The sequence below is a fragment of the Coffea arabica genome, chromosome 2e (genome assembly GCF_036785885.1).
Source record: "Coffea arabica cultivar ET-39 chromosome 2e, Coffea Arabica ET-39 HiFi, whole genome shotgun sequence".
Lineage (NCBI taxonomy): Eukaryota > Viridiplantae > Streptophyta > Magnoliopsida > Gentianales > Rubiaceae > Coffea > Coffea arabica.
Genome location: NC_092313.1, coordinates 65428132 through 65500220, shown reverse-complemented (window position 1 = coordinate 65500220; position 72089 = coordinate 65428132). Strand labels below are relative to the sequence as shown.

At 33.8% G+C, this 72089-nt stretch overlaps 5 protein-coding genes, 1 long non-coding RNA gene and 1 pseudogene across 12 annotated transcripts; 4 read left to right on the top strand and 3 right to left on the bottom strand.

The window, feature by feature from the left end:
• Window positions 1-5994: 5994 nt before the first annotated feature.
• Window positions 5995-9986, bottom strand: LOC113732673 (probable serine/threonine-protein kinase WNK9; annotated as a pseudogene). The gene is made up of 7 exons (XR_011840883.1): window positions 9392-9986; window positions 9262-9299; window positions 8676-8903; window positions 8327-8547; window positions 7964-8121; window positions 7422-7881; window positions 5995-7327 (listed from the first exon to the last, which is right to left on the bottom strand). The product of XR_011840883.1 is annotated as a probable serine/threonine-protein kinase WNK9 (transcript).
• A 19951-nt stretch (window positions 9987-29937) lies between these two features.
• On the top strand, window positions 29938-30343 carry LOC113729306 (uncharacterized). Its single transcript, XM_027253617.2, has one exon. The coding sequence runs from the start codon at window positions 29938-29940 to the stop codon at window positions 30340-30342; it is 405 nt and encodes a 134-aa protein (XP_027109418.1). The 3' UTR covers window position 30343.
• Window positions 30344-34445: 4102 nt separating this feature from the next.
• Window positions 34446-35887, bottom strand: LOC113732671 (uncharacterized). The gene has a single exon (XM_027258593.2). The coding sequence runs from the start codon at window positions 35473-35475 to the stop codon at window positions 34585-34587; it is 891 nt and encodes a 296-aa protein (XP_027114394.1). The 5' UTR covers window positions 35476-35887; the 3' UTR covers window positions 34446-34584.
• Window positions 35888-39044: 3157 nt separating this feature from the next.
• On the top strand, window positions 39045-42178 carry LOC113732670 (replication protein A 70 kDa DNA-binding subunit D-like). 6 transcript variants are annotated; one of them, XM_072080706.1, is made up of 9 exons: window positions 39045-39423; window positions 39527-39577; window positions 40124-40209; window positions 40491-40744; window positions 41000-41078; window positions 41165-41288; window positions 41365-41525; window positions 41622-41742; window positions 41832-42178. In XM_072080706.1, the coding sequence occupies exons 4-9, from the start codon at window positions 40702-40704 to the stop codon at window positions 41895-41897; spliced, it is 594 nt and encodes a 197-aa protein (XP_071936807.1). In that variant the 5' UTR covers window positions 39045-39423; window positions 39527-39577; window positions 40124-40209; window positions 40491-40701; the 3' UTR covers window positions 41898-42178. The 6 variants fall into 6 exon arrangements, with proteins under 6 accessions (XP_071936807.1, XP_071936805.1, XP_071936806.1 ...); XM_072080704.1 differs by having other exon boundaries at window positions 40115-40209; XM_072080705.1 differs by having other exon boundaries at window positions 40124-40744.
• A 3455-nt stretch (window positions 42179-45633) lies between these two features.
• LOC113732669 (uncharacterized) lies at window positions 45634-46269 on the top strand. Its single transcript, XM_027258591.2, has one exon. The coding sequence runs from the start codon at window positions 45634-45636 to the stop codon at window positions 46267-46269; it is 636 nt and encodes a 211-aa protein (XP_027114392.2).
• Window positions 46270-52909: 6640 nt separating this feature from the next.
• On the top strand, window positions 52910-55271 carry LOC113729305 (uncharacterized). The gene is made up of 2 exons (XR_011840882.1): window positions 52910-53277; window positions 54198-55271. It is a non-coding gene; the product is annotated as an uncharacterized lncRNA (long non-coding RNA).
• Window positions 55272-56954: 1683 nt separating this feature from the next.
• LOC113732668 (uncharacterized) lies at window positions 56955-65537 on the bottom strand. The gene is made up of 8 exons (XM_027258590.2): window positions 65399-65537; window positions 65153-65292; window positions 63920-64023; window positions 62558-62623; window positions 61124-61206; window positions 58339-58385; window positions 57728-57806; window positions 56955-57630 (listed from the first exon to the last, which is right to left on the bottom strand). The coding sequence occupies exons 1-8, from the start codon at window positions 65453-65455 to the stop codon at window positions 57541-57543; spliced, it is 666 nt and encodes a 221-aa protein (XP_027114391.1). The 5' UTR covers window positions 65456-65537; the 3' UTR covers window positions 56955-57540.
• Between the last annotated feature and the right edge of the window lie 6552 nt (window positions 65538-72089).

The following is a 72089-nucleotide window of genomic DNA, read 5'->3' as shown; positions in this document are numbered from 1 at the left end:
ATGTTATTCATATTAATATCACGATAAACATCCAATGCTATTATTTATTTGTAAATATTGAGTTACCCAAAAATAGCGCGATAAACTTTAATATTTATTTGTAATAAACTCACATATTTTGATAGTCATATCCAAGATCTTTATTCCTGAATTCTCAATCTCGATTATTTTACCATTAAACAATGGCTTCATTGGTAAGATGAGAAACAACATCAATGATAATTAAAACTTTGTTTGCCTTTAAAGGGGAACAGAGAAAGAGAACAACTTGAGAATTGAACAAGAGATCTTATGGTCACCCAACTAATGTCCTTACTAGTTTAGAGTCTCCTTGTGACGCCCCGAAAGAATGAGTGTGAGAACCCGAAAATTTTCTAATTTTCTAGGGTTTATTTTATTTAATCGCCCGCATTTTCTACATTTTCTTTATTAGAAAAATTCCCCAGATAAAGTTTATGAGCAAAGATAGTTTTAAAATGATTTTTCTAGTATTGATTAGTTTTTGAGAAATTAAGAGCGTATTTTGGACGTGGGACCCGCTAGTGTGGTAAATGCATTATATTTTTGACAACTTGTTGGAATTTTGTATCAAGTGATATTATTTTACAAGGTGTTAAGATAATTGTATTGGAGAGACAAAAAGATAAGTTTTAAACCTAAAGGTGACAAGTGTCACCATAAGATTAAGTCTTGAGTTTGACTACTATTCATAACTTTACCATTTAATTAAAATTGGCCAAAAATCTCTTCATTTCAAGCTTCACTTGGCCGAATTCTCTTGCTCAAAGAAGGAAAGAAATCTTCCAACTTCCTACTTCATACTCTTGCTCCAATCTTCAAATCCAACCAATAAAACTCCAAATCATTCCATAAAATCTCTTTGCTAAGTGGTCTTGAGGTGTTTTGTGGAGTTGTTTGGAAAGCTAAGGTGACTAGTTGCTCTATCTCTTGTATTGCTAAGGTGAGTTGTGAAGGACCCCTCTCCTTCCTCTAATGATGTTCAATTCATGATTGGTGGTGGCATAAGATGCACTTTTATGGATTATATCTTGATTTTGGTTGAATTGGTGAAGTTTTATAATTATTGGGGATTTTTCTGTTTTAATATGGATATGATTATGTGGTCATGTATGATGATTGGAAATGATATTTAAGGAAGCTAGAAGGTGGAAAAAGTGGTTAATTGCTGGAAATTTCTGTTTTGGAAGGAAAATTGGAAAACTAGGGTTCATGTTCTTACATTCTGCCCGTTTTTGTAGCTCATAGTTAGAGGCTTAATTGGCCTTGGATTAAAACATGAAAGTTGTAGGGAATGATATTTTAGAGGTGACTACAAAATTTCAGGTCAATCGGAGCAGCGTAGCTTCTGAAAAGATGGAATTACCCTTGCTGTTCTGGTTTTACCCGAATTTGGGAATTGCTTCTGGAATTGATTATTTTGGTTAGGAATGCTTCCGAATTGGTTGTTGAGGTCTTCTGATGAAATGTATCCCTGTTTCTTAGCTTTCAGTTGGTTTTGGAATTTCTGGATTTGGATTTAGGTAACCTGATTTATGATGTTTGCACCAGAATGCGATTGGTGAACCTATTTTTACGGTTCTGGTGTAGTATCTTACATTTTTGACCTGGTTACACTCGATACTGGACAGAGTTGCCTTCTTCAACATTGTAGCCCGATCTCTTAGCTTCGAAACGGTGGGTCTTGGACCTTCATCCGATAATCGTAGTACCTTTGGTGCCATTACCGCAAAATGATGTCAAAACCTATTTTTCTGGGTTTGAGCTTAACTTTCATTTCCGGACTTTTCCCTAACTTGACTTGTATTTGTACTTCTGGGAACTTGCTGAATGGCTATTGAATGAACTTGTTGTTGTGTGTGTACCTTTGGGTTTGAATGAGAAATATAATGAAGCCATGACGGCTGGAAAAGTAAGCAAATTTAGGGGAAGTGCTGTCCGAACTTTTAAAGGGCTTGATTGCTTTGCGTTTGTGATCTAAGGCTTGGATTTGAGTAAGGCAATGATATTTGATGGATGGTTTCTGAGCCATGGAGGTGAGTGACCCTAAACTGTTTCCAAAGTTATTATTGAAATGTTTCTTGCATTATTTACTCGACGGCATCTCATGCGTGCTAGCATGTGAATTCATGATATGATTTTGGCTTCAATGAGTTTTGAGAAAGTCTTGTGCTGGACACCAACGTCTCCACCCTGTTTATGGTTCATGTTCATGTTATCTGGAGCTCAAAAAGGGGCTTCCTCTCACTGTTAATGTTAAATGATCTATTTGAGCGTTGGGTGTTCAAGTGCAATGATTTCACTGGCTCACGAGAGTAATAAACGTACATTTGATTTTGGAATCATGACATCATTGAAATGCATTATTGTGAAATATATTTGATGACTGCTTTTACTGATTACTCGCTGAGCTTCTAGCTCACCCCAAAACGATTTTATTCCCCTCCACAGGGCTCAAGGCGAAGGAAGGGCGAGTAGTACTTATTCATGTGGCTGGATGGCATATATCTTGTACAGTTTGGATTTGAAATCATTTGATGTATAGTTGAAAATTATTTCCGCTTCGCTTATGACATGTAATTATTGAAAAACATGTTGTAATATTTGAGATTTATATTGTAATTTATTTGAGGACTGTAGTGAACGACTGAGTCCCGGCGAGAGCTGGGCAGACGGCCCGCCGAAACCTCTGGTTCGCCTTAGGGGGAGGTGGGGCTGTCACACTCCTCATATTATAATGTCAAAAATTTCCCGCACAATTTCAAGATTCATTAATATGTGACGTTGGAGTTGATAATTAGGTCATACTATATGACTTTGCATATGAGCATCTAAAGCCTACTTGAGAACTTGCAAATTGCTCTACCTTATGTCATAGTTCTTGAACGTTAATTTCAAACTATGAGGCCTAAGTTCGACTAGGTTAATCATACAGTTGTCATATATGACTTTCACCGAAGGACCGTGTCAAGTCTAATGTTCATAATTAAACTTGTTTGACACACTAAATAATAATATAGAAATCCTTAAATATAATCTTAAACTCGTTAAATTAACTCCGCTTGTTTCGGTATTATTGTCAAAAGCATGTTGTAGAAAAGTATTAAATATATATTCAATTACCGTTTTATCTTACAAATGCAATTAACTACTTTCCCCGAAAAATGACATCCAAATAGGAACGTTATCATGAAATGATTACTCCAGTGGAGCAATTTCTTCTGACAAAGTACATGGTTTTACGTGTAATGTAGGAACCTTTTGATTTCTTCTATAATTCACTGGTTTGCTATTTACGTTACCATAGCTAAGATAAGGTTAGGTGGCCTCTATCTACCGTCCTATCCATTATAGGACGATTGAGGCATTGGCGGATCTAACCTACTCTTTGGTCCATAGAAAACTGATTGTTTTAGGTATGGAAATCTGAAAAAAAAAGGTTCATTTTTACCATATTAATTCGTAAATGTGTTCTCCCTGTTACCAGTATCAACTATTCAATACAGTATAGATAGTAGCACAACTGATGTAGATATTAACACAAGAAGATGGGAAAAAAAATAAGTATTTTTGACACATTAAATTTGTGTTCTACGTATAATTTCCTCCATCCAATTTTAAAACACCTAATCTCTCACTTTTAATTGCAATTTATAGTCACTACTGTGACTGCACAGAATCTCAATCCTCAATCCATGCAAAAGCAATATGTGTACGTTCATCTCTTTGTGGATCGAGAGGTCCACATGCTGCCGACCATGATAAAGAAAGGAGAAGAGACTTCTCGATCATTTCTCAACCTCTTCACCATCAACAGTATTGAGATAGCACTTGTAGTAAAGTTGGGAAAAGTGAAAATACAAAGCTTGTCATCAATCATTTTAAAGTGATACAAAAGTTTCTCGTCAAAATCTTTGCCATTTTGATTTGTCTCCCTTCTTTACTCACTTGTTTGCCCAATCAGTCACTCCTAATTATATACTATAATATGATTCAACATTCCACTTACTTGATGATAATTATTTCATCATCATGCAACAATGTAGAAAAATAAAAATGCCTCCTTAGCTGCCCACGTTTTTGTTGTATCCTTTAGTGTAAATCCATACTTCTTTATATAAATCCAGACTTTTTTTTTAATGAAATAAAAACTTGTATAGATGCAGATTTTACCACATTCACTTGGGATTTGCTCACACCAGAAAACATGAAAAAAATAAACCTCTGTCTCATAAATCTTGCACACATAAACTGTGTGATTCTGGGATTTCCAAGAGGATGCATACATAATGTGGCCTGTATTGGACACAAACATATGGACTAAAATGAGCAAAAGAAAGTCCACTTCGATTTATTTTCATTTTGATAGCGATTTTAATAATGTCTCACTTCCTTTTCTTTGAAATTGATCTTATTTGACTGAGATTGAAGCTCATGACCTTCCCGCTCGCGAAAAGCTCCTTTGGCCTCTCCATCGGATGTAACAATCAATCTAGAGTTTTCTTGGGTAATTAAAGAACTAAGAGTTTCTTACTAGGCATAATTTTTTGATAAAAAATTAAAGAACTTAGATAATACATTTTCTTGATTTTTTTCTTTTTTTTTTTAAAAAAAAAGACTAATATTTTATTGCTCCAATGTGTGAGACTTCTTGCTTTTTTGATTGCTGGGAATGATGGATAAGAAGGTATAAGAAGTTATAAATCCTAAAGTAGTAACTACCCTAGTAAGAGATGACCTAAATAGCCACATTTTTTCAGGATATAGAGCTGGAAAGAATAATGAATCTATGGAATGAGACAGAGAGTAACAGGTCTTCTATTAATCACAATGACTATCTCAACCTTTACCATGTCAAATGCATTCCGGTTGATTGTTGAAGATGTGCAGACAGTGGACTTCATCTCAGCATTTAGTTAATGTGATGACTAGCGAAACTGGAGCCACATTGGCCAGCAAGTGGATGGCCTTGAATTGAATACATTAAGCACAACTAGTTTGAAACATTAGTTAGGTGATCATGAAATCTTTAACGAGACTCTCGAGCGCTCTCGTTTCTTCTATTTTCTTATAAGGCTTGAAATTTCTCAAATTAAACAAACAAAACCAAAAGAATAAAGAACAGAACCAGAGATATGTTGGTCTTTGAGCTTCTATCCAAAATTGTTGTCCTCTTTTCTTGCTTTAGATGTTTCAAATTTCTCACTTTCTTTAACAATTATATGCACAATGCTAGATGTATATATATGTTACTTTTGAATCCAAATTAATTCAATATGACTTTATATTTTGCAAATCAGATCATGCCAGGCGAGTTAAAAAATATCAAATAGCAACTGAAGTGCTCATTGTTTATATATTTGAGCCAAAAAAAGTATACACTTAACGAGAAAAAAAAAACTCAAGATGTCGATTCTTTGTCTTTTTTTTTTTTTTTGGAAACGATGAGCGATTATATTAACTTTGTGTATGAACTATACACTTGAGGAGCAAAGGCACAAGATGTCCATTCTTTGTCAATGCCTAGTATTGGAACAATGCCTCAGCCTCCATGATGATGATAGTGTGGACAGTGGACCATAAGCAGCATTAAATAAGGCTTCATGCCATGCAGATAATGGGGTCTTCGGGTAGATTATGGCTGGAAGGAAGCATGCATGGCGCCTTTTTGTGGGACATATTCAATAATTTCAATTTGAGGAACGCCCTCCATTATTGGCCATTTGAGGGGAGCAAAATCTGGTAGGCATCAGCCTAGGAGTTCTCCAAAAAGGTTTCATTAGCCAACCATAACTGACGAACCAACTAATTTCACTTGACAACCCCGTATATGCAAGTCAGTAACACAACCAAACACCCACCCCCCAAAAAAAAATTAAAAAAAAAAGAGGAACAAGTAGAACAGGCAATCAAAGATCAAGAAATAGTTGGTACGAAACCAATGGTCAAAATCATCTCAGTATCACAGGAATCAGATGGAGATAACTGATAAGTTTATTACAGCTGAATATTCTGAAGCCTTGGTAATTTATACAACTCTTGTAATTTTACACATAGTCCTTAGTATGGTTCTCTTTATAGGTAGATCCCTAAAAAGGGTACAAACAAGGGAGGAAGGAATGCCCAAGGGCTGAAGGGTATACCACTACCTAGCGTTTGTACTCAAAATGATAGAGACTCTAAAATGTATTGCAATTTTAGACAATAAGGAAAATTGGTGAGGTTGCAAAAACATCAGAAGTAAATAGCACCAACTGGCAAGGATGTTGTTCTGTGAAGTGAGTTTGGAAGTAATGAATTTTTGCAAAATTTCTTAACAGCAACTATGTCCTTGACATTAGGAGTCTCCTTGGTCGCCTCGCATTTCCGGTCCCTTTGGGATACTGAATTGGGGCTGCTTTGCTGAAGATTTTGGTTCAAATCCAAGTTAACATGATCAGCAGAAGGCTTGAGAAGAATACTGGGGGATCTTGTTCCAATTTCACTGGTGCATTTGCTATTAGCTGAACTTGAATGAGATTTGCATGATCTATTTGTGAGTCCCAACTGTTGGTCTCTAAGATCCCTCAAGTTGATCTGATATTTTGCTCTAAGCCATCTCAATTCCTGCTGAATTTCATGTTCATAGTTATTTGAGAGCTCATAGGGGAACGAAGGAATTTGAGTCTAAAGTTTGAGAACCTGATAAAGATCTTATGAAATTTGTTGCACTGGAGAACTTACTCCAGTAACACTTTCTCTTTCTCATGGTCCTCTGAAGTTTCTTGATCCAACTTTTCTTCTTCGTCATCATCATCTTCTTCCAGGGAACAGCTTCCCACAGAACCTAATGAACTGCATTCATGGCTCTCATGCTGATCCCAAATCTCTACGGGATGGAAGCCATTTCTTTGGCTTGGCGAACCAGGATTATTTGCTTCATCCAATTCATTACGTAAAGAACTACCAACTTGATACGTGATCTCTTCAAACCGACCATGTGTAGCAGCACATCCATTCCCCAAGCATTGCAAGAATTGAATGTTCTGGGCACCAGGATTATGTGATAGAAAGTTGATGAGAGAACCTGTAGATGTGTGGTTGGAAGCACAATTTTGACAAAAGCTTGGATTTGCCAATCGGGGAGTTTCGATTATTCCTGGCCCTCGTTTCCATTCTGGCACCAAAGAAGCAATCTCTCCATCAATCATATCTGCTATTTTAGTGACATCTTGATCGGTCATATCCAGTTCTGCAACCATTTCGGTTGCAACACTTAGTGCTGTGTCCAATTCGATATCAAACGGGAAATAGATATTTCTGATGCGACCTGAAATGACACTAACTTACATCAGCTGCAATCTAAAGGCAAAACAACCTTATATGAAACTGACATTTAAGAGTGGAAGCATTTAATTGCTGACCTTCCTTGTCTGAAATCCGAAGCCTTAAAAAGATGCTACCATCTTCTCTTCTTTTCCCTTTAATGGTTACATCCACATGTGGAGATTCTTCATCATGATCTTCCTCATTATACTCAAAAAGATCGATTCCACTTTGCTCGAATTCATTTGGATGACAATCCCATCCATTTTGGTCTTCAAAAGCATAACCATTGGAATATCCCTTGAAGGAGTTGTCACTGAACGATTTTCCTTCATACTCTATATCAGGGTAAGGCTGCCTTAATAGAGCATTCATGTAATTCATTTCTCTCGGGCACTCAACAGCTCTTAATTCTGGTTCAGAACCATCAATCCTAAGAAAAGGATCATCTAAGAGCTCCCTTGCTGAGAGCCTGAGAGAAACCGTGGCCAAGCATTTCTCAACAAATTGTCGTACCTCAGGATCCTTTACTTTATATAATGCATTAGGCTTCTTCCCCTAAACCAGAAATTGTATGTTACAGGAGAAAAAGCCAAAAAAAAAAGAGGGCATTGAGGAACTCAAATGAAAGAATTCTTACAGAGATAACTTTCTTGTAGATCTGAGCAGGATGAGTGCACTCACTATAGGGATATTCAAAAGTGACCATTTCTAAAATGCACATCCCAAATGCATAGATGTCAACCAGTTCATTGTATTCCTCTGCATAAACTTCTGGAGCCATGAATTCAGGTGTTCCTGGTGAAAAGATCACCACTTCAATATCTCATGAGCATTATTAAAGCAACATATCATTGCTAATGACCAGCAAAGTAGGATTAAAAGGTCTACGGAACAAATTAAGCGCGTAGCAAAATTTTGAGCTTGTAACAATTGCAGAGTTGAATTTTGGGAAGAAAGCAACTTGCATACACGAAGAGAGTTCAATTAGAGGGCAAAATACCAACACAGTGTGCGGCATGAGATTTTCGCAGGATAGCAGCAAGACCAAGATCCCCAATTTTCACTTCGCCTTGGTTGCCATTAACAAAGATGTTGTCACATTTGAGGTCTCTGTGGATCACAGGAGGGTCAAGACTATGAAGATAGAGAAGACCTTTTAAGATCTGTCTGCACCAGTGCTTTACTGCTCTAATATTTACTCTCCTGTGCTTCAACCTATACCTGGCAAATCAAAACCAAAAAATAAATAAATAAAGTTATATATAAAAAGCAAGATTAAAATCATAACCTGTTGCTTACGGCAAACAAAGAATAGATCAGAGATTGAGAAGAAACAAAACGTCACTCACTGTCTAAGAGTCCCAGAAGTGAACATCTCAGTGACAAAATTGATGTTCCTGTTGGCAGTATCTACCCAAGATGTATAAAATTTCATAATGTTTTGGTGCTTCAATGTTTTGAGTAGATGAATTTCACAATAAAGCCTCTCAAGATCTTCAGGACTTTGCAGGAAATCATAGAGTTTGACCTGGTTCCAAGCAACTTCAATTCCTTCATATTCATCAAATGCTCTGTAACTGAATCAATCAACAAACCAAATCATATCAGAAAAGCAAATATATCAAAAATCCTTTTCAAAAACACCCCAAATCCCAGAAAGCTTCCGTCTTTATTAAAATGAAAAAGAAGGGAAAAAAAGAGAGTAAAGAATACCTATGTTATATCCACCTACAAACCTAACAAGCTTTTGAGAGATCTAAATCCTAAAGGGGACAATTGGCAAATCTGAAAAATATCCACTTTCCTTGTACTATAAAACTTGAATCAAATTTATTGCCTAAAATGGAAGTGCAAAACCATTCCAAAAGGAGTGTGCAACAAAAATCAAATACAAAAAAAAAAAAAAGTGGGAAAGAATAAGTTGCCAATTCATACACTGTCTTTGAAGCTCCTTTGCCAAGAATCTCGTTATACTGCAACCCAAGAAAAAAAAACCACAAAATCACACCTCTAATCAGAAACAGAAGAAAGCAAGAGGGAAAGAGGGATCTTTTTAAATACATACTCTGCCATATCTTCCAGTTGGATCAACTTCAACAAATTCAGAGTAATCTGGTTCAAGATGTGTTAGACCATTCATTCTGCACCTCTCTGCTTTATCAGCAGTAGTAACTGATTTAAGCTAATAGATTTTTGCACCTCCTTTTCTTTTCTTGACACCACCAGTACTAGTACTATTATCTGTACTCTCTCTTGGGCTCTGACAACAATGAAGAGATCATTGGAAAGATGATGATGATTGTGATGATCTACGCATCCACCAAGAAGCATGTGCCCATCTTTGGAACCTTTATAAGAGAGAGAAGACCACCAAAAAATGTCCAATTTTACCAGTACTAATGTACTTGTACTTAAAAGTTAAAATGTATGACAGACAAAATGCAAGAGAAGATGTTAGTTTATCATAAAAGACGATAGTTTAGGACAAGATTTTACAACTCAGCCGCATTTTTTTTTTCGAAGGGTTGCCACCCCACCATAAACGTGACAGAAGCCAACAAGAAAGTGAGAAGTATGGAGAGAAAGAGAGTCACTTTGTTAATCCTGTCTTTGCTTTTTGGCCGATGGAAATAAAGCACCAAAACAGCATAAAACAGCCTGCGGAAAATTTGTTGATAAATGAATCTTTCATCTTGTTATCTTGCTATTTTATTATTATTCAATAAAACCTACAGTAATTTGTAAGCATATAAAAAAAATAGCATACAAAGATGAATTTTCATTGATTAATCAAATATGAAATACATCCGATTCTCATATTGAAACTGATATTAACAACAATTCTCACTAATCTCCTATCATCCTCTGCTATAGTTTTGATGCCACAATTTTTTTACTGTTGCAAACAAAATACATGTCTAATGCTAATATGTGGTGTAACAGAAGATGTAACAAACATATTATTGTCTTCGAACTTGAATGCTATTTTAGAGATTTATTTTGTAATTAAGTAAAGTCATCACCGCTCAATTTAAACTTTTATAACATTTCTTAGAACATTTTTTTTTTCAATTACTTGGTACTGGCTTTCTGCTGGATTAAGAGTACAAGAAACAAGAAACAAGAAAATGTAGGGCCCAGATGAAAATTGTTGACTTTTGTGAGATCAACCTGTCTTTGATGACAGATTCAATTTGACTGTGGACTAAAAAATAAAAAAGAAAAAAAGTTTTTGCTTGCTTACATAGAATAAAATAAAAGAAAAACGTTAAAAGAAGAAGAGTTTGGTGATTCATAAATCAATGCAGCTTTCATGGTTTGGTTGGTGGATTTTCCGTTTTGTGTTTGTTTTTTCACTAAAAAAAAACTGTCCATTGAGGTGGAAACCATTACTGCACGGAACTAAAAACCTCCATCCAATGAAAGGTGTACCCCATGTACGGAAGATTGGTACGGTTCAACTTTCTTTATGTACCTACTTTTCGAACCTTTACTCCATCTGCATTAAGGAGAAGATAAACATCGTTGCATGAAAGAAAAAGTTCCCTTTCTTTTTTCATCCCTTTTGGTGGAACCAAAATTGACACTTGCAAACCGACCCCTTTTTTGCTGGCCCTTGTTAACTTGATTATGTTATCCTTTCATTGACGAGTTTACACTTAATTTATAATGTAAAGACATATACTTTATATCATGCCCTTGCATTTAAACACTTTCACGTTTTTATTTTACATTTATTGTTAAAACCTTTTTGTCAGTTCTCAATTGGGTATCAGTTAGACAAACTTTCTTTAGGTAACATAAATTAAGGAATTGGAATTCAATTATGGTGACTTTAATGTAACTTTAGTTAATACAAGAGTAGCTCAAATGTCCCTTAAATATAACGTATAACACAATGATTTTTCTTTTTCCTTTTTTGGATTTGTGACTTAAACTGAAAAAATGAAAAAAAAAAGGTAAATTAAATTTAGGGTCTGTCTAACGAGTGCTCAATGGTCACTCATTAAAATATATTTTAGATGTCATATTTTGAAAATATAAGATTAATTAGAAAAAATAAATAAATATAAAAGAGATTATGTAGAATTAAATAGAGAAAATATATAAATGGAAGGGATGGTAATAATTATTAATATGTGTATATACATAATAAATAAGTTAAATTTTAGATGTATTAACGAATGCTCACCGTGTACCCGTTAGAAAAATCCTTGTACTTATAGGCCTTCTTGAAAGTTGTCAAATTCAAAGAATTTATTACCTAGTCTCTCTTGGATTGGTAGTTTTATAGATTTTGTTTTTGGGATTCTCTTAACCTATTTTCCAACAAACTCTAAAAAAAAATGCTATAGTGACATTTTTCTATAGAAACTTCCAAAAATCAATCGTTGATCATCACAAAGATTTTTTAGCATGGTACCTATCTTCCTTTATTTTTTTAGTATCATCACAACAAAAAGATGGAGCGGAGATTTGGAAAGTTTGATAAGAAGCCAAAATTAATAAATGGATGTCTATTTGAATAGCGTGGAAGGTGAGAAGTCAGCACTACTTCGAATCTTCGCCTTTAGGAATGAATTGGACGAATTGATAGTTCAATTTTTATTTGTTTTGACCTAGTAAAAAATGTGTTGGACCTTAATTTTCTGGTCAAATTTTTAATTGTTATTTATTTATTATTAATAATTTTTTTATGGAAGGTTGTGATTTTCCTAGCAGCATCCCAATCTAGGGAACTTTACGCTACCTCAATTAGGGAAGTGAAGTTGAGAATGTTTAGTTTGGTGACTAAGGTTAGAAACCTAAAAATCAGAGGTCTTAGGTTTAAATTCCCTTTCCTCCTCCCCTTAGAATTAATCTTTTTTTTTATTTTAAAATGATGTAAAGGTGACTAGAAGCCAAAATTCATTGAGGAAACCCTATTACCTATATAGCAAAATAAATTTGATCTCTGTTCTTATTTGTCGAGTTAAACTTAATTGTCAAAAAAATAATAACTTGTGCAAAATGAGTACCCATTAGACACCTTTCGTTAGATAACATAAATTTAAGAAATTAAAATTCATTTAGCCATTAGCTTTTAATTATGGTAACTTTAATGTGATTTTAGTTAATACAAAAGCAGCTCATGTGTGCCTTAAACATAACGTATGACAAGATGTGTTTTTCTTTTCTTTTTTTTTTCTTTTTTCTTGTTTGGTTTGTGACTCAAAGCGAAAAAATTAGAAGAACTGGTAAATTGAACTTATAGGCCATTCTTGAAAGTTGTCATAATCAATAAAATTATTAGCTGGTCTTGCATGGATTGGTGGTTTTGTAGAAAATTCTTTTCGAATTTCCTTAACATATTTTTCAACCACTTTAACTTTACACATTACATCTCCAAAAAAAATAAATCATCATACTGTTATTTCTCTACAAAAACATTCAAAAAAATTGCAATCTAAGTCGGTTGATTATCATTCCAATCTCTCATTATCCTTTAATTAATATTATGGGAACAAAAAGATGGTGAGTATAAATGTATTTCAAAAACAATATCAAATTTCATAAAAAGCCAAAGTTAAAAACTGGATATTTGTTTCATAGCATGGAATATTAGAAGTTTGCACTGGTTTGAAGCTTCGCCCTTGGGATAAATTGGTCCAATTGATGATTCAATTTTTATTTGTTTTGACTTAGTAAAAAATGATTTTGACCTTAATTTTCTGGTCAAACTTTTATTTATTTTTTTTTTTTTGGGTGAAAGTCGTGCTTTTCCCAGCAGCATCGCGAAAAATCTTAGAAACTCCTTCTGAAATTCATGTTAAGCCAACTATGGAAGTGAAGTCTATATGCTACAAAATGGTGTCGTCATATTTTATAATTTTTTTTTTGGTTTTTTTTTTCCTTTGTTTCTTTGGGCTAAATGGTGTGATACGTTAGGTCATTATTCGAGAGAAATGTCAACCTATTCTGGTTGGTTGTAGACTAGTAAAGGAGAATTTGAATGGTTTTCCACAGAAAAAACAAAGGGAAAAAAAGAGGAAAAGTATGTTCCCAATGATTTTTCTTTCCCTGTAATATTTTCCTTTTTTCAAAAGAAAAAGTTGGAGGACAAAGAGAAGAAAAATGCGGAAGTGTTGAAGTTTAATGGAGTTGTTGGTGTAAAGGCCTAGGTTGGTTTTCAACAGCTCCTACTTTTCTATATCTGAAAATAGAAATCGTTTGAAAATTTTGAAGGAATTTGTTGGTTTAAATATTGTCAAATAGAAAAAACATTAGGCTATTTGGTCTTAAAATGAGGTAAAGGGGAATAGAAGGCTAGAAGCCAATATTTCTTAGGAAACCACCTTAATTTTAAGCAACAAATTTTTAACCTATATTCTTATTTATGTCGACCATTTTCCTGCGTAAACTTTTCTGAAGTGAATAGCTCTGAAGTTGGATAAGTCCTATTCGACTTCCCCTCCTCCATAATAAAGGAATAGAGTAGATTGTTGCCGTTAGATTGAATGAAAAAAAAAAAAACTATGAAATCAGAACCATCAACCATCGGAATTCTAAGAATATAAGCCCTTGCATACCTCCACTTCCATTTTCTTAGTATAGCTCCAATTATTGTAGATAAAAATCTTAAAAATTCTAACCCCACTCATATCAGTTTTCTTGGTTTCAAAACGATCTAATCAGCCAATTAAAATGCCAATCCTAGCTAAACTACTAAGATTAGGGTTAGTTTTTTGTCATCCGGTCTAATGCTAAACAAACGAAAATACACTAAATTTATTGTACATACCAATGTGGCAGGCATTCTTTTTTTTTTTTTGGCTACTGACTTTTATCGATAGTCTAGAAGCCAGGAGTCTTAGTTTGGTAGTAGAATTAAAAGGAAGAAGAAGATGTCGTCATTTCCCCCCTTCCCCCCCCCCAAAACAACCCCAAAAAAAATTACATTTAATCCAATTGAAATCTCAAAACCCGATTAACATCCATTTGTCAATTGGATCTGTCTTTGTAGAAAGTATAGATAACTTAGTATTCCACAGCCACAATGTTCAGCATGATTAATTTATTAATTGATATTTAATTGAATTTTCTATTTCTATAGTTAATATTCCATTATGACTACATTGATGATACAATCTAATGATTGACTCATTGGAGACTTCTCATGTAACAAACAGGAAAGAGGTAATTAATAAAAAGTAGGATTATATTTACAACTTTCACAAGGATTTTATGGGTATATAGGGTTACAAGCCTAATTCAAAATGCACGGTGGGATAAATACAAACTCTTTGTAACATATAAAAACATTGATGGGGATTTTGAACTCTACTTATAACATGTAAAATAATGATATTCTTTTGTTTTTCTAGGAGTTGAAAGTCTATTGTATATAAAATTTTTCGACGTGGGACCTTGAAATATCTCTGAAAAACAAGTACCCTTTAAGCACATATTTTACAAGTTATTCTTGACATCTTATATGTAATTTTTCAGAATTCTTGTCCAATATCTTATTATGTCATTTAGAACTGGACAAATTTAAACCTAAAACATTTTCTAGTTTTTTAAATTCTAAATCCCTATCATTTTACAAATCCTTTATAACATCGATAAATCCCATGAAAACTAAGTTAATCCAAGTGTGGACTTTATATTGCTCTATTAATAAAAGTGAAATGGTTACAAAACTATAAAAAACTGAGTAAAAACAATGAAATGGTTTTTAGAAAACAAAAAAGATAAATAATTGAAGGTCACTTGGATAGAGCCACGCACGATTAATAATTTTGCTGGCATAATTCATGAATCATGTGTCTTTTCCTATGAACTATAGCAAAACAAAAGTGCAGCATTAATCAGCCACATGATAATTATGGGAGTTAGGGTACACTCCTGGCCGCTACAGAAACTAAATCCCTAATTTGACATTTCGTTTTCAACGAGCAACTAATATCAAATTAAAACCAATTGATATTGGTGCAAGTGTAAGGCACTTGCATCCCTTAATCACGAGATTTTGGATTTAAAATTTATGAAAATTGAATGGACAACATTCGAAAAGTTTCTCTCCGTAAGGTGCTCGACCTAATTTGAACAAGAGATGCGGATACTTGTGGTTTATACAAAAAAAAAAACTAAAATCAAATTAATATGGCACAAATTGTAGTCCAAAGTCTAAACAGCTAAAAAAATTTTCTTGTGATCTATTGTCAACTATACACTCCATAGACAGAAGTGCACGGGCCATATTTTTGTAGGTCCCTATTCATTTTATTGTCTAGAATGTCTGCTTCATTAATCAAAGGGCTACAAGAATATGAAAGCGTGTTCGAGTCAATGAAAACGAAAGAAAAGAAAAATATACAATATGTGGTGATCATCACCTTGATGGATTTTTCACAAACAAGGCTTATCCTCATATTCATACTGAAATGTACTCTTATTGTATATAATATTAGGGTTAAAAACAAAAAAGTCCCCTGTGGTATACCTAATACACAGAAAAACCCCCCATGATTTCAAAACATACAAAACGACACCTCATATTTTGAACTAAATTGTAAACTAACAAAATTTGTTAAATTTAACAGAATCCGGTAAACTTAACGGAAAACTTAACAAAATCCGATAAATTTAACGGTAAACTTAATGGAATCCAGTAAGTTTAACAGCCGAAACCGTCATTTTCGTTAAGTTTAACGAATTCTGTTAGTTTACAATTTAGTTCAAAACATGAGGTGTTGTTGACAATAGTTTTGAAACCACGGGAAACTTTTCTGTATATTAGGGATACCACAGAGGACTTTTTTATTTTTAACCCATAATATTACCATCAAGTCACTTTATTTAACATGTCAAGACAAATAATTTTGTCATAGTTTGAAATACTTGTGGTCCCAGTTGTTTGTCTTCCTATACAGATCACTTGACAAGTTGTTTAGATGTTCAAACAGTAAGAAGTGAGTTTGTGGGAAAATCAGTATTCATTTTCTTGAAAGTGATTGGTTCTAGATCATTTGACAGCTGACATTCAGGATTATCAAACTCTCAATTATCATTTACCAACTCTATCAGCTTTCCAGGGTATATCTATTCAGAAAATTTGTTGTGCTTCAAGTAATAAATATATTGTTAAGATATTAACTGAAATTTGGGTTTGCCCATGAATATGTTACAAGTACATAGGGTTATTTAAAATGGCTAAAAGGTACAAGATTTAAGAGCTTAAGCATTGAAATAAGATTCATTCTGAAACTTGGGCGGCCATGGCATATTTCCTCGCCAAAGGAAATCAAATTTTAAAGGGCAAATTATACTTTACACCCTGTGGTTTAATTTTTATTTATATAACTCCCCTATGGTTTCAAAAATTATACATAATTTTCTTATGATTTGGATTAAAGTGTCAAAATAATGGAATTTGTAATCCATAACGGAGTCAACTAAAATATCAAAAATACCCCTATCATGAATATGTTACAAGTAATTAAATAGGGTTATTTAAAATGGCTAAAAGGTACAAGATTTAAGAGCTTAAGTATTGAAATAAGATTCATTCAGAAACTTGTGGCGGCCATGGCATATTTTTGTGGCCAAAGTTAATCAAATTTAAAAAAAAAAAAAAAAAAAGTTAGTCAAATTTGGATAGTTTAAAAAAGGTTAATCCAAAAAAATCTGCACTGGTGCCATTAATTAATTAGGACTCTTAGATTATCTCTTCACAGCCGCCCATATGCTATAACTAGCTAAAGGGCTCCACTATCTTTAGATTCTTTGATGGGAATTACAACTTATAGAACCTTACTAATTATGTTTAGTTTCTTAAAAGAAATCCGCAGGTTTGGCCAAAAAATTCACCAAAAGTTCCTAATCAGGTATGGGATTCTTATGATCTCGCTGTAATTAGTCTGGTGAATAACTAAGCTGAAGTATGAATAATCATAAATTGATAATGAAAAGTGAAGAGTTTTTAAGCTCCACTTGATCTTTTTGCATGGCTTGAACAATTTGGACCCTTAAATCGAATTTACGTGAATTGCATCATAAGTTCAACAAATGAACTTTACAAGAGGAGGGACCGAAAATAATACTAAAATCAAAACACCAATGTTTTTGTTTTTTTTTTTCTGAAAGAATCAATAAAATATAAAAGCAGCTTCTGTGGACTCTGAAGTAATTAGACTTTGAAGCATAAATTATTTCATTAACTAGGCTAAGAAAAAACTGTTTTGTTACCTTGATTTGATTATGCAACCTTGCGGAATTTCATTTATATTTCTTGTCATGTAATTTCTGGCTTTTGTTAGCTTCGTTTTCCCCGTAGACAAATGCACATGTGTACGCTTATCATGAGCTGCTATGTCTTTTCTATATACATATATATATATATATATATATATATATATATATAGTGTGTGTGTGTGTATTTGAGTGATAAAGATATTGTAGGGTTTCATTAACCATTTATAAACAATTAAGACGTTGCTTATCTTTAGATGCCAGATAGGCAGTAAAGATTGAAAGACACTTCTACATATCTTTCTAGAATGGACAGGTGCCCACACATTACTATCCTAGTTTAGTTCCTTTTTTTTTATGAATTAAAATCTACATTAACAAATGCAAGGCCAATACTGGGGAATTCATTGCTATAAGATCAGTCGAGGTTACAGTTTATAAGTTGAACAGGCAATACAATAATAGTTTCATTACTGCACCTGAATAAACACAATCGTATTTAATGATCCTTTGCATTTAAAGTCTTTTTTTTTGGTTTAATTCAATATTTTTATAAAATTATTACCTGATAAGTTTATTAACAAGTGCTCATAAAACACTAATCAGACAACCCTAATGAAAGAAGAAGAAGAAGAAGAAGATTATAGTCCTTGCGAAAACTAAATCCAACCCTTAAGATTAGTTCCTAACTTTGAGAAAAATGAAAAAGGATTTGGAAGTATTTTACAGATGCAACATGGTAGGATTTCATATTTGTTTCATATGATTACCTAGTTCTTGTATTCTTTTGTTTTACTATGTTTCTATAATTTTGTTGTATGCACAAATTATATTGTATACATTAACTCGTTATGTAAATATAAAACACCTCTATTAGCATTCATTAAATTATGAAAAAAGTGCAATAATTGTACTTAATTGCATCCCCACTCCCCACAAATCATACAGTAACCATTACACATCAAAATAACCAACTACTCCTATAATAGTTGGCCACCATGAAGAGTTTTAAGTTTTCCCTGAGTATGGCCTGCATTCTTGTCCAAGATTTTTTAAAAATTTCACCGGTGGGTGTATAGGCATCCGTCTAGTCTGGTAGCGGTTTAGATTCCTCCGGACCCCCTTTGACCCTATTGGATACACCCCATTCCCTTAGTGTAGAGTAGGAATAGGTGTAAAATATAATTTATCGTATCAAAAAAAATTACACATCAAAGTACCACTATAGTTGTATGGATACGGAACAGTTGTACGGGTGAGGGTACACGTTGGTTTGCTGTGTACCAGGTGGAGCCAGCCACAACTCACACGAAGATATACATTACAGATATTAGGGGGTTCTCAAGCTGTGCTGAGCATAGCCTGGTCCACAACAAAGACCAATTTTTTTTTTTTTGGTTTGAAAGCAACAGAAACATATTCATTTATATTAAATTTGCAAGAGTAGCTTCGGTTTCTTTCTTGGGGAGGTTCAAAAACCTTAGCACTACTTCTTCCCTCAAGAGACAAAGCCAATTTTGACATAATATAGATATGTATATTGTTTGATCTTTTCACATGTGCAACCTTAACGAAACCAAAATCATGTAATATGGATCTAATGCCCTGGATGAGGTTGCCCGGTCAAGGATAGATCAGCTTCTTTACTATTATTCTTCTGGACAACATTTGAAGCATTTTCTTCCACTAAAAAAAATGAGTAATGCCAAAATCCCTTGCAAACTGACCGCTATTAAGCATTTTCCTTCAAAGATTTTCTGGTTCCTGCATGTCCAAATGATCCAGATGGTCACAGCTATTAGCTCTGCAATATGCTCACCTTCTACTTGAAGAAGACAATCAAACCAGTTTCTAAAATTTGAGGCAAAAAATCTACCTATAGTTTTAAGGAAACCCATTCCTGACCAAACTTCTTTAGCAAAAGAGCAATCAAAGAAAATATAAGATGTCCTTTCTCGTTTATTCAAGGTAGACAGAAACCTGCTGGTTTTTTTTTTTGGTATGAGATTAACAGTTATACCTCTGCAATAGCATACCTCAAATCATAAATTACTAGTCATGCATCATTTGAATAGTGATAGAACCAAATACTTAACACGCAGGAATGAACTTTGAATATCACATATTCATGAAAAATGTGATAGAATTTTAAACTAGGAAGAGAGGCAACTTACTGATACAGAAGATGATTTGCTCTACCTTCTCCTTCCCAAAAGAAGCAAATATGAATTGAATGACATATGACAAGAGAGAAAAACAAATGCAGATAAAGTTGGTAAACAAATTCATAAAACAACTACTATATCCAGCTGAAGAAGGTATATATTATGAGAGAAAAACAATGCATTCAAAGCAACATTTCAACAAGATTCTTGTAGGTACGAATTGATTAAGGTCTAACAAGATTAATGAAGTTCAGGGCTCTAAAACAAAATGCTAAATGTTTTCCAATGACTAATATACTATTGACCAGGATCCTATTTCATGCTGAAGCAATTGAAAGTCAAAGTCCAGAACATCTAATGGAGAATAGGACATCCCTCAGGCATCGTATTGTGTAGCGCATAATATAACTAGAGGTGGCAAATTAACCCATTTAATTAAATTTACCCACACCCGTTCACGAATAGATGGGTATGAGTATCTTAAATTTTTGCATATGGGTATAAATGGGTTACCCAATACTACCCATTTATTAAATGGGTATTATTGGGTAACCCATCAAACCCAATTAACCCATTTAGAATTGTCTTTTCCCAAGTCTCCTCTCTTCCCCCACCTATTTTTTTTTTCAGATTTTTCATTTTGTCATGATGTTAACTACTTTTATTTCATTATTATTATTATTTGTTGGTTTTATCTTATCATTTTATTTTCTCTTAGTTTGTTAACTTGCTCATTTTTTAGCATTACCAATTTATGATAAGTTTTAACCTTTTTTCCTATCTTTCCAAAATGAAATTTTAAATTTATATATGAAAAAAAGGTTAGGGGTTCAAACTTTTTGGATTAAGTTTTTATGTTAGCTTTTATAGTACTTAGTTCAAAATTTTATATTCTTATTATTCAATTATTAAATAGCATGTATAAATTAATAACTTAGTTTGCAAAAATGAATTTAAATGAGTTTACAAAAGTTAAAATAAATGGGTAATTGGGTTACCCAATTCATTTTTTGACTTACCCATTTATACCCATCTAATTAAATGGATATAAATGGGTTGACTCACTTATACCCATTATCCATTTTACCCAACCCAAACCCACCCAAGTCACTCATTTTGCCACCTCTAATTATATAACCATCACAACAAGCAAGGGAAAAATCTTAGTGTAATAATATAGGCAGAAACATATATTTTTCAAGGAATACGTTTCTTCCTTGGTCTTTGTGAGAGCAACCAAGGACTAAAAGCAAAAAGCATAAAATACCTTCAACTAAGCAGACAATATAGCTAACTAAATAGTTTTTAATAAACAAATCAAAAGCTGCTACATATAATATAGAAGTTAGATTGAGACATAAGGCATACCTGGCAATAGTGGCAGCAAGTTTGGAGGGAGAAACGTACAAAGTTTTGTGCTTGGGATACAATGGAGATTGTCCAAGTAGCAGAACCCAAGGACAAAAGAAACATCAGCACAAAAAGATGGGAGAAAGAGGGAAAAAAAACAGCAACAAATCTCAAGTATAAGTTATGAAACGATATAAAAAAAACCTAATCTCCAAATTTTCACTAATAAAGGTAAAAATTTTACAAGAGCAAAACCCTAAAGTACCAATGTTCCAGGGAAAAGTCAGAAAAATAATTAGGAAAAAAGAAGGGGGGGAAATAATATTGTCAACGTCCTAATTTCTTACTTTGCACCAATAAAGGTTGCAAAATTAATAATAGGAAAACCCTAAAGTTTCAATCTCCAATGAACAACGTGAAATAAATAAAATAATAAAAATATAAAAAAAGAGAGAGAAGAAAGCATTCCAGTTGAAGAAACGTCTAAAGCAATCAGCAAACAACAGGACGCTGTTTTCTCTGTTATGGCAACAGAATAACAAGGTTTATTGGAAAAATACAACAAATTCAAGATTTAATCCATCCTTTCCTTTATCTCTACGTTAATCTATGTTTAAAACTTGATCGAGTACAATTGAAAAGAAAAAAATCTGTTTTGGGCAGAAAAATTAAAGAGGAAATGGTGGAGGAACCGGTACAATGGCTGAACTAGGCAGTGAAAGCTAAGGTCCCATCAATCAGCTCCTATTTGCATAGTTGAATCACAATCAGAACTGAATGAAAATTGATCCAAGGGTTGTAATGTAGCATTAGTGTATTAAGACAAATTTAACGGTAGTGAATTAGACAACACACTCACTTAATCAAATAATTAAGGTTAAAAAATACCCAATGGGCTTAGAAGGAGAATATAAGGGCCAGACTTGCTCGGTTTGATGTGAAGAAAGGGCCAAAAAACAAAAGAACGATCTGCAAGTGGTAACAAAAACCATTTAAAAGAAAAATATTAAACCTATGCCACTTGTTAAGTTATTAAAAAGCTACATAACAAAAATGACAATAAGGGAGGCAAAGAACTAAACCTCCACTCCTTTTATACAAGGTAGACTAGTAGGAACCAAACTATGCAAGCATAGCGTAGGCCCGCCTTTAAAATTCTAACTAAAATTCATCGCCCTATAATTTACTTTCAAATGAAGAGCAATTATAATTGTCAAAAAAATGAGCCTACAAAATAAAAAATAAAGTTTGTTTTAAGTGGAATGTTTCACAAGTGTGCTCCAACTTGCTTAATATGATATAGCAGAGATTTATCATACTGTATTGTATGAACAAACAATAGCAAAGAATTTAAAACTAAGAACATAAGAAATGCACAACCAATTCCATGTAACATAAATGATGTATGTTTCACAAAGATCAAATATCATGCTATTACTATTGTAAACAAATAAAATTTTACCACTATTTCTTTCTCAAACATGACACCATCATATAAAAACTTCCATATTACAAAATTCACAACAAAAATTGCAAGAAATTTGAAGAAAATCTTGGCAAAGAAAGGGAGAAAATATTAAAGAACTATCCTTGCTTAAGTTTTTAGAACTCTTAAAACTAAATGCATAGCAATCATTAACATGCTATGGTTATAAATGCTCAACAACATTGAATATTTGAAAATGCAAAATTAAATAAAGAAATAAACCTATTAGCATCACGACAATATTGTAGGCAACTTGTAGCAAAAAAAAAAATAACAAAGTAAAACAAAAGAGAAGGGTATCACCAATGTAAACCAATTTGATTCAGCACAACAAAAAAAAGTAAAACCAATCTTTACCTTAACATGATCTAGGACTATTATACAATTAACGGGCACATCTAATTTGATATTCAATCGATAGTTATGTTCTTTTTGGTGGTGTGATTTCACATTAAGAAGTAATATAATATTGTATAATGAAAGGAGTATAATTAATATGCATATCAGAAGCTAAGAGTGAGACTGGAAAATTCTATCTAATGAAGAGGCAATTTTGATAGTTAAAGAAGACTAATAAGGTATACAAAGTCAATTATCTTATTGAGCAGCTTTATTTGAAAAGAAAAACTTGCAAAACCATGGAAGTCATTTATACTTACTTCATTTCTTAGACAACTTACTAATACAATTATTTTTCGTTGGTCAATCGAAAGTTCTTATGAGGAAGGTTCAATGATATGTCAAGATCAAAAGCTTAACTTGAATTTACAATAGCAAAGTTGTAATAAAAAAATCAATAGTTAATCTTTTTTAAGGTAAAATTATGATAATTAGACCTCCAAACAAACTAAATGCTAGAAAATGAAATATTTTACACAAAGTTCCATCATTTCTGTATAGTACAATCTTTCAAACCTATATGATGGTTTATACTATGTAGATTGAAATGCATTGTTCATAGTTGCATTATTATTTTGTGGTAATTTATAAAAATTATAACATATGAAGGTGGAGGCTTACTTGATCATAAGCTTTCTTGAGTTGCTAAGCGGTAAATGGTATCAATTTCTCTAAATCTGCAGAAGATTTGTGGCACAAATCATCATCTACGAAAACTCTCATGTGACATCTATTATGTATATGTTGACAAAGCACGAAGCAAATTAGAAGATAGTACTCTCGCAACTGACCTGTAAATAATAGCATTCTACAACTATAGATAACATTTGCTTCTTCTTCATGTTTCATTTGCTGAAAATCGAAAGAATGTATCTCCTTTTGGCCATAAGCCTCGGTGAAAAAAAAAATTCAGCATTGTAACTTCCCAGCTATTTGGAAAACATATAAGATGTGATGAGATAGTGAAAAGTGAGGGCAAAAAAATATTTTAATCAGGAAGGATAAACAAATTTTTCTAACTCTTAAAGCCTATCTATGAACTTGAATAAGAATTTGCATTAAAACTATTGGCAAAATGCAGTAAAAATAGAGTTAATAGATCAAATGAGAAACTTTTTTACTTTTCCTTTCCTAGAAAATAAAATACAACAACGAAAAGGCGTCTACCAAGTAAGTACACACGATAAATGAAATTTGTGATCACTTCATAAAATTAAAATCAACTTTTCAGCTCAATTGATCAAAGAATTCTTCATTTATTTATTTATTTATTGTTGGGGTCAACTGATTTGGAGAATCGTCACAACGTATAACTTCAGAATGCTTTAGGTATTTTGTCATGATGGTATTTTACGTTTATAACTAGTCAAAGATCCACCGCACGGGGATGTGAAACTTCCTTGAAGAAATGAAAGATAACGACTGATTAAACAGTGGAAAACCAAGTTCCCAGAAAGGAAGGAAAACCAACTCCTACTTTTCTTTTCTATTAACTCTCTTTTATTTATTTTTTTAATCAGCTAATCCTATTTTTTCAGTTGGATTTTTTATATATGCACTTAGTTCTTCAATGTCACAAACGTGACGTGTTTTTGTGGTTACAAATTACAATGTAAAAAATGGGAGAAATAAAAGATCATTGCATTAATCAGTCAATATCTTAATTTGTCAACAATTATTGGCCCTTGAAGTGCTTATAAGAAATGTGTCGTTTGAAATTCTTACTGAACTGAGTTTACCTCTTACATCTTTTCTTGACAAGTCGCTCGTTTGAATTGCTATTTTTTTAGGTTTTTATACGAAAAATATACTACAATAACTTGATGTATGTGAGCTAAAAAACGATCGAAATTTTTGTCAAAATTATTTGCAAAATTTTTCTGCGAATTCAAGATTTTCATCAATGGACAACTGATTAAAGGAAACAAAACTGTTCAAGAAAACTCATCAGATGTGCAATTTCGAAATGAATGAATGATGAATCATGCTTGTCTCCTACGAGCCATAGCACAATGAAGTCGCAGCCCAACCACCCCACATGCTTATTAGTTGCAGTTAGGGTACAGTCCTGGCAACTGGGGACGCGTAATTCCTAAACAAGTCTTGGTTTTCAGTCTCAAATGCCATTATTTGATTAAATAAGGCATAAATTACTGTATAATTGTCTATTGTGGACACACATATTCTGAAGTCTTGGTCTTCCTAAATAAGACAAGACATTGCATGGCCTTCACAAATATATTGATAGGTACTTGTTCATTTTCTTGTCTAGAAAGTCTGCTTCTATCGTATTGGGAATTCAAATTCATGAAAGCGTGTTCATGGAGTCAATGAAATTGATAGAATGACCCAAAAAATTATTAATATACATGGTCAGATGCATGGTACACAACGATGTTTCAGAATAAATGGTTAATGCAATGTTAAGGACGTAAAACGCCCTAATAATCACGACAATTTTTTCTAATTAAATATTTACTCTCGACATATGTCAATACTTGTAATTTTGGTCATAATTTTGACGGTGATTTCTTCTAAGCATTTTTGTTTTTTTCCCTACATACAGTTATTGACTAGCTAGATGATTTGATGTACAAGTCTGCAAGTAATTTGTCTAAAAGGGACTAATTCCATATGAGTTGAGAGCTGATATTCCAATAATTGTATTGAATTATTGACTGTTATAATGACTATTCTCTAGTAAAAGACTGGGTCTGTTTGGATAGCGTATTATTTGATATATTATTTAAAATAATTACTGTAACACTTTTGTTATGTGATGTATGTGAAATAAAAAATAGATTGAAAAATGTGGTTATGATATAAGCAAAATATTATTTGAAATAATTTGGTAGCGGGAAGAGATTATATGTATTTCGAATATATAGATTATTTAGATGTTGGTATGTTTAGCAAGCTTCAAAACTTAATTACATGCACTTAAAAAATAAAAGGAAAAGGAACACCAACAATTCATCACATTTTACCACCAATCTCATGTTTTAATTCCTCCAATGCAAAATAAACCATTTTTATCCTGAGAACTGATTCATTTTGTATCGAGAGAATAAATTTGAAACTGTTTAAATGTTAGGTACGATTAATATAATTTTTCCAAAGAAACAAATAGATTATTTACTTACGTGCTCAAGGGAAGCCTTAGCCATTTGCAATTTTGGATTTAAGCAGTAATATATTATATCATAATTAATTATGAATCCTAATAAGGTTCAGAAGTACAGATAAAATTAGGTTAAATTTGTACAGAAAAATGCAAATTGCCATCGGGAATATTAATTGCACTGGAGCCCCGAATATAATCTAATTCTTGACTACCATACAGCAGATCAGAACTAATTGGACCACTTCATATGGTTTTTTAAACTTTAATATGATTTTTTACCTAACATTGACTCTTCCATATTTTACCATCAATTTGCCCTCCAAAAAAAAAAAAAGGGTTTTGCGTTGATTAAGGATTAGCCTTGCTTAAAGCAAAAATTGGGATTAGCCCTTAGCCCCTTAAGCTAAAAGGGTTTAATAGGCCTACCTCAAAATCAATGGGAAAAAAAATTAAACTTGGTACTTCTACATGGGATTTCAATATATTTATGGACTTATCAGCTCATCTGAAGTCACATCACAACTGAAAGAATTCATTTAAAGCATTAATTGTTCAATTAAGATGGAATTATTCCCTCCGTCTTATTTTGATAGTCTTGTTTTCCTTTTTCATCCGTCCCAAATTATAATCCACCTTTCAATTGAAAAATATAGTTAATTTTTAACTTTTTTAAAATACCCTTATTTAATATACTTATATAGCGTATTTTATTTAACACAATCAACTTTTTCACCGATAATTACTCTGATATATGTCTTGAATGGTACAATATACCATCATTATTGTTGTTGTAATTAATGTAAATGTAGAGTCATTAGTGATATTCCTAATATTAACGTAAAAATATTTTAAGAAAATATCAAGTTAGATTTACCTTTTCAACAAAATTAAGTAATTTTTCTTAAATTCTGTGAACAAAAAATCAAGATCATCAAAGTGAAACGGAGGGAGTATATTACTATTAGCAAGACCATTAATTATTGAAGGTATCTGGTTTTATGTAATTTCGTTTTCTCCATAGACAAGTGCACGTGTATGCTTATCATGTTGGTTGAGATAAAGACGACAAAGCTACCTCGTGGTGCTAACTATTCAGCGCAAACTGCCATGCCTAATTAACCTCAATTTGTTGAAGATAATCCAGGATTTGGTTAACACTAAGCTATTAATTAAATGATGAAGAAATTGTTTAACTGTCTCCATCTAACTTTGGATGCCGGACTTGCAATCAATAATATTACAATAAACTGCGGATGCTAATGACCAAACCAATCCCTTGCATTGGATTCTGTTACTGAAAGAAAATCTGTTTGATTTGTTCTCTTGACCAAATCAAAATTACAATAGTTATGACAAGAAGGGTTTATTTAATTGTTGTCTCTCTTTTTTTTCCCTTTTTTTTTAATCCTCTCACCCCTCCCAACATGATACAGATTTTTTTTTTTATCCTTTTACCCCTCCCAAAATGATATAGAATCGAAGAATTAACATGAAAATCAAATTCATTTAATAAGTCCATATAACACAATAAACAAAATCAAATTCATTCATAAAAATATTTTCTTTTAACAATTGAACACTTGATAACTTTCTCTTACTCACTCCACCAAATGTTTTCCTTTCAATTCTACAAAATAATCGTTCATCCAAGAGTCCCTCGTAGCAGAAAAGATGGAAGATTGACAAAGAAATTGTCTAAAGTTTAGTTTTTGTCTAATAAGGCTTTTAGCCTCCATTTCGCCACAAAAAAAAAAAAAAAACAAAGGTTTATGTTTTAGACAACATCATTTCAAGTTCAAATTGAGGAGAGGTGAAAGAGTCGGAGGTAATTTAATCTTAAACAAATGTCCAACACAATAATTCCTCTTTTTAAAATTAAATGATTGTTACCATAGTTGAAGTTTCATACTGCATCAGAATACAGTAAATTTTAGCATATGCAACTGCTGTCTGTGCACGTTATCTCATATATCAGATTATAATTGTAAAAAGATGTGAAGAATGATTTGGTACACATTTCTACCTTGTTTAATCTACGATTAGTAAAAAACCTAAATCTTGATATATCAAAAAGTAACGATTTTGATACTAATTTGTCAGAATTATTTTCTTTTTAATTAAGAATTTAATCATAAAGTGTAGTTATCAGAGAATAGAGTTCTTAAAAAAAGAAACATTTTCATCAGGCTTGAGTTTATGAATTTGAGTTAGATAAGCATATTCATAACTCTCAAATTTCTCATAACATAATTCTTAGTTTTTCAGTTCTTAGATCTAAGCGAAATTTTAAAGAAATGTAACCGAACATAAGCACTAAATTATTAAAGAAGAAAAATATTTTTTTTTTTACTGAATTTGGATTTTTTTTTTATGGGATAAATGTGAAGTGTAGTTAATGGCCCATGCTGCAACAAAAACTTATTTGTGAATGAGAAAAACTCTCTATCTTCAAAATATATGAAGCATAAATTTCTTTTAGAATAAACACTATTATCAAGAAGTAGGTCTTAGCTTAAGAAGTGGAGTCTATAAAAGAAAATACTAAAACATGGTTGAAGAAAACAGTTTTAGCAATATATAGATGTAGACATTTGAATTACATAAAATAACCGTAGCATTGAATTTCTTTCGAGTAAACTCAATCTACAAATATTAATCAATGAGGTTTTGATCTAATGGTTAAAGTTAAGGTTTCAAAACTTAAAGGTCTTGAGTTTCAATTTCTCCTTTTCCCTCCTCACTTCTTAAATTTCATCCCTCTCTTGCTGGAAAAAATCTATAAATGTTAAATAGCTCGGCTAAGATATAACAAAAAGTAATTTACTTCATGATATAATGATTCAATAAAAAAAAAATCAAGAATTGACACTTGGGTTGCATGTAGAGAACAAAATAGATAGTATCTAAACCCATAGATACTTGTGCATATTAGGATTGCTCATTTTGCCCCAAACCTCTACTTTCTTTTCCAACAGTTCCCTTGATCTAAATCCATTATTCAAATGCAAACCTCTTTTATGATGTCAACCATGCTAAGGAGAAACTTTTAAGTTACTTTAGACTTTTTGAACATTTATAGTGATTGACGTAGCTTTAATTTCAAAAGTGAATGCCCAACATGAAAAGTTTGGATCTCGAGGTCAAAATATTGGTGATTTGATTTCAAAACATACCGTGAAAGGGATGAGAATATGGGATATAATTTGGCAAAGTTTTAATAATATGAGGACTTTAATATGTACATGAGAGCAAGAAATTGAGAACCGGATAATAATTTATCAAATTTTCAATCAAATGAGGATTTATGTTATGGGATCTAATGGAATTTTTTCTAAAGTGTTAGAGGTGAAGTATAAGATCAACAACCTTGTTTGGATTGCGATTTTTCGTCGGAAAATTACGTTGTTTTCCGTGATCACATTTCCCTATTACCTTTTTCCCTCACATACATCAAATCGCTACAGTAATTTTTCCATGAAAAATCATGGAAAATGCAATCCAAACACAACCTTAATTTTGCTTTAACTATTAAGAAAGCACTTGGGCTGGAGGCTTCCACATGGCTTCATAACACAAAACTCAAGCATTAAACAACTTTCCTGCACTGGGCCAAAACCCCTGAATAATAGCCCCATCAGTGACCATGAATACTGAGTTGGCACTTGGCACCTAAAAAATAGTTTTGACAATTTCAAACATATTCGAGTCGATGCTAGATTCACATTCTAATGACATGTTTTACACACACAAAAACTACCAAAAAAAAGTGAAAATTTTACTAGTTAATATATCCACAGCCATACGCTCATCGATAATCAAGAAAAAAATCAGTTTCTTCCTACAAAAAAGAAAAAATGAGTGTAGTTTTCGTAGATGGTCCAGTAATAACAAAATTTGTGAATGACTCAGGTGCATTTACTGAATTTGTCGATGAACATTTTAACAAGCTAGATGCAGATGGTGATGGGGTGCTTTCGCTCGACGAACTGCAGAAGAGATTTGGGAGGTTTTCATCCAGGGGTTTTGAATTGCAATCCCAAGAAGAGATTGGGAATCTATATAATGTTCTCTTTGAGAAGTTTGATGCTGATCAAAATGGTACAATTGATCGTGAAGAATTTAGGAGTTTGATGAAAGAGATCATGGTTGCTAAGGCTCGTGGCATAGGTAATTCACCAGTTTCAATCATTCTTCAGGAAGATAGCTTGCTCATGAGAGCTGTTCAGCACAAAGGACCTGTTGGAGATGATAAAAATTAGATGATTATACAGTTTTCTGCATTTTAAATTTTAACAAAGAAATTAGTAGATTGGCTATCCATTTTTTCATCCCTGCAAGGAGATAAGAAATTTTTTATTAGACACATGAATGTAAGAGCTACAATTTGTTCTTCTTTTTTTTTTTTTTTGATGGCATAGATATCTTTTCTCCTTATTTTTTCCTTTTCTTTTTCTCTTCGAATCATATAAATCAGGCACTGAATGACTGAAAATTTCTTCCTTCCAATCTGCATCTTGTTCATTTTTTGTTTAAGGGTAGTTATATGGAATACAGCTTAATCTACAAGTATTGGGAGAGCATTAGAGAACAGTTATGAGCAAGTTTTAATCATGCTTGTCTTCTTTACTTATTTTCTTTTTTCCTTTTTCATTTAGTCCATTCAATAGATTTTCTTCAAAATTTTTGTTACATTGGAAAAGTAAAGAAATTTGTGAAAAGATCTCAAGATATTTTAGGAAAGAGTTACAGTTTATATTAATGAATGATGCTAGAAAATCCCCATTAAGAGGTTTAAGATTCGAATTCTGTATCTAACAGTTGAGGATGAAAATGGTGTGAGGAGGTGTAGAAGTTGGAAAAAAAATAAAAAAAAAATATTAAAAAAAGAGTAAATCCTATATATACTAAGAGTGTATACATTATCACCGTTTTAAAATTGGTACTATTAAGTATTAACTTCTCTTATCGGGCTGGGTTGTTATGAGGCCATATCCCAAAGTACACAATTTAGATCCCATACCATACTAGAAACTGTGCCCTTTGGGCCCATAAGAAATAAACCAAACTTCTGGTGGGCTGGTACCTTGTGGCCTTTCGTCGGCCTTGGATGTTGGGGTTTGCTACAAATCTACCTCACGTTCTCAGCTTCATTTCTCTTTTTGTTTTAGTTGGTGGAAGAATAAGATAAGATTTCGTAGGACAAGAGGTGGGAAGGGATTCGCCCCAAAGCAATTTTATCATGCAATAGATGACTAGAAGAATTTTGTGTCTCACTTTTCGTATTGTTTCTGTCCCATGTCAGGGGTTCAAGTTATTAAAATTGGTTTAATTTGAACCCCAGACCAAGGTTTGTAAAATAGGGATCCTATGTAGGATCGATTTTAGTTTTACAGGATGAGATCGTAGAATCGTAAGATCCCACCAAAAACTCTCAAATTAACTAAATTAATTAATTTGAAATTCATATACAGCTTTGTACAACCTAAACGATATCAAACAAGTAAATTATTTATAAACATATAGCATTTTTTACCTATAATTTGACAAGAAATAAAGAAGAAAAATATAAATAGTTATAAATTATGATTACAAGTTTTAAAACCAAATGCTTTACAGTTTACACATCAATAATTTCAAATCTAAGATAATCATTAATCTCCACCAATAATAAAAAGTTATAACTTCCAAATCCAAGAATCTAGCATTAAAATTAATTATTTACGTATCTCAATTATTTTTAGACTTTTTTTGACTTCTAGTAAAACCCAAACCAATAGGCATATTGCAAGATGAGGAACTCTGGTTTCCTCAGTGCCATGGTACACCGATGGTATAGTACCTTTCGAGCCTTTGCTCGACATTATAAAGCTAAAGTTTATCTATAAAACCACTTATTGTTTCGGAAAAAAAAAAAGTAAAACCCAAACCAACATAGAAGAATAAACATCATTGATAGATTATTAGTAAAACCCAGACCAACATGGAAGAATAAACACCATTAACACAATTTCAGATGCAATTCACAAGAATATTAAGTAATACAAGGACAGCAAATATTAGAAACAAGTATTAGAATGAAATCCACAACTATATATATTTTAATGTCACAAAATAACCACACAAAAAAAAGAAACAGAACCCTAATGAAGTCCATAGCTATATATATATATATATATATATATCAGTGTCACAAAATAACCACAAAAAAAAGAAAGAAAAGCAACAAAACACCAAAATGAAAAAAAAAGGTTCGGGTGTCTTGTCTAATTAGAAATAAGAATACAACCCATCTTAACACTTAATAGTAAAAACATTTAGTACACATATATAGCTGATAGACATAATTAAAAGAAACAATCAAATTAGGGGTTACAGGTGCTCGCGGTTGTTTTCATTGGGTGACTTCTTCTGCCGGAAATTGCTTGAGATTAGACAAGGATACAAAGACAATAGAGAAGTAGAGATGGGAGATTGGCAAAATTTTGTGAAATTTTATTGAAATCTAGATAGGAAAGAAGTTTAGAATGGAGACGGGAAAAACAAAAGAAACCTTCTCTCTTTTTGTCCTTTGTGACTTTGTCTCTGTTTGTTTCATTCATTTGTTCCCAAACCTTTTTTGTTGTAACTTTTTTTTTTGCACAAAAATTGTTGCAAAATTATAATTAAAGGTTCTAATTCTTGATAAGTTACAAACCTGCTCCAAGTGTTTTCATTTAGTTTCAAAATTTAGATCCACATTTACAAAATTTTCAAAAATTCGTAGGATCGCAATAGGATCGTAGGATCGTACATCGTAGGATTCTAACAATCCTATGCATATTAAGGCAATTTTCGATTCGGATCGATTTTGCTAATCCGAATCGTAGGATCGTACGATCCTTCGATCCGGATCGTGATTTTGACAACCATGCCTTGACCTACATTCAGGATTGCAATTTATATGCCCTGCTCCAAGGTGTAATTAATTTAAAAAGTATCAAAATGTGAGGAGTGTAATAAATATAAGTGTATGCAAGGAGTGTAATAAATGAGTTAGGTGTGATTTAAGTGTATTAATGAGTTTTCAATAGACACTCATTACAAAAAAAAAATCTTTTTAAATTTCAACTTAACAAGTAACAAATAACTTGTGGGTGTCCAAATTCATCCCCGTTCAGCTTTGAACAAGAAAATTCAGCAGTTGGCGGGTACCTGATTCAATGAACACATTTCAAATTTGATGATTAAAGAAATTATGTACATTGAGACTGAAATGCAAATGAATGAGCTCATAACTTCACTGTTTATAGAAATTGAGAAGTAAGATATATGAGAGAGAGAGAGAGTAAGTAGAAGAGGATTTCCAATATGCTCCTGTCTTTTTGGATAACTAGATCCATTGTGCAAATCAGTCTTATTCCATGTAATTACCCGGGGTTTTGATGCCAAAGCGAAAAAAAAATTATGCTACCAAAATTCGAAAGAAAAAACTAGCCAACTAAGTTCTTCATCCGTATCTATAATTTGTATTGCATTTGCACTATAAATTTTCAATCAGTCAGTACAAATAGTCTAAAACTATAATAATTAGACTTTGCATAATTACAGTTTTCCCCAACCAGAATCTTTGATCTCTCTCTTTTTTCTTTTTTCTTTTTTTTAACTGAGTTGGCCACCAAGGAGAGATACTCTCTTTGAGTGTAAGTTAAAGAATCAAATCCTTCTGCTGCTTGTATTCTTATCTAGACTTTCCTAAAAATTTCACTAGTGTAGATTAATGGATGAAATCCCTCTACTTGCATTTTTATTTAGTTAATGAATGATAAGATTCATGGAAATGACTCAGTGCTTTAGTTATTTATGAGGATGATTTATATGGCATATTTTCATTTTATGTGGCATGACATGACTAGATTAGTGACTTTTAGATTGCTGTTGTTACTTAATAGTTAATATTTATAACCAGGCAGACTGTCAATTTTATGAGAGAAAGAGCATTGATTCAAATATCTTGAGCCTATTCATGAATGAGGCGAACACGAACACAATTTTGAAATTCAAATATTTTCGAACGAATACAAACCATGTTTGATTAGCTTAACGAATAAAATTCAAACATGAGATACTTGCTTCGATTCAGCTCATTTACAGCTCTAGAATTTAGAACTTCTAATTCTTAAGTTCTCAACATTAGCCACTAAATCAAGGACTCAACCACAGAATTTTGGATCACTTGTTTCATATCCCCTTTACAAATCCTTACCAATTATTGGGGAAAGGATTTTTAATTTGAACTTGCGTGCAGCTGGTGTATTTTTTTTTTTTTTTTTTTTTTTGTGTTTATGACGATGAATGAAGTCAATCAAATAAGAAGATTTAGCAATTTACTCAGCAAACCTCTAATTCTTTTATGTAGCTAATTTACAAGTAAGATTATCGTGCAACATTTTGATTAGTTTGGGTTGGATGCATTATTGTGATATTGTCCAGGTGGCTGCGTTAAACAACAAAGCAGCCTTAACTTAACTAACAGCTACCACATCAAAGCCAACAGAACGGCACTTAACGGTTAGTTTTTGCATCAACGGCGGCGGCTGTGGAAAAACCGGCGCTATATTAGTCGTCCTTTTGTACGCGCCAAGCCACTTGTTCTGCATGTACCGGTGCTTCCTCCACGGCGGAAGCAACAGACCTCTGCTCTTCAACGATCGCTTCGCGGCGTCGCTCATCACCTTCAAAACCTGCTTCAACTCCTCGCTCCTACCAATGAAAACCCTGGGTATTGACCGTACAGCGTGCTCGTACCGAGCGGTGGGCCTCGCGATCTCGAATTCCTTTGCGAAATCTAGGTCTACGATGTATCTCGTGCTCCCATTCGGCGGGTGGAACCGTAGAACGTCAATGAACTCGTAGTCACCGGAACTTAGTCCGCCGGAGCTCTCCCACTTCGTCTTGCAGATAGCAGCATTGTATCCTAATTTTCTCAGAAACGCCATCACGTTCCGCCGAAGCACCGGCATATTTGACTTCACACCAGAAAACACCTCCATCGCCTTGGTTACATCGGCGCAGAGCATCTTTTCAAAGGAGTCCGCATTTTTCTTCTGAGCGATGCGATTCATCGAGTCTTCGGCGGAGTTGACGGCCGAGTCATAATAACGTACCGAGGAATCGCGCTCGGAATCCGAGTCATCATCTGCAGGAGAATCGCTGCAGGCGTCATCCACGAGAGAACCGTAGACAAGCTCGGACAGGCTCGGCGAAATGACATCCTCTTCGTCGTAGGCGGCGGCGGCGGCGGCATCAGCGCTGTGATCACTTCCGCCGCTGCTGAAACAGTCAGGGACGATTCTAGCCTTGACTTTATCGTGGAGAGGATCGGTGACTCGTTTCATTCTACCAAAACCGGACATTTTGGGAGGGGTAATATGGTCTGAAATGAAATGGAAGATGATTAAAGGCTGAACTGAAGAGTGGAAGTAGAGGCGGAGAATATGCTTTGGTGTATTCCGGTCGTTGTGCAGTCAGTGGAAGGATATCCATCAGAAGCACAGGATTATTCGAGTGTGGTGCATGGGATGTTAGGTGGACGGACTGGATAGGGCCACGTAGTTAAGCATTTACTATGAATGAAATGGCTTGGAGCACAAGCTGGGCACGTGGAGGCAATCGCCATTCCAAGGGTCATTTCGTCGGTTTTCATGATATGGACTTTTAGGAAGCTTGCGGTGTATTCTTTTGGAGCGTGGAATTTGGGCCCTTTTGGCTTTTTGTTAGCTTGTCTAGCAACGTCGAATTATTGATGATTGAATGTATGCCACTCGTACCTTCGAAACAAAAAAATAAAAATAAAAATGCGCACATGCCACTCGTGTTGGATTTACTCAAGATTAAATCAGTGTAAAATTTTACGCCGTTGGTTGCATTGAAAGTAATATTATGTTTTTTTTTAATTGTCGAATGTTTTTAAAATATTTTTTATATTAAAAAAGTTAAAACTCTTTTTAGTCTTTTCTTTTAATATAGTTCATTCTTTTAATCATATGCATGTTGTCATTAAAATTTTAAATTTATGAGAGGCAAGACCAAAAATAAATAAATAAATACCACAATCAAATTATTATTTTTTAAAAAATTAAATTTTCGAAACATGACAAATAAATTGAAACAGATGGATTGGTCACTAATTGCTTATGGCTGGTCCGGTAAAGTCTAATCTTGTATAGTTAATTTTCCTCGTCTGACAAGGATAGACTTTTTTTTTTGACTTCTTCTAGGTTGATCTTTAGTAGTTTTTATTTATTTTCTTTTGGGATAATTTCAAAAACCTCCCTTGAAGTTTTTAACTATTTCACTTTCCTTATCTGACAAGGATAGACTCTTTTTTTTTTTACTTCTTCTAGGTTGATCTTTAGTAGTTTGTATTTTTCTTTTGGGATAATTTCAAAAACCTCCCTTAAAGTTTTTAACTATTTCACTTAGCTCCCTTAAAATTTTTAAAAACTACATTTAACTCTCTTGATTTGACATTTTCAGTAACCAAATCTTAAAATAGGTTAAAAAATTTAATGAATACCCTAAAATGCCCTTATCTTATAATATTTAATTTATTCTGCTAAACAGTTGTAATGTAATTTGCACAATTACAAAAGGAATGAGTGTCAAATTTTTCATGTCATTGTTTGTTGTTGAATAATCAACTATTACAATAAATCTATCACTATAATAGGTTACTTTTCATAGTGATTTATTGGGAATATAGATTCTTTTTAAGATAGAAAAGAAAGCGTTATCTTGATTTTTTAAAAAGTTTTTGGAGTAGTTCAATGGTAGAACTACCACAATTTGGTAGTGATTTTGGGGCATTTTTTTTATTGATTTATTCTTGATTTTGGTATAAAAAAAAAAGAGATAAAAATTTGGATGATATTAGAAGTTATCAAAAAAAAGTTATTAGTTTGATGTTTGATCAAGATAGAGATTAAGAACAACATTGATAGTTTTTCAGATTTTTTGATGAAATATAAAATGAAATGAATAAGAAGGAAAAAGGAAAAAAATATCCACTACTTTTATATTCCCAACTATCTTTTTATATTCCCAACTACTTTTTATCTCACATACATCACATCACAAAAAGTGCTACAGTAATTATTCCAAATAATATTTCAAATAATACACTATCCAAACAAACCCATAAAATCCATTCTTTGTCTAAGCATGGCGAACAAGAGAGTTTAATTAGAATATTAATACTAGTATTGTCATTTTAAATATCCACCTCTAGCAACATAAGATTTGATCCAGTAGATGGAAAAAAGGATTTACAAAAGGATGAAAAAAATGATACGTTTTTAGTTGAAGAAAAAATTAAAAATAAAAAATCATTCAAAATGTCCTTTACATTTCGCTAAATGAATTTTTTCGTTTTTCACTTTTAAAATATTAATTTTATCTCCATTATAAATTCATGTCAATAAATTTTGATCCCAACCTAGTTTTTCAATCACTTTTTAGTCTAAAAATCACCATGTGACTCATATGTGATCATTTTTAGGTACAAAAAGGTCAAATTCCACTTGTTTAGGGGTAAAAATGAATATAGATCAGCTAAGATCTTTTTTTTTTTTTAGGAAAAATGAATATAGCTAATTTCACTTTTTAAGAATGAAGCTGAGAATAAAGCATGAATATGAATTGGGTCATTTGTTTAAGTACAAATGGTATCTACTCATTAAATTGATCATGTGTGAGTTACATGATGGATTTCACGGTGAAAAGTGGTTAAAAATTTAGGTTGAGACCAAATTTTATTGACTTAAATTTATTTTTTTTTGGTCAAATGTCAACTTGTATATATATGTTGACTTAAATTTATGAGGGATGTAAATTTGACATTTTAAAAGTGAAAGAAGAAAAAAAAATTATTTAATAAAATGTAAGGGATTTGAATGATTTTTTTTTAAAAAAAATAATATTTAAGATAGACAATCGAAGGTCTTCAATTGTAGTCTCAGTGATATATATAGCTACGCTTGAATAGTTATTTGGGGGGGGGGGGATTTTAAACCCAAAAAAATCATTATAGTGATTTTGTTGATAAATTTATATGTAAAATAAAAAAACGGTTAAAAATATGTTTAGAATTATCTGAAATAATGTTTTATAGCAACAATTAATTTATTTGTTGTCATACTAATAAAAAATTAAAAACCCTTCAAGAGAGTGGTGGAATGGGTGGTTTGAAAAGAGGGAGTGTGAATACAAGATCTCGAATTCGAGTCTTTTCACTTATATTAAAAAAATGAATAAAATTAAAAATAAAAACCCTCCACATTTTTTTTTTTTTTTTGACAAAGTTACAGCTTGTTTCCACCAAACCAAACATTCTCTCTTCATACGAGGCACCTTTGCTGCTCATCCCATTTTCCTGGTAATTGTACGCCAGAAATGAATGGGCAAAACTTTAGGAACGTGTGATGGAATATACAATTTCAGTGTCTTTGCTTGAGGTTTACGGAGTGCTTGTTCCCTACAGACAACTTTCTACCTTTGTAAACTTTCTTGCAGAAAAGCATCTATAATTGCTTTCAACAAGTTGGTAGTTTCAAGTCCAATTCACACAACTTTGAAGAGTTTATTTTTCTTTAGATTGGAAAGTTTGTATTTTCAAGGAGACGTACGAAATAATAAGCTTGTTAGAGATGGGGATTTCCTCGAATAAACGTTTTGGTTTAGAGTTTTCCAACCTTGTGTTTGTGAAGCTAATGAGATTTTCCACTTTATTAACCATATAGATAAAGAGGGAACCGCCCCCTGCCACGTTGGATGGTCGTCCGCCCATGTGCGTTGTAGGGATTGGCCGCTGGTTATGATGTCAGCTTCCCGTACCAGGTGGTCTTCTTCTTCTTTAAGACAGGTAGTTTTTGCATGGTTTTTATATATATATATATTTTTCCCCAAAACAAATGAACTGATGTCATTAGTCATTAGTCATAGTCATCATTAGTCATTAGCGGCAGAACAGCCTCTTGGTCAGAGGTGAAATTACGTTTTGCTCCTTGAGAGTTTGTTTTTTTTACCTGTTTTTTTACTTCTGTATTTGTTGGTAATAATCTCTGCGGGTGTGCCCATCTGTGTCAAATGGCCTCTACCGCCAAATTTCCAATCTTCAACTTGCTTCGGCTTTTACGAACGAGGCATTTAATCCCTGTACGGCCATGCTAGGAAACCTCGTAACCGTTGGGTAATTCGGTCGGTTTCTGCTGGATATCTTTCTTTTTGGGTTCCATTTAGCTTGCTTTTGATTGCTCTGTCTTCTGTTCGCTGCTTTTTGCTATCGCTTGTTTGCTGTGCTTATGGTGAGTGTATTCTGTCTTCACCGTTGCTTTTGCTTTTTAAAATTTTGTGTTGTACTCTTTTAGCTCTGTTTGTCTTACATTCTTTTTGTTTCCTGGTTGTTAGCTCTGGAGTTGGTTATTGTTGCATTGCCGTCTTCCATAAACGCAGCTGCAGGTTCTTAGTCTTTTTCCTTTTGCTTTTTTATGCTGCACTGATGCTGTGTATGGTGATGTTCCTTTTGTTTCCAGAGATTTTCTGCATTTTCTCTATGTTTTAAATTTCCTCTGCATGTTCCCGGTCTTTTTCCTTTGCTTGTAGCTGGTTACTGTTGCATTGTTGTCTTCCACAACCACAGCTCTAGCTCCTTACTTTTCCTTCCTCTGGTTTTTTTAAATGCGGGTTTGTGTTGTTGCCTTCGTCGATGCTGTGCATGTTCGCGTTTGTTTTCGTTGCAGCCATTTTTTTATCATTTTCCCTCGGCTTTTAGCTCTCTTCGTTTGTTTGTTGGTCGCTTACATCCTCTCAACCTTGCCTTGTTCGCTGCTCATTTTCTTTCATCCTTCTCCTTTTTGCACTCTGTTTGTTCGCTGTAATGCTTGTTTGTGCTTTTTTTTTTGTCTATTTTCTTTGCTCTTATTTTCTTTCTCCATGTTATTCATTGTTGCTTCTGCTGTTGTGTGCGTGCTAAACCTTTCGTTGTTTTTCTGGAAGCTGTGGCAGTGTGTTGCGCCAGTTCTGTTTCACCTGGTGCCCTTTTGGCTTTGGAGACGTGTGCTTCCAGTCAGTGCTTGTTTGAGCCAGTTCAGGTTTTTAAACTATTCTAATCTCCTGTTCCTTCCTTTAAGCATATTCGTTCTTCCTTGTGCTCTTTCATTCTACTCTACATATTTTTATTATTGTCCTCCTGTGCTCGAATTTCTTGCTACAAAAAAAATGTTTTGTCCTCTACTCTGTGCCTCTGTTGCATGCCTCTGTGTTTGTTGCTGTGTGATTGTATCTATTCCATTTCTTCTCTTGCCTGTTCTGCACTCTGGGTGTTGCTGTGTCATTTTTCCTTTGGTTGTTGGGCTTAGTTTATCTTCTTCAGCCTTCCAGTCTAAGAACATGGATAGGAATTCAAGGCGTCGTAAACGCTATGCCGAAATGCCAGAGCAAGAAAAGGCCGAGCTTTTGCGCCGTCGCCGTGATGCTAATGCTGCAAAGAAAAGGAAAGATGGGCGGATGCTAATGCTGTCGCCGTGATGCATTGCCGTCTTAAAAAAGCACTAATGATTCTAACCTGATGATTGTATGCACTGATGCTGTTGCCGGCGACGGCTGTTGCTTTTGATTCCAGAAAAGGTTCTTAGACTTTATACTCTCTTTTTCTTCCCAGTATGAAACCAATGATTCTAACCCTTTGGAAAGAATTCGAAGAACTGGATGGTCCCATCATTAGAGCTCCTGGGCACCATTTTCCCATCATTATTGCGACAAGAGTCAGGGTGACAACAAACAATTGTAGCTATATACTACTCTCTTTTTCTTCAAGAACGTTAAATGCATATGTTTCTTAGAAAGCTGTTGGTTTTAACACTTTTTTTATTTCAATACCAGACCTGAGCTTCTCAACTTCTTATTGTTCAGCCATTACGGTGGCTCCATTTTTGCAACAAGCAATGCATCTTGATTTCTGGTCAGAACTATTAAATATATGATACACCGCTTTCCCATTTACATTGAGCCACTTAAAGACCGTTTCTCCCATTTTATATATATCAGGTACCATAGTCATGCACTTGCAATAGACAAGCTAATTGATAATGGAAGTTACACTGATCCGCGAGTTCTTCTCCCTCATGTTGCCAATAATAGAATTCTTCGTATTAGTGCTGCACTTCAACAGGTCACTGTCTTGTTGCTATTTATATTCTATAAATCATGTTTACCTCCCTTCTATCCTTATTATTATTATTTTACAGAGAACCACTACTGCATGGATTAGAGGAATCATTGAAATTTCCTTTAGGCCCCAAAAATTATTCTATATGGCATGCCCCCAATGTCATCAACCAAACAGCTTTGCAGGCACATCGATAGTTCAATGCGAATACTGTCAGGCTAACATTGAACTCTTACCAAGGTTTTTAAAGCTCTTCAGTGCATACAATCACTTTACTCAATGAATTCATGAAATCCATACTTTTTCATAACTGTTATACCATTTTCTCCCTTACAGAGCTTGTATTACCATTTTCATTGCTGATTCAAGCGGATCATTGGCTGCTACTGCTATGGGAACTGAAGCTGAAAATTTAATTAACTACTCAACTGCTGAACTCCATTATTTATACGAACAGGTGCCTATTCATCCCTATCCAGTCACGAGTGTTTTCTTCCCTTTATGTTTTCTTTACACTAATTTCTTCCCTTCGTTTTCTTGACCCAGAAAATTGATCTAGCTTCATACCTCATGCGTACTCTGCAAAAAAAGGACAAAACTGTTCTACGTTAAACCTTCCTCTTCCAGATTCGCCGGCATCAAATGTGCAGCCTATGAAATAATTACTTCATACGCTATGGATGAACCCATGAACATCAATCACATCAACTTCAATGGCCTTAACATCAACAACTAAGCTTTTCTTCGCTTGCCTTTAATTTTTAAGCTATTTCTAGCCAGATGGCTGCTAGACTTTGAACTTTTTTTATTATTCCCCCATCCATCTGTTATGAGTTATTGCAACTACATTATAGCAATTTATATGCTCTATGTATTATTGTCTGATTTCATTCCGCTTTCTTGCCTTTCTCGATTATCTCCGTTAATAGAATCTACCTGGGCATATACATTTTCAAATTTTCCCACCGCGCACTTGCGCGGTGAACCCCTCCTAGTAAGGAAGAAGGGAGAAAGAGGGGAGTTTGAGAGTTGGGCCAAAGATTTCACAATCCCCTAAGGAATATCCCTCCATCTAACGTGAAATGGCCTTTCTGTACAAATGATTTTGCTTACGGAACATGGGATAACTGTAAATGACATAAATTTCTATGCAAATTTTTTCCCAACAAATGTTTCATGCTTATGGGAAAAAAAGTTTGCATCTCTACATCATAAATTCATATTAAGTTTGCATCTCTCCATAATAAATTCATATTCTATTTTTTCTGTTAGCTTCGATGTCGCTTAGTTAGTACTAGGGCTGTACACAAACTGAACGTTCAATGAATAATTTGGTCTCAATTAGTTAAGGGCTCGATTTGAGTTCAATTTACAATGAACTTGAGCTCAAATTCCAATAGGAATTGGAATTCATTTATAGTATTAAATTGATTTCGAACTTGTAGATATTTGACTCATTAAAACTTGATTCAATTAGAATAATAATATTTTATTTAAATTATATATTTATTATTTATTAGATAGATATTATATATGTATTAGTGATAATTTAATATTAAAAATTGAAGAATTAAATAAATTTTTGAGCTCTCAAATTGAGTTTGAACTCATCGAATGTTAAATCAAATCGAACTCAAATTTAGATTTTGAGCACAAAATTTTGAATTGAACTCAAATTATGAAAAGTTCGATTCGATTTGATTCCTTTTCAACCCTAGTTAGTACCATTTCATAACGACAAAGTTGTTTTTCCAATTGAATAAAAGAAGAAAAATATAAATATGGACACATTTTTTTAGTAGGAGAGTTCAAACTCGAAACTTCTCATTTACATTCGCTCTTCTTGAACCATCCAACCCATCACTCCCCCAGATATGGACACACTTAATTTACCATCTTACTATAAAAAACTTCAATTGTGCCATTAATCTTTCCATATTTCAAGTGGACAATCTTAATAAAGAATTTCGCATGCCAATGGATCTAGTTTAATTGATTAAAAGAATTCATGGTTTTTAAAGGCCATTAAGAAAACGAAAGCAGGGAAAATAGAGTCAAATGAAATAAAGATAGCATTAAATAGAAGAGAAATAATATTACATCTATAAAACATATAAATTTTTAGGTTAAATAAACAAAACAAAATCATTTGTACTAGAATTACCTGAAAATGAGGTCTACGTTCAAATCCATAGGAATGGTATATGAAATTTTCAATTAGCAATAAAGCTTAGATTTAACCCTTGACAATTCTAATCTCTAATACTTTTCATTTGTTTGACACCAAGATTTGTAGCTCAGAGACGACTTTTACCAATACCGCGGTTTCAAAATCAGAAACACTGAAAAATCAGCTAATCCGACAAAAATCAATGGTATGCTTATGCAAATCATCTCAGTGAAGGACAAAGAATGAAAAATCAAGAAAGACTCGACTATTGAATTCTAGGAAGAAAGTGGACTAGAATGTTGCGTCTACATACAATGGCTTGCTTGTTTATTTCAATTAACAAATAAAACATAAGATTGGTCACTGCCCCAAAATCTGCACTTAGATCTTTTAATCAAGAAGCAAAAATTTGATGGGATTAGATTCATGATAAAATGCTTTTATATTCTACTAATTTTTTACACATCCCTCTATGTGACTTAAATTCTGAGAGTTTTGACTATAACAGTCTATCACCAATTACCCCTAATTATTGAATCACTAACCATGTATTTTCAATTTCAAATCCTTCTACTGATAGAATACAAGGAAGCAGAATAATACCCCTACAAATCAAGATTTCGAAAGTTGATCAATCTCTCTTCTACCAAGGCCCCATCTCAAAACCGATTGAGATGGCACAGTGGAAATTTTTCTTGTTTAAAGCAGAAAGGACCATCGAATCCCTTTTACAAAGGGGCAAAGGTAATCCAGATCACCTGCTCCTGTGACTTTTATCCATTTCTCAATCATCCCTCCTGGCTAGACCAATTAAGCTAGTGCATCCCAGCTCACCCCCGTATATAAATATTGCATGACCGAAAAATCATTTCTTCCTCTCTGTCAAAGCCGCTAATCAAGCTCTTTTGTGAAACCAACTCAGACGTTATATATATGCATTATCTGTGTGCGCTCAAGACCATCTTACAATATGCAAGAACAGATGATTATTGTGATAGAAATCAAGATAGCCAGCATGGTTATATATGGGGAGTATTATCACTTTTAAACAATATATTTATACCAAATCTCAATTTTGAACCCCAAGTTTTAATTTAAGTTTTCCAATCCCAATTAACCGTTGAAAATTTTGTATAATAAATGCATAAGTGCATATAGCCACATATGGAGTTGATGGGATACTTTAGAAATACATAATTCCTTGTGTAACATCGCATTATATCTAACTATTATTAGCTGAGTCTTATTGTCTACACTTTTCCCTTTTTCACTATGTATTGAAATAAAATGGTGGACAATTTTATTGTGTCTGATCAATAATTAAGTGGCCGTGCTAGAGATCTGCATGATAATACAAGACATTTGCGCCTGATCAATGGTTTGACATTAATAAAAGACATTAATAAGGTGTAATGTGTGAAAAATAGGACTTGTCCTTGCAACATAAAAAGTGGGGGGCTCAAAAAAAAATATAGCCCTAATTATATAAATACGCATCTTTATAGGTGCTTTTTTTCTTGTCATCATTCAACGTTCAAAGTGTCCACCCTTCCGAGTCCTTATACTTCTCCTTACAGCTAAAAAGCAGCAGAAAACTTGAGTGCCCTGCTCTCTTCTTGTTAAACACCATAAGATCACATTCATAAGCCTCTGAACTTTTTCTCTCCTCTCCCTTTATCTCTCTCTCTCTCTTTTTCACCTCCAGTGTGTGTTGTTCTATGTGCTATTGGAAAGGTTTTGTGAGGGGGATATAACGTTTTCTTCTACCATCCATCTATCAAAAAGCAAAGAAAAACAATGATCCCTGCATGTTTCAGCAGCCCAGAATCCAACTCAAACAGCTCGTCACCAACACAAATGCCTCAAAACCTCATTACATGCATTTATCAAACTCACTTGTGCAACTCACCAACCCATCTCACGCTCACCTGGTCAAAAACCCTCTTCTCCCATACCCTAACCATCCATGCACCAGGTTTTTTCTCCATAACCATTCCTCTGTACCCATCATCCTTCCCGTTCTTCAGGGCCCGGCCCGGATCTAAATCCATACACTTGACCAACAGCCATTATAAGAAACTGAAGTTGTACTGGGACTTTACTCGGGCCAAGTTCACTCAGCAGAACTCAGCTGAGCCCGAGTCAGGTTTCTACTTTGCAATTGCTTGCAATTCAAGAATGGAGTTCTTTCTCGGTGACCGGTTCGACGAGTTGACTCGGCGGGCCGAGTCGGTCTTTTCCAGAGTCCGGTACTCGGACGAGTCAACTCTGTTGTCTCGGCGAGAGCATGTGTTTGGGCGCAGGAGTTATGTGACCCAGGCTCAAGTTATGGGTTCCAAACACGAAATTGGAATAGATTGTGGCGGTGGAGTGCTCAAAGTAAAAGTCGACGGAGAAACAAGGCTAGTGGTCAAAAGGCTAGCTTGGAAATTTAGGGGGAATGAGAAAATTACTGTTGGTGGAGTGGAAGTAGAGTTTTATTGGGATGTGTTTAATTGGATAAATAAGTGTGACATTCACAAAAATGGGAGTGCCCATGGTGTATTCATTTTCCAAATTGGTGATGGTGGAATTTGGCCTGAAATGGTTGGAGCTGAGAAAAAATTAATGAGGAAAAGCTTGTCCTCTGTGGTGGCGGCCGCCGGGCAATCGGGCATGTCATCGGTGTCTTTGCCACCGTCTCCGTCGTGCTCTAGTGTGTTGCAATGGGCTGAGGAGAGTAGTGATTGTGGAAGAAGTTCGTGTTCATCTACAAGGTCAAGTGGGAGTGCTGGAGGATTTTCCTTGTTATTGTATGCTTGGAGAAAAGAGTAGTTAAAAGGTTTGAAATTGTGATTCAATTGATCAAATATTATTCTTGATTGTTTATAATTGACAATTTTATGTCTTGCACATTATTGTACAACTTTGATATAAATGTTTCTGAGGTTGTGCAAATACGAAGAAATTTTGTGTATTCTTGTAGCATCTGAGTGTACAATGGACTAAGCCATTTCCTTTTGTTCATCCATTAATTTTCGTATTTTTTTTTTCTCAGACCATGTTTTAAACCTTACTATAATGAGGCATAGAAGATGCGGAGTTTGGCTCCTCTCCAATGAATTCTCTCTCCATTTTCTACAATACTGTCTAGGTGAATGATGATGTGTTTTTAATTATTAGAAAGAGATATGACCATTTTAAATTTAACTAATTCTAATTTTTATTAATAAATGAAGACACGTGTCATGCATTCAGATATGCACTACGAAAAATAAAGAGAGAATCCATTGGAAATGAGCTAAATCCAGAAGATGCGTAATTAGACAATTGCACATGTCAAACATAATAATACACTCTGGGTATAGCTTCATAGTAATTTTTGTGTGATGCTGTTACTTAAATAGTAGTGGTTAGTAAATTTCAGTTAGGACACTTTTGACCATATACGTATTATTATTTTAGTTTTTAAGCTTCAATTTTAGACTCATTAACTCCTACAGTGTGAAGTTCATTCTACTTTAATTCTTGAACTTTGATTTTTGACACTTCAAGTTTATTCTACAAAATTGTCAAAACTATCAAAATAGTAAGCAAGTATGCTCAAAAGCCAAGGAGGTCTTGGTGTAATAATTAAGATTGAGGTATCTGAATTTAAAGGTCTTGGTTTCAAATTCCCCTCTTTCCTCTAGACTTCTTAATTAATTCCATCCCCTCCAGGAAAAAAAAAAAGGAATGATCGAAATTTAAGGACTAAAATTGGATGAATTTCATGTTTGAAGTGGTAAAGTGTCCAAAATTCTTAATTAGTTCCACCCCCTCCAGGGAAAAAAAAAAGAATGATCAAAATTTAAGGACTAAAATTGGATGAATTTCATGTTTTAAGTGGTAAAGTGTCCAAAACAAAAGAAGGGAAGAGGGGGAGAGCTAATTCTAATTTTTATTAATAAATGAAGACACGTGTCATGCATTCAGATATGCACTACGAAAAATAAAGAGAGAATCCATTGGAAATGAGCTAAATCCAGAAGATGCGTAATTAGACAATTGCACATGTCAAACATAATAATACACTCTGGGTATAGCTTCATAGTAATTTTTGTGTGATGCTGTTACTTAAATAGTAGTGGTTAGTAAATTTCAGTTAGGACACTTTTGACCATATACGTATTATTATTTTAGTTTTTAAGCTTCAATTTTAGACTCATTAACTCCTACAGTGTGAAGTTCATTCTACTTTAATTCTTGAACTTTGATTTTTGACACTTCAAGTTTATTCTACAAAATTGTCAAAACTATCAAAATAGTAAGCAAGTATGCTCAAAAGCCAAGGAGGTCTTGGTGTAATAATTAAGATTGAGGTATCTGAATTTAAAGGTCTTGGTTTCAAATTCCCCTCTTTCCTCTAGACTTCTTAATTAATTCCATCCCCTCCAGGAAAAAAAAAAAGGAATGATCGAAATTTAAGGACTAAAATTGGATGAATTTCATGTTTGAAGTGGTAAAGTGTCCAAAATTCTTAATTAGTTCCACCCCCTCCAGGGAAAAAAAAAAGAATGATCAAAATTTAAGGACTAAAATTGGATGAATTTCATGTTTTAAGTGGTAAAGTGTCCAAAACAAAAGAAGGGAAGAGGGGGAGAGGGAAGAGAGGGGAGGAAGGGGAAAGTGTTCACAATTGAAATTTAAGGACTAAAATAGGATGGATTTCATACTCTAAGGAGTCAAGTGTCTAAAATTAAAATGTAAAGACTAAAGTGGGAGTGAGTCTAAAGTTAAAGGGTCCAAAGTGGAATTTATCCCATGCAAATATGCACAATTAGGAAAGCAGTTAACATTCATTGACCCAATGACGAGGGCACATTTGTCTAAGTAATTGTAATTTAAGGATTTCACTAAAAGTCCAGATTCAAAACTGGTCAAACAATTTTAGATTAGAAATTGCACAAAAAGTAAAAGAAAAAAAAATTGAAAGAATACATAGCCAGAACGAGACAGAAAATGTTAGAGCCCGTGAACCTCCTCATGGCTGCAGCATTGTATTCCCATCTAATCCAAGAAGACAAATTTGTGTGCTTTAATTGACATATTAATTAACAATACAAGTGTACAAAATCCAAAAACATATATTGACAATTTTAAATGAAGGAGATAGAATTCTTTCTTCTTACCGAGCAGAGTTGGCCTCTAAAAATGAAAAATCTATCCGCTGGTCCTATTATTACCTTGCAGGCTTGCACTTTTCATTTTAGAAGAGAAAAAGGAGTAACAGGAATATTACTAACATTTTACAAATTAACTTTGACAATTCCAACAATTATGACATAATCATTTGTGGCCTGAACTCCCATATTTACAACTTTATTTTGTCTTTTTTTTTGTAGGAAAAAGTTTGAGTGAGTTCACTTTTAGTCATCATCACATTCCAGGATAACTTATATTTTTTTTAAGAAAAAAGTTTGGATGTGTTCGATTCTAATTACCATCACAAGTCAAAAAAACATATTTTGAGACTATAAATCGACTTGTAGAAGTTATTATAAATCGTCCGACAACACAGCCCTCACATGATTCGAACTTACAAATCGTGTTGGCCTTTTTTCTTTTTAATTTTTTTTTGGGTTTATGATTGTTGTAGAAAAGGACGATCCAAGAATCATGATTGAATAGGAGGGAGATCCAAAAGTCACTTTCTATCAACGTACATTTTGGAAGAATATTTATCAATTTACCAAACCATTTGTCAAAAAACAACATTGGAAACCTTTGCAGAGGCTCTTCTGAAGCTTTTCTTCCCATCGATATTATTTTATCATCTTTGTAGTTGGAGCCTTAGAGGGAAGCTTTTGTAGTCTTTAATCAAGAAATCCGATGACCACAAAAACTCGGAAGAAAGAAGAATAACAAGTCTGGGCTGCGGCGCTCCACATGCGCCGCTACATTGGATTCTCGTTCAAACGGAGACTATCAAAAGAAGCAAGTACCGCTACGTACTCAAGTCACAAGTCTTTTTTACTTATTTTTTGGACACTTTGCCATAGATCACGAGCAGCTCTCATTACTCTTTGTCCCTCTTTCTCTCACACGTAGTCACACACTATACTTCCACACACGCCTATGCATTGACTTATCACGTACTGTGTGTTATTAGTCTTCAATCTGTTAAGATGTGTTTGATAAAATTAAAGTTTGAGAACTGAAATTTGAAATCTAAAATCTGATACATTAAGTTATTAAATTTTTAAGTACTAAATCTGATACACTTTAAATGTATATCATATTAAGTGATAAGTAAATAATTTATCACTTATTTTTTAGAGTAAATTTTGTCTACGAAACTCAATGCCACTTAATTAATTCAAATGTTCAATTTTTCATTATCAAACGCGTCTAAACATATTAAAATTTGAATTCATTAGATTTAAATGCTGAATTAGTTATTAAACAAGACCTTAGTGTTAGAAAAAAAAAACGTGTATATTACACGAATGTCAATCTTACATGCGATTATTTAAAATAGAAAGATGTTGCACTAAACGATATATCAAATCGTGTCACATTTTGTAGGTGCACTCATCGAAGTATGCTTGCGTCTCCTGACTTGCATTGAAATAGAATTGACGGGAAAATATGCGATGTTTTGGGAAGAAAAAGTATAAAACGCGTCATACTACCATGTCGATTCATACGGTTTCAAAAGTTCTGATAAGTTAGAAAGAGTCGCAAATGTACTTTGCTTCTTTTACCTCCCAAAAACCAATGTAGATAAATGCTATAGTAATATACAATTCCATTTGGATTTGATTGTACAATTCCGTTTGGATTTGATTGTTTTTCATAAACCAATTTTTCACATATAAATGCTATAGTAAATAAACTCTACACCCTCTATTTTTCATCCATACCCCACCACCATCACCCACCACTATCCACCACTACCTCCTCATCTACTCTCTCCCTCCTTCTCCCACTTCTTCTTCCTCCTCTCTCTTCCCCTCCCCCTCTCCACCTTTTTGGTAGCCATCAACGACCAATTTGTAGTCACGAGTTGATCTAGTCACCATGGCAGGCAACCAGTTTCCGGTTGCGACCCATGATCAGATTTGGTCGTGGATGGTAACCAGAAAGGGAGCGTAGAGGGAGTGGTGGTTGCAAGAAGGGGTGAGGAGGAGGGAGGGGGGAAGGAGAGGGAAGAAGGAGAGAGGAGGAGGGAGGGAATGGGGGGAGGAAGAAAGGGAGGAGAGGGGAGGAGGGAGAGAGGGGAAGGGTGGTGATGGTGAAGTTTTTAAAATTTTTAAAAGCATCTCATTAAAATTTAGACAATTTATTTATGGATTAATTTTTTTATACACTGTCAGTGTAAAGATTTTTTATATATAAGCAAGTTTAGATTATAACACATAACATGAATTTAAATTTAAAATTCAAATCATTCATTTGTGGCATACATCCAAGGCTACTAATGTAGAAAAAAATATGACATTGTCGATGCATTAAAAGTTAATCATTAAAACTTTAAACCTTAAAAATACTCCAACATATATTCTCAAATACACCACTAAAAAAATGATTAAAAATATCTACAGCAAAAGTTTTTCACATGTATTACTCAAATAAAATATTTCAAAAACGCACCTAAAATTGTTAATCCAAATAAAGCTTCGTCTTATCATTGTTTTTTATTTATTATTTTCTAATGAACAGATCTATGATCAATTAACCATTGAATTCTTTAGTACATAGTTATTAAAGCCAACCCGAATAGGAACCCGGCGAAAGAGGTGAGTCAGCTGGGCTACTGGTTCAACCATCCAGTCAATTCTGGTTCAACCACTAGTTCTATACTAGTTTTATTTGGTTCAACCACTAGGTGCGTGGTTAACCGGTAGATCACTAAATATATTTAAATATTATGTTTCATAATTTTTGATATGGTTAAAACTATAATAAGCTATGCCATAGTAAATACTCAGTTAGTCTAATTTATTATAGAATTATTAATTCTTATAAGAATTAACAAAACCTAAATTTAATTAGTAATCCACCAAATTTCAAGTATAAAATTTTATCTAAGTGTAATTGTCTAGTTTATTTACAAATTTTAAGTGCAAAAGGTTATTAGGAACGATATTTGCTTTAAAATGAATTGTGTAATATGTTATTTTTTTTAAATCCATTTCATAATTTATAGATTTTGGGGAATAATAAAATTTATTAAAAGATTCCAAATAATTTTTTTTTTGAAAAAATAAAATAAGAATAAAAGTCTAATATATAATATAAGAATGACTAAACAACCAACAAATAGGTTGTTGTTCCGGTGGTGGTTACACTTACTTATACACACGAGATCCAATGTTTACTAAACCGACCGGTTCACCATGTTGACTGGTTAAATTGCTGGTCCGTTGACAAGTTAATGGTTTAATTGCTTAAACAATTCAATTAAAGATCCAGTTCAGCTCAATTACTAGTTCACCGGGTTGACCGATTGAACTGTTGGATCGGGCCGAGTTTAAAAACATTGCTTTAGTGTGAGCCTTTTCTATTCAAATTCTATTAGGCATTACATTTTAAAGAAGGCTGACAATTATATGAATCTAATTAGATAATACAATAATGATACAATAAATTCAGTGTGTTATATGTACTTATTTAGTCAATTTCTCAATAGTGGCTTTGTAAAGAGTTGTTAAAAGTGATGAACTATCAGAAAACTAAACCTAAAATGTAGCGGTTTTTCATGGCATATTTTTTTATCTGTAAAAGTTTATGTAAACATAAAAATGCATATATCTTTTTTTTTGTTTCTATTTTTTTACATATATCTTTTTTTTGTTTCTATTTTTTTACGTCGAATTTTCATCATAAAGTTTGAATTATACCCATAGGCGTCCTGTATTTTACTACCCATATTCTATTTTATATTGTATATATTTTTATTTCGAGACGTCTAATATATTATGCACTTTGCATTTTGATACATTCAATTATAAAATCATAATTTCAAATCAAATCTACGGCTTATGATACTAGCATTGTAAATAAATACTCAAATTACAGTACTCACTCCCCTCCCCCCCCCCCCCCACCCCCTCCCCTCTCTCTCTCGCTCTCACATCTAAATTGTAAGAGGTAAATTTTAGTAGACAAACCATAAAATTGAATTTCTTCAGTAAAAATTACCTTAGTACGTTTGGTTCCCCATAGAATTGGAGCGTAGAATTGGAATTGGAGCTCCAATTTCAATTCTTGTGTTTGGGTACTATCTTCCCTGTAGAATTAGAATCGAATTACAATTCCAAATCGATCGAATTCCATGGTTCCAATTCTTTGGCTGGACCAAAGAATTCCAATTCTAATTCCATAACTAAACGGGTTCACACGCGGATCTAGTATGGGTCAAAAATTAAAATCGGGTCAAAGGATATTGGCACCCCTTTCTTCTTGTCTAACTCACCATTTTCCTCAGCCGCTAAGGCTCTGCTCTCCACCATCACTTCCACCTGCAATCCTAATATCTTACCTTTCCCACCACCGTCTCCCCCCTGCCTTCGATTTCTCTGGCCACTTCCTCCATCCTTCGCCACTCTCGCCACTCGTCCACCCCAAATTTCAGACACATTTAGGGCTTGTGAGACACCCAGGAAGGATAATGCGAACGCAACACAGCAGAGGAGCACCTTTTGGTCTCTGAGATTTTGCCGCTACTATTGTCCCGAATCGAAATGGCCTGTGCGGAACTTTGAGCCTAAAGATGTACTAACACATGGCAACCTCGAATAGGGTACCGGTGGTTCGCGCTAAACACCCATCATATTAGGGAAATTACAAGCCAAGTTGGTAAGAGTTTGTTTCCTTTTTCTTATTTTGGGTTTGAGTTCAATTAGTTAAATTGAGTCCAAGTTTTAGCTTGTTGGAATATATAATGTTAGTTTAAAATCATATTGGTGATGAAGATGAAAGGGGTAATCTCGTATGTCTTCCTTAAAATGGTTTTTTGAGATCTATTAGAAGCTTTTGCATTGTGGAACCACAAATTGATACTGCATTTGGATTCTACACTGAAAGATGAGATATTTAGCTTTGTTGTGGTTCATGTCTACTTCATATCCTGTATTTTGTGCAAGCAGTGTTCTAGTAAATTATCAATATTCTGCAATGTATATTATTTCTCCATCATCTAGATAAGATTAATGTCTCATATGATTTACGGAAACTTGTTCTTGTTTAATTCTTATTGGTTTGAAGTACACTAAATTCTTGTGTTATGTAGAATTTCAGCTGATTATCCATCGATAATTTTAAGGATGCAACTCCATTAGAGCTTCCCTCTAAATGAGACTCTACTAAATCTTTCCTTTTGATGAGACTCATAGAAGGCTTTAGAAGGATTCTGATGTTTCTCGTAGCCAATTAGTCTTGTTTCTAGAAAGAAAGCTTTGTCGGGACTTTTCTGTTTCTTTCTTTTGTTGCAGTGTGCTGGAAAATCCTTACCAGTAGAAGCTTTAAGTCACTAGAATAAGTTTAGGACATCTCCAAACTATTTTGTGCACATAAGTGATGATCTTAGCAACATCTCCAAATTGCTTTTGCAAAAAGGTTCCGTCCAAATAAGTCAGCATAAGTTCTTCATTTAACATATGTATGGATTTTTCTGGTGCATATTTGCCTCTCACTTTTAGTTCTATAATGCAGTGGCTGTTGAATCTATTCTTAAGAACATGACATTGTGATGTTTTTCTGGTGCATATTTGCCTTAGATATGGCATCTGAAGCAACATCTCAGTCAAAAGGGAAAGGCAAAGGGTATTTCACTTGGACTCCTGAAATTGATCGTGTAATGGGCACCTGTTTTATTGACCAAATGAACCAAGGAAACAAATTAGATGGTAAATGTGCATGGAAAACAGTAGCCTACACCGCAGTAATGAATGCTTTATTCGATAAACTCAATATATCTGTGACAAAGGCTAATATTATATCTCGTTTCAAGACATGGGAGAAACACTATGACATCTTATACCCACTGCTCCAGTCCTGTAACTCTGGGTCTACAATAATATGGGACTACTCTAGAGGTAGAATTGATGTTCGTGATGAGGATGTATGGAATGCTCGAGTAAGTGAGAATCCAAAAATTCTTCCTTATAGAAAAAAAATTGTGGTTGAAAATTGGGAGGATATCTGTATACTGTTTTCACAAGATCGTGCAAATGGAGAGGGTGCCCAAACTGTTTTTGAGGCTAATGTTGAAACTGAAGTTGAAGAGTCTGCTAATGTAGAGGAATCATTTGAGACTGATTCGCGATCTTTAGAAGATGAAGTTATGAATGCACTGCTAGCTCGACAACGGTCAAAATCAAAAGCTTCATCTTCAACAAATGATCGTGGCACAAAGAGAAAACTAACGAGCTCTCAAGTACTTTACAAAGTGTTGGGAAGAATGGCAGATTCACTGGATAAGTACTTAAATTCAGAATGCTCAAAAGTTACAACAAAAATGGTGGAAGACGAGTTATCTAAAATTGAATTAAATAGATTTCAATTGTTGAAGGGTATTGACTTACTTATGAATGACAGGACAAAGTATGACACTTTTTCTGGTCTCGGAGATGACTTAAAAAAGGATTGGCTATTGATGCACATTGGTAATTGATTTTTTTTTTTGGGTAATCTCCAGTTGAAGTTGTTTTTGTAGAAGAAGTTGAGCTGATTGCTGGAAGCCCAAGTAGAGCAAGTAGAAGTTGTTACTACTCCATTGTGTATCCATGACTTTTTAAATTCTGATGAGTTCTTTGTTTTTTATGTAATGGATCAAAACAAGATTATAGAAAGATTCAAGGGAGTATTTCAGCTATTTTCTATCTGTTTTTGAGATGATAAGAATGGAACATTGGATCTTTTGTCTGATGAAATAGCATTTTAGATATTGAGATTAACATAGCTGCCTGTGTTGATGCCCTGACTTGTCCTTTAGCTGCATGAACCTTTGCATTCTTTCTCAAATAGTACGTTTGTAAAACAATTGACAAGGTGGATGTTTGAACTTTGAATGAGTATATGTGGATGTGGCGTGCCTCCAAATGCTGTACTGCCCTACATGAAGAGGAGGTGTAGTGCACTGCTGGACTGCAGAAATAGCAGCAGTAGCAAGTATGCATATGAGTATCAACACGTATTAAAAGGGTGATAAAATAAGCTTTGGCAGTGGGAAAAAATAAATTATTAAAGGCACAAATTGGTTCTTTCTTTTAAATCTTTAGTAAAAATTAGCTAAATGTAAGAAAAAAAGAAATTATTATATAAAAAGAAAAAAAAAGAAAAATTTTATGTAAGCAAATGTTTCATGAAAACAATTCTAATTCCTAATGAATTCTTCTCTCATACAAACAAAGAATTTGGAATTTCAAATAAATTCCGTATCAATTCTATGCATTTCCCAAACGAAAGAATTGAAATGACTTGGAATTTCAATTCATAGAATTTCAATTCTAATTCAATTCTAATTCTGTAGAACCAAACGTACCCTAAATGATTTTCTTTTATACATTGGCAATAAGTATCTGCTGTCATTGTACACGTGCGTGTATGTAGATATTATACACACACTGTGCATTTCTTGTGTACTCCGTGCATTGATGATTTCATTTGCCATCATATTGTTCCTAATTATTATAACAGAGGAATCCTTTTTGTACTTTCGTCCATCAAAATGATGACAGCAGAAACTTTTTCTTATTTGGGGGGATCCAGGCAACACATCTCAAATGTAATTATTCTTGCAGGTTGCTGCCAATTTCAAACAAGAACAAGGAAATTTGAGAAGTAAATTTCAATTTCTTCCAAATAATGGGTCAGATTATAACATTTAGTTTTGGTATTTTTGGTTGGGCCTGGTTCCACAGTAAATCTTGAGGCTGCCTTTTTTTTTTTTGGGATGAGAAAAGAAACTATTGTGGAACAAGCTTTAGTGGAACCTATTTGGAAGCAAATCTTGTGGATGAGGGCTAGTGGGCCTTAAATATTGTATACTATGATAAATCTTCAAATATGGAAGAACTCAAGGAATTGGAAACTGGAAACTAGCAATGGGATCCCTTTCCCTTTCACCAACTACTTTCCTTGGTTTTTGAAAGCACAGGAGGGATGGACTATGAAGTTCTGTGTTCAACTGTTACTAATTGGTAAAGCTGTAGCATTTTCAAGGAATTTGTTTATCCTTTTCCTCACTAATTTCATACAACCAAACACTGCGCAAATGTGAAATTCTTTTAGAAGTTCGAAAAATGTGTCCAAGATTCTCAAGTACTTGGTCAAAAAGTTCAGGTGATCTTGCTTCTATGAACAGGTATCATCTTTTCTGGTTTGGTATATGTAAGAGATGGCTTCTCTTACCATAAAAAGCTAAGAATCTTCTTTTACAAGCACAAATATTGGCAACCAAGAAGCAGGCTTAAATATAGTAAAACCATGCACCCAAAAGACATCAAAATCATTTCCTTAATTACTTCAGAAGATCACCAATCACATCAATATAACAATAAAAATCATAATAAACAGCATCCTACAGAGTTTATAATGTCAGAGCTACGAGTAGCAACAACTGTTTACATACTTTAGACCAAGTGGACCGTGAATCTGATTCTCAAATATTTGTGCATAGAAGTAGAATCATATTTCTGAAGTCTTTAAGAAAACTAGGGATCTTAATCATTCCTTATGAAGGCAAAAAGCCAACTAAGCAAATTAAGTTTTTAAGGGTAAGATACAAGGGGTGTTCTTTGTCATCTCCTGCATGCAGTTTCAGAATATCATTCAGGAAACTGTCACATAGAACTAACGCGTGTGAGGCCATTCATGTAATGCTTGTATATCCTTGCAGTATCGAGCATTTGATGCTTTTAGCTCTGAAAAGAGCACAGAGCGATTTCTCATCCCCAGAACAAGAGGGAGACTAGTTATAGATCAACTTGGGTCTAATACCCCAATGATGTAAGCAGAGCAAAGTCTGTTTTCTAAAGCTGATTTGGACAATCTGTCTTGGTCCATGTTGAATAGCATGCATGTAGAACAGACTGTTAAATTCGCCAGAGAATAAGTGATTCATTTATCTGACCTCAGAAAGCCTGGAGTAAATATCTGACCTATTGCTTCAAGTGCAGATATCTTCCAACTCTCAACATGCCTAATAACCTGCACAACATTTGAAAAAACAAGAATCACCAAGTTATACAAGCGTTATGATTTACGATTTGAACATGGTTGCAGGAGGAACATATATTCCACTTACTCTTAACTGATCGTCAATATCATAGGTTGTGGTTCCATCAATCAGAATGAGAGGCCTCCACAGAAGTATGAGATGGGTTCTGCAAATCAATGGTGCGATCAATTACAATCTTGAGAAACTTCAATTTTTGACAATCACTCCATTTCTACTCAGCATTTTCACAAGTCTTCTAGAAGCCAAAATGCAAGTATAGCTCAAGGAATTATTGTTCCTACTAAAGCTCAGATAGAGTTACAAATTATGGAACATAGAACCTCATAACACTACAGGTACACGAAATGCTTTGGGAAATAATTATATTGTTGTTTTTTACAGTATCCATTTATGCATGTGAAACAAAAAAGAAGAGCACTGACTTATACTCTTCCATTTCTGGTTTGTTCAACTTCAAAGAAGTTCGATGGTAAAATCAAGAAGCAAGTCCATATTGAATTAATCAGATGTTCCAACAGTCATTGCTTGCTTCAGGGACTTAAACAGATGCAACCCAGTAGCTATTCTTCAGAAATAATTATATACCTATTCAAGGAATAATAGAATTGCTTAGACAAAGGCTAGATACAAATTAAGTGATATTTACCAGGTACATGCTCAATAAACATTTGCATTACCTTAATTTCCACGATGCAATTATATATTTGGCTTTTGGATTGATGCCCTGCACATGAAAAGCATAGATTCAAATGATGGAGCAAACTGAAGCTTGGTATAGACTCATGAGCAACATTAAGGTAGAGAAAGCTACTTATGAAGGCAAGAAATTACATTAAGAACTGAAAAACTTACAATCAGAAACTAAATGAAAACTAATCAATATGACATGAAGATGAAACAAGGAGATATGACATGTTTGCAAACAGAAGAAGTAAACATCATTGCCAATCAACCCAGTATGAAACGCAACTTCAGTAATATTGCAGTGCGTAAAGACCAATTACAGAAAGTGACAACTAGAAACAATTATGGAATTTCAACTGATATATTTGGCATTTCAATTTTGTGATATGAAGTTTTGATAAGCAAATAAAGTGGTTGATTCATTTCTAATGCTCAAATGGAAAAAAAAGAAAATCCATCTTGAAGTTACTTTCCCTCTCCTCTTGATTTGACACTTGAAACAGACAGCAACTGCCTGCAACAGTTGCCCAACAAGAGAAGCTGACTAACATGACTGTTTGATAACTAGTCAATGCACAGCTCACAAAATCAGAAAAACTCTGTTCAGAGATCTTCTACAGAAGTATCCAGATCAACTATTCAATGCAACCTCTTCCTCATTGGCTTGTTTTTCTTCCCTGTGGTAAAGGAAGGAGGGGAGGAAAGGCTCTCACACCTTCCATTTCAGTTTCAGTGGAAGCTCAAAGTAAAACAGGATCTCAAGTAATGTTGCTCCAGCAATCTTTGGCAACTGCAGCTATCTTACTGGCTGTCTAGGCAATCCATTCTGTTTATTTCATTTCTTCCTTCTTTCTAGCCAACAATGAAGAATCTATAAAGTAATATGAGAATCATGTCATGAGATGATCTTGCACCTATAGACATTCAGTATATTGCATACTTCTCAATGAAAACATGACCAAATCCAAAGACGTTTTACATTCTTTATATGATTTGATAATAAAAATTTCCCTTTAATTGGACTAACTTTAACATGGAGTGCTAGCGGGGAAATAAATCTAACACTTTCAACCAGCCCTGACATCAATCAAACACAATTCCTCAATTTTTCCTAATTGCTGAGAAGTTATAGAAATCGTCCTAGTTGCCAATTCATAAAGCAGTTAGTCTGGCTTATAGATTGCTTTAAAAGCAGCCAGTAATCAATTACACATTGAATCCATGTATTTTGTTATTATTTTCCAACAAATTTTGGAACAGAGACCATCTATTAGGTAATAGGCAAGACATGTTGAATCATAAAAGGGTAGAGAAAATGTATAGAGTGATAGGCCACGTGTTTTCAATATCACATTTTTAGTTAGCCAGTATGATTCACTTCATGGACCATGATATAGGGAATATATGATTATGAAAGAATAGGGAAAACAAGAAAACTATTAGACTACAAGTGATTATATTTGCAGCTTTAAATGTTGTCCAATTAGTTTTAAAATTTCACCACATAAAAGGCATGTTTAGCATTCTTTTATACCATATCAAAATATATCTAGTTGAGTAACTCCAAATGAGCATCTATCAATTTACAATATCAAGTCCCAACTTGCCAATCCTAAAAATCAACACAAGGGTAATTCTTTTTCTTTCTGTAGTCAATGAGTAGTGCACTATTTTACTTGTATTCCTTGATACAACAAACTTCCAGTGCACTTATTATGAGAAAATCAAAGAAAACTAGTGCATACAGTCTATATTGCTGAATGTCGGGAAAATCCAAATGATAAGATATTGATTGAAACCAGTATCACTTCTATTTTTCCACTGTCTCTACTGATCAGAAGGCCACACCCTATTAGCAGATAAAAGCTTCCACTAACATTCATGTGTGGCACAGGTCCATCTGATATTGAAGGGATATCTGTACACAACATCAAGAATTCCCTAATACATACCTGATGTGATAGTATCCCTAAGACCTATTTTAAATCAATATGTCATGTTGCAGGATGTGAATGTGCAATATGATTGACCTGCATCAACCTCTTCAAAGGCCAAAAGAGTTGCTCAAGAGTTTATCAATAGGTTGTCCTAATGAAAATCATCAGGCACGTCCAAATGATACTTCATCCAGCATGGGATCAAGGCTCACACATCAGATCACAAAAGCTACTAATTTTTCACCTACATGTCATATCCAAAGGTGTTATACCTTATCACATGACACAGTGAGGGAACATGTTGCTAGATAAGAAACAGCATGAGTTGGTTGTGATGCATCAGAATTCTTTAATCTGGTAATGATTTGCAAATACTCTCAATGGAAAAATCAACAGAAAACAGCATACTGAGAGTACAAGCTTCAGATGAAACCCTTATTTCTGTTCTAGCTACTAATTTATGCATTATACTTCTGGGTGACAAAGATAAGATTGACAGTTGGCTATATGATAATTAATATTACGTGTTTATGTATGATAATAAGTTGGTAACAGGTGATAAAAGCAATGTCTGTCAAAGGCAAAGCTGAAAGAAAAATAATAACTTTGTATTTACAAAGTGCTACATTTCTTGGTTCACATGAGTATGTGACTAAACCAAGCTAAAAAATTATTAGCTTTCAATTTTCTTTGAAGGTTTATAAAAGACTTCAAGAGATGGAAGAAATAGAATTGATTGTCAGGATTATGGAGGTTTACAGATACAACTCATTCTTCCTATTTTTTCAGCCAAGGGAAAACAAAGCTTAAACAATGATAGCTATCTATTGAGAGAGAATACCTTCTTAATCTCTTTTAAGAATATGGATGGATTGTCAAAGAAAGGTACCAGCAGTTTCAAGTTGCGTGAATACAAATCCCTTCCTGGACGGAAAACCAAAAATAACATAAAATTCAACTGTTTTCAGTGCCCTGATGATTGTAAGTGATACCTTGACATGAGAAACTTGACATATGCATAACAAAAATGACAGAAAGCTAGTATCTTGCAGATGCAACTAAAATATTGCATGCATAAAAGATGAAGTTTCTTGATGCGAAGAGATTGAGAGATTAACTGAAACCAAAAAATAACTCAAAAGAAGACCATGTATGATACCCTCATCCACAGGAATATTAAATGAGACAAAACAGACCAAACAAGTAGTTGGACAGATTGCAAAACTCATTAACAGAACATTAAGAAGTGCGGGAAAATTAATAAAAGAGAGAGAGCTAACTTCAGTATCTTGACATGTATAGCTATAGAAATGCCTCAGACTCTAACCTATCATCTCATATCCTTCTCCACATCACTAGCTCAAGGAAGTATACCGCTATATAAAGTTCACTAGTAGGAACCAATTGGTTGTGCTGTGGAGAGAGCACTTCTGAAGGCTTTTAGCCTTTGCAAGATACCCTGACTAGAATCTACCCTTTCCAAGAATATATCAGCAAGAGCATCTAAAGGATGACTTCTAAAAGTATTGCAACTGAAATTAGCACAAATTAATTAAACAAGGCCCTTGAAGCTACCGCATATGAGGCTCATAAATGGCTCTTGAGCTCATTCTGCAATAATATGAACCCACAGAGACAACTCCCACAACTTAAAATTGGCAGGTGAACAGAAAGTTGAAGAACACGAGCTGTATGATATCAGGGAACACTCATCAATCAGAATCAAGAGAGTTTCCAACACAACAGAATTTTTTTGACACAGATCCGAACACTTAATGAAAGGGAAACTTTTTCATAAACTACTGATGCTTAAACTTGTTAAAGCATAATTTATAATAAAATAATAGGTTCTTTACCCACACCGCCAACCTTCCTAAACCTATCTTTCCAACTACCGCAAATATGCTTGATCAGAGATTTTATTTACCCAAATTGAAACCTGCCTCAACCAATCTCTTCTCCTACCACAGAATAAGGTCAAGGAATCCAAGGGAAATGTGAAAACTATAAAAAAACTATTTGTGCTAGACACCAATTGTACATAATAGGGACAAAGAAAGACAGAGTGACAAAACTAGAGGTTAAAAGAGTAAAACAACTGACATAAACTGTATTACCATTTCAGCTTGACACAGATCCCGTAAAACAGAGATAAAAGCACTACAACAGACTACAGAAAAATACATGGCACTCTAGCATAACATAATTAAAATGCTACATGCTCTGCAGTCCAGTGTAAAAAAGGTAGACAATGAAAAAGATCTCTCATTTGTACCTTGAAATTTAATAGTTGGATCTTCAAAAGTGCATTCATCTGCATAAATTGCTGAGGTAAAGTGTCCTGAGTGAAATAAAAATTCAAACTCAGTTCGAATGAAATGATTTATTAAACATGAAGGCTGTCTAACTGACACATTGTATATCTTACATGAATTGATGATACTTGTGTGCCTATTGTCATCCATCGAAGTTTACACATGTTAATGTGTTTATGCCTTGGAATTGAAATAAGCTAAACTATGTGATTAGCTCTTCCATAAATTAAACCAAAGCCTCTATACTACTTCCAATATCCTGTTTTCTGCACATAATTATGAACCAAGCATATTTTACAGTCCAATACTTTCTTTACCAGATTGAATTAATGAATAGAGCTTGACAAAATCCTATTGATGCTTGGCCCTGTTTTTACTCCTTAGGACTCATGATGTGTAGTCCTGATTGTTGACATCACTGAGATATAGGAAAATGACAGGATCTGAAAAATGTGTGAATGTTATATATACAGCCATTCATAGCTTGAGAAACAGATTCATGATTTTTGGTCTAATCCATAATCCAAAAGTAGCCACAGAATTACTTGACTTGGAGATGCAAAACGAAAAAAGAGGAATTTTTTAAGATTCTAACATTCAGTTAGAGTTTGTCCAAATCCAAGTGATTATGTATCCTTTTTGACCATTGTGTACTTCTATACAACACATAACAAGCACATTATCTATCTTTTTTCACTTAATATGTTCTTAGTTAACTTTGTCACTGTGTTTAGTTGTATGCGTGGTCTGTGTGTGTAAGCTTCCTATTCGGTGTACTACCATGTAGACAAATGCTTGCAGTGCTTCAAGTCTTCAGAAACAATGGGGGCATGTTGTCCTTCCATAGGAGTTTTTTCTGTTTCTTTATATTTTCTTGAAGAAGCTCATCTTCTTTACAGGAAGTGATATCTAATTAAACCTGCAACATGTATAAACATGAGTCTTGAGACACAAAACAACCATTGGCCACTGGACATTACCTGCACTTTTTCACTATGATGTCATTCTTATTTTGAAGTGTTCTTCACAGCATTATTGTGCTAAGTAAGATGTTAAAAAGCTTGGACAATTTCATATCTAATACAACGGCAACCTAGTAACTAGAAATTTTCGAATTATTTGCATTCAATCTGAGCATGGGATTGTATATTCACTATTCAATTGACAATAGCGTCGTAAAAATAGTTATACCACCCGACATACAGTTGATTAGCTAATGATTTTCAGTTCCCGAACTATCATACGTACGTCTTTACACTTGACTGATAGTTACTGTACTTGCTGCTGTTTTGGAAAGGAAGGGAAAAGATACAAGGTATTACCTGTTACAAAGTATGCTTTCTCATAGTCAGACTTGATAATCATTAGAATGTCATCTATATTAGAAACCAAATTTTCATCAATCTGACTGTTTATTGTGTCCGATCTGCATAACAACTGAATAGTCATCATATAATTTTTGTTTCGATATCTGGAAGGAACTTCACTCAATGCTACCCACGATATTTCAGTAAAAGACTTAAAATTATGTGCTCTTTTCCAGAAAAGGCTGCTTAAGAATTCCCAATTACTGAATACTAGGACTCAAAAGAAAACTTTATTAACCAATTTCGACTGTCATCCATCACAATTAAAAAATTTATACATAGAAGGAAGGAAGCAAGTCCATCGAGACAAAAGCTGCTAACCTTCCCTATATAAAACTAAGATGTTTCAAAAGAAAGCACCAAGAATCTTAGAATCAGTCGATCGATCACACATATGAACAGCGGAAGTGATTTACCAGACCAAAATACTCACTATTCTTTCTCAAGCTTGAGATGGTTGCTATGCTATGAGACTAGTAAAATTATTAATTAAGCTGATATAAATTTAAAATTCAAACTAGCAATGTCTGGTAAATGCTAAAAGAAGAATAGCATGTAAGGCATCAACAAGACGAGCATGAATATTGAGCTTCATATATTGTAAGCTCAGTTCAAAATGGAAACCAATCCTTTCTAGGCCATTCTAACCATCGACGTTTCTAGGAGCTATTTATAGCTTTTAGTGATAATTAAGACTACCATCTAAATTCTGCACTCCAGCCAAAAATATTTAGGCAATCTAGTTAAAGTTAACATAAGTCTCTGAATGCAATCATCCACAAATCTCAGACAATAAATTTCAGGTTTTTTTTTCTCAGACAGTAAAGGGAAACTGCCTTGTTCCAAAACCATAAAAAGAAATTATTCCTTTCTCTCTCTCTCACTCTTTTTTTTTTTTTTAAACCTTTTCCATTCCAACTCAATCCAATGCCAGTTACTTCTTCATTTTCTATTTCAAGCTAAAAAATCGAAGGCAACACAGTATACCATCAACACAGCACACCCACCCACCAAAAAAAAAAAAGGTGGGCCAAATTAAGGATAAAACCCACCCTTCAAACCCCAACCCCAATTCTTTAAAAAAAGAAAAAAAACCCCAGAAATCCCAAGTAAATGAAAAGTGGGGAAACTTCAAATAATGAATATTCCAAAGATACATGTTAACATGTTGAATTCCGACCAAAATACCTGTTTTTGTCAGACTGGGAGAGGAGTCTTAGAAGTTCAGTAACTCCGGTAACAGCAAGTTTCAAGAATTTTGGGGTCTGGGTTCTTTCCTTCCTGCTATTGGGATTATTGGAGCAGCATTGGAGGACACCATGGTTTCTCTGAAAAGCAATGAAAAAAAATACAGAAGAAAAATATTCAGTTATATAAAACAATTTAGCATACTTTTTTTTTTTTTTGCCTTGGTGGGATTTTAATGAGATTTACTTGTTTGGGAAGTAGCAGCATTTGATGGGGTTGCGGGAGGCATCCAATTCCCGCCATTGCCAGTCTTCATTCAGGTATGTTTGTTACTTATCTATTGTGCTTCCTTTTCTCTTCTTCTTTTTTTTTTTTTTTTTGGTCGACAAATATTTGGTATTTACTTATTTAATTTTAAAGAGAAAGAAAGTCAAATATATTGTTCTAATTGTTTTTCACTTTAAGGGACATTAAATGCAAACTAATAAAGTTGGTTGTACTTAGGCATGTCAAATAGATCGAATTTTATCCAAATTGAATGTACTTGGATAGAGTTTGCATTTAATTTCTCAAACTCAAATCCCGCTGAGACCCAAACCCTTTAAAAGAGTTATGGGTCTAGATAGGATCTGATTTTTCTATGATTATTCAAATTCAAACTCATACCAGACCTATGTATATATAATTAAATTATATATATATTAGTAAATTTATAAAATAATCCAATATTCTATGGTCATTGGAACGAATATACTAAAACTTCATGATTGTTTTCTTTTTTCGAACTAATTCTAGTTGTCATTGTAATTAATACAAACTTTTTCAGAAAAAGGAGAAAATTAATTACAAATAAATGAAAGATTGGACATAGATATAGTTGAAGTTTCAAAAATAAATAAAAGCAAATAATATTTATTTTTTTGAGTTCATAATATTACGTTCAACTTTTTGGATATTAATTTTATTATTTGAAAATTATTATTTGAATTCATAATATTGTTGCTCTATTCGTCTAGCGTCGAGTTGGAATAAAAACCATGGGCCTATTTGGCAAATAGGTTTTTTATTCAAGTTTATATCTTACCAGTTTTTTATCAACTTTAATTACAGTAATCTGAAAAAATTTCTTCAAATTTTTTACCTACATACTTCAAAATATCCAAAAAAAAAAAAAAAAAAAAATTCCCTTCCTCCTTTCTTCTTCCACCTCAACCCACCACTACCTTCGTCACCTACCAAGACCGGCCGACGCCGCGCTAGCCACCTCTTCCGATGCCTGTTCCGACAAATGCAACTTTTTTTTTTTTTGCTTTTTCTCTCCCCCTTTCCTCCCTCTCCCGCTCCCCCTCTCCTACCCTCGCCACCCTTCCCCTCTCCTACTACCAATGGAGTAGGCACTTCATCAACTGTAGCCTTGGAGGAATCAAGCTCGGCCAATAGCTCCTCAACATGATTCTCAAGGTCAATATCTCCATGTACTCTGGAGAAACTCAAAACAGCTTCCCAAACTTCAATGATCGGCTCAAAAGGCATATCCTCAATGAACTCCAAAGCTTCAACCAAGTGTCCAACTTGACCCAAAACATCAATAACACCCAAGTAATGCTCAATTCCTGGCAGAATTCCATAGTCATTTTGCATCATCTCAAAATAAAAGAAGCCTTCTTTAACTGCTCCTTCACAAGCACAAGCTGATAAAAAAAATTTCTTGTTTCTGTTGTTACAACTTCCGGCGGAGGGAGGGAGAGGTGGCGGGGGAAAGGGGAGGAGAGGGGGAGTGAAAAAGCAAAAAAAATTCCCATTTCTGGTGCTGCAACTTCCAGCGGAGGGAGGGAGGGAGAGGGAGAGTAGAGGGGGCAAGAGAAGGAGGGAGAGAGAAAAAGCCAATTTTTTTTTTTTTTTTTTTTTTTGCATCTGCTGCTTCCGGCTGGGAGAGGGAAGGGAGAAGAAGAAGAGAGGAAAGAAAAGAAAAAAAAAAGAAAGAAAAAGAAAAGGGAAAAAAGTTTCCATCTTAAAATTTTTTTCTACAACTTCTACAGTAAGTTACAGTAAAGTTTTAGATAAACACTCAAAAAACTCATTTGCCAAACGGAGCCCATATTTTATTCCTGCATATGGGAATTGAAGCAAGTAAAATTGGCTTAGGTCGAGTTCGGTATGGTTAGTGTATTGCTATGTACGTTGTGATGTACACTTACAGGGATAGGTGTATATTATGCATTGATATGGTGTACACGAATAAAACTTATGAGTACAATAAACTTATGTGAGAGTACATCATATAATGTAGAAAGTACAATAATAAGACAATCATACGAAATTGTCAACCATACCTATGGTACCCTAAAGATGATCGGCCCAACGGCACTAAATCCATATGTGATTTCTATAATTTTTATATTATGTCCTTCTCTTGTTCTCTTTGAAATTTTGATCTCATAATATATTTTCTCATGCCCTTCACTTTTGGCTTATAGAAGAAACTTAATGTCTATTCTTTTCAAGACTTGTGAAGTAATTGTACTCAACATTCATTGAGTCACACCCCTTTTATAAGTTCCTAGATCCGCCACTGATGATTGCCGACTTCTAAATCCATTAACTGATACTAGCAGCTTAGAAATATGAACTTCCTATACATATGGGAACTTATCTTCTAGATATGAGGATTTACTATTTAGTACGTAAAAAGTTCGATGCTCAATAATTAAAAGGGGTTAACTCACTTATGCCCCCTAAGATTGGTTGTAATTGCAGAAAACTTCTATTTTATATGTTAAAGGTTACGCTTACTCTCTCCTACATTCACCTTTTGGGTGAAAAAACCAACCCATGATCATGATATGAACGAAAAGCCCCATTGAATTTCCTCAAAATATCCTTGTAGAACTCTAAAGAACTATTTTTATTTATGGATTAACTAGCCCCATTCCTCCTGCAATTTGGGGTGTTACACTTTGTCCCCTTAGATTATTTTTTCATTGCTTTGCCTGGACTTGTGTTCACCATTATTGATTAAACTAGTTTTTTGGGCCCTGCTCTTTGTGCGAGCATGCATGATAGTGAGATAATTGTGCATGTTATTTGTTAATATTTTAATTTTGGCCAGATATTATGTTAATTGATGGATTTTGTTTATATTTGGTGTTTTGTGTTGTTTATAGGATTTTGGAGTAGAAAAAGGCACTGCAAGTTAAAATTTCCAGAAGACTATTTACTCCAAAGCATGTCCACGCTAGAGATTGAGAAGCTGAAGATTGGGGACTTGGAAATTATCTCTGAAGTTTGGAATTATTTTTTGGATGTTTGGTAGGAGTTTTTATTAGAGTAGGGAACTTGTTTAGTTAGCATTTTATTTTGCAATAAGCTAGCTTCATATAAGTTTTTGGAAGTTGATTAGGATAGAAAATAAAGGAAAAGTAAATTTACGGTTGGACAAAAAAAAGGAAGACAAGATGTGATCAATAACTCGGAACAGAAAGACATGGAAGACATTTTCTTTATATTCTCTTTCGTGACTTGACTGAAGAGAGCCGAGAGAAATGTGACCAGTAGTTGGATTTTTCTTTCGTACATTCAAATAACACTTAGTTAGGGTTTCTTTCTAGTTTACAAGCTTTACAGAACAAGACTTGTAGAAAGAATTTTATGGAGATTTTTAGCCACGTTTTATTCATGGAGCGGAGCCAAATTTATGTCTACTTGAGGAGTAATCAAGGCACGGTTTCATGATCAATTGTGAGATTTTTTAATTTTTTCTGTTTTTAATTTTACATGTTCATGAGTATTTAATTATTTCCTATATTTCACTGGTTACTATCATTTGGGTTTAGTTGAATAGTTTGGCCAGCTATTCAATTGTTTGAATAATTTAATGCCAATTAAGACAACAAGTTCATAATACTGGATAATTTAATATTAGTGGCAGATGACACAATTTCATTACTTCACAAGTGTCTAATCTATGTTGTGGGAATAATTAATTTAGTTTAAATAAACCTGCATATGTGTTTGTTAACTAGAATTGGGTCTCTTTAATATTTAAGGCTGTGAATAAATTAAACCCTATGAGTGTCTCTAGGATTATCTACTTTACAAAGGAAGTAGTTAATGAGCGTCTCTTGACTACCGAAAAATTAAGAAGAGATTGGTAGTTCGACGGTTGTTGAATTGCTATAACCAATTTATTTGTGAACATATGAGTTATTACTGGTATCAGTGATCAATTGAGTGAACCGTTGCCAAGATTATTTTCTTAACTCGATTTTGATAATTAATGTATTCTTGCATTTTTAATTATAATTTTAAAAAATTCTACAACTTTCCCCTCCATAATATTCATTGCACATTTTTGTGAGTAAAAATTTACCAGTTCCCTGAGGAGATGACCCTACTCATCACTATACTCATTAACTTTTAGGGAGTAGGTAATTGATATTTAATAAATTTTGATGGTTTGACATTCATCAAATTTTGGCACCGTTGTGGGGGAACACTAGTGCTTGAAGTGATTTGTTACTTTACATTTTAATTATTTTTGTTTTATGTCTCGATCTTTCCATATAGAAAAGCTTGAATTTGATCTAGAGATTGAGAAAAGAGCCAAGAGATTGGCTAAGAAAGCTAAATTGCATAAGCAACAAGCTTTATCACCATCTTCTCCCAAACTTAATTTGGTTGTTGACATAAGCAGATCATTTTGTGATTTGGAAAAGGCCGTAAGTGGATTAGAGAAAGTGATGGTAGCTCAAAGGACTTTGAGAGAACTCGCAACTCCAAATGTTAACCAGCAGCCATTATGCATCACATATTTGGAAACTGAGGAAGCTTTCGAATTTAAATCGGGTTTAATTCATTTATTGCCTACTTTTTGTGGTATTGCAAGTGAAAACCCACACAAACATTTGAAGGAGTTTCATGTAGTGTATTCGACTATGAAATCTTAAGGTGTTATGGCAGAACAAATCAAACTACGAGTTTTTCCTTTTTCTTTGGTAGACAAGGCTAAAGATTTGTTGTATTACTTGCCATCGGGATCTATAATCACATGGGAAGGACTTAAAAAGCAGTTCCTTGAGAAATTCTTTCCAGCTTCCAAGGCGGCTAACATTAGGAAGGACATATGTGGTATAAGGTAGACCATAGGAAAATCCCTCTACGAATACTGGGAGAGATTCAAACAACTATGTACTAGTTGCCCACATTACTAGATACCCGACCAACTATTGATTCAATATTTTTATGAAGGATTGTCACTGATGGATAGAAGCATGGTAGATGCAGCTAGTGGTGGTTCTAGTCAATAAAACAACAGATGAAGCCACAAAGTTGATTTCTAATATGGCTGAAAATTCTCAACAGTTCGGTGCTAGGACAGATGGAGTCACTAGAAGGGTAAATGAGGTAAATCATTCTGCCCTTGAAAATAGAATATCTGAACTAACTGCTTTGGTTTGCCAAATGGCTGTAAGGTAATCGCAGGTAGCAAAAGTATGTGGGATTTGTACTGCTCCTAGACACCCAAAAGACATGTGTCCGCTCTTCAAGAATATTTTCATGAGCAGACAAATGCTGTGGGATGTTTTTCAAGACCACCGCAAAGGAGGAATGATCCGTATCCACCTACATACAATCCTGGGTGGCAAAATCACCCCAACTTCAGCTACGCTCCAAAACTGCTAGGTTTTCCACAACCTTTTTAAGTGAGACCACCAGTGTGGCAACCATTTACTTCTAATATAGGTATTTCACTTAAGGATATGGTTAAATCACTTGCTAATAGTACTTGTCAAATGCAACAGGAGTTACAGAGATTTCCACAAGAAACCCGAGCCAACATTTGAAATTTGGAGACACAAATGTCACAATTTGCATCTTCAATGAACAATTTTAAAAATAATAAAGGAAAAATACTAGCTTAGGTTATTTCGAACCCAAAAGAGAGTGCAAGTTTGATGACCTTTCATAGTGGCAAGGAAATGCAGTCCTTAGTACCTCAAGCAAGAAAAATTCATGAAGAAAATTAAATGAAGAACTTGAGAAGAAAGAGCATTCAATTAAAAAGGTAAGACATAAATGCGATGCTTCTAAAACACTTGAAATTGACCCTTATTTTCCTGGTAGGATGGCTAAAGCAACAAAGAAGGAATCTGAGAAGAAAAATTTGGACACATTCCAAAAATTTAAGATTAACATTTTACTTGATGCGATTAAGCAGTTACCGAAATATGCAAAATTTTTGAAGGGATTATGCACTAACCAAAACAAACTTAGTATTGATGACAAAATAAGGGTTGGTGAGAATGTGTCAGCAGTCCTTCAAGGGAAGTTGTCTCAAAAGTGCAAGGATTCAAATATGTTCACAATACCATGCATTATAGGCAACAAAAGAATAGAAAAAGATATACTTGATTTAGGGGCATCCATTAATGTTATGCCTTTATCAATATTTAAAACCTTAAATTTAGGACCTTTTAAGAATACAAGGATAATAATTCAACTAGTTGATAGGTCTAATGTTTATCCAAAAGGCCTAGTTGAGGATGTTCTAATGAAAGTTAATGAACATATTTTTCTTGCTGATTTTTACATTATTGACATGGATGATGACTATTCTGTCAATTCATATTTAATTCTCTTGGGTAGACCATTCATGAGTACTGTTAGAACAAAAATTGATGTGCATGAATGTTCTTTATCTGTAGAGTTTGATGGAAATATAGTTACTTTCATTATTTTTATGCAATGAGATACTCAGAGGATATTGAGTCTGTTAATTATGTTGGTATTACTAGTTCCATTGTCCAAACTAACTTTGAGCAAAATTTTGTGAAAGACAAGTTGAAATTTGTGTTACAGCATAGCAAGATAGAAGTGGAAGTAGAACTTAAGGATGAGGAAGCTATACAAGAAGCAATTATGACTCTACAATCACTTC

Bases quoted from the DNA above. Each gene is read 5' to 3' on its own strand.
- LOC113732668 (XM_027258590.2), bottom strand. From the start codon at position 65,455: ATGGCGGGAATTGGATGCCTCCCGCAACCCCATCAAATGCTGCTACTT. The intron at 57,807-58,338 runs GTAATGCAAATG...ATTGATTTGCAG, and splicing joins ATTGCATCGTGGAAATTAAG to AACCCATCTCATACTTCTGT. The intron at 57,631-57,727 runs GTAAGTGGAATA...AATGTTGTGCAG, and splicing joins ATATTGACGATCAGTTAAGA to GTTATTAGGCATGTTGAGAG.
- LOC113732669 (XM_027258591.2), top strand. From the start codon at position 45,634: ATGGAGTTCTTTCTCGGTGACCGGTTCGACGAGTTGACTCGGCGGGCC.
- LOC113729306 (XM_027253617.2), top strand. From the start codon at position 29,938: ATGAGTGTAGTTTTCGTAGATGGTCCAGTAATAACAAAATTTGTGAAT.
- LOC113732671 (XM_027258593.2), bottom strand. From the start codon at position 35,475: ATGTCCGGTTTTGGTAGAATGAAACGAGTCACCGATCCTCTCCACGAT.
- LOC113732670 (XM_072080706.1), top strand. From the start codon at position 40,702: ATGCTGTTGCCGGCGACGGCTGTTGCTTTTGATTCCAGAAAAG. The intron at 40,745-40,999 runs GTTCTTAGACTT...TTTCAATACCAG, and splicing joins TGCTTTTGATTCCAGAAAAG to ACCTGAGCTTCTCAACTTCT. The intron at 41,079-41,164 runs GTCAGAACTATT...TATATATATCAG, and splicing joins GCAATGCATCTTGATTTCTG to GTACCATAGTCATGCACTTG.